This window comes from Neopelma chrysocephalum, unplaced genomic scaffold, assembly GCF_003984885.1.
Source record: "Neopelma chrysocephalum unplaced genomic scaffold, ASM398488v2 Primary Assembly neopelma1_86, whole genome shotgun sequence".
NCBI lineage: Eukaryota > Metazoa > Chordata > Aves > Passeriformes > Pipridae > Neopelma > Neopelma chrysocephalum.
Genome location: NW_020897748.1, coordinates 6,054,122 through 6,125,315, shown reverse-complemented (window position 1 = coordinate 6,125,315; position 71,194 = coordinate 6,054,122). Strand labels below are relative to the sequence as shown.

Genomic DNA, 71,194 nt, shown 5'->3' with positions numbered 1-71,194 from the left:
GAACACAGTGTTAACTCATTAAACTCATGTTACCTTGAAGTTATGAAGGTCTCATGCTTGTGCTTGCCAAGCTTGAACCCTTTTGTGGTTTTTGTGCGTCCAGGAGATGATGGTTCTGACAAAAATGATCTCTCCAATTCAGCTTGCAAGTCAAAGTCACTGCAGCCCTTCTCTGACAGTTCAATTAAGTCAACTTTTACCTGCAATGATAGAATTGAGTTTTATCACAACAGTCATTACTAGCACCTCTGAAGAAGAAAACATGCTGCACAAGGAGAGAAGACATTCAACTTGGGTCCTTCTGGAGCAAAAAAGCTCCACCCTCTACCTTTTAATGCTGCAGTGTGGCTCAAAACAAAGAGCAGCAGTAATAAAAAAAAAAAGCAGCAGAGCTGCAGCAAAATTGTCCTGATAGTTCTGAATCTCAGCAAAGTGAGGGGCATAGCTCTTAAATGGAAACATGTCTTGGCACTAAATGACCTATAGTGAGGCAACTCTCTTGCTTAAGCTACAGCCCTGTAATTTATTAATGCCACTTTTATATACGAATCAACACTTTGGGTTTTGCTTAAGCAATTAAAACACAAGTATCTTTGCATGTAAATTAAGGAAGAGTAAAACTAAAAACAAGTGAAGGCAATGAAGTCAACAGAAATGGATAATTTCTCACTTAAGGAATTATGACAGTGCCAGTTGCTTAATTCCAGGAAAAAAAAAAGAGGGATGCTATTGTATATTTTTCACAATTAGTTTTACAATTTAAATTATAAAAAAAAAGTTTCAAGTACTGTGAAAAGTTTTTGTGCAAGTAGTGCCATTTTCTCACTTCTGTTACATTAGAGCAAATATTTTAAAAAAATATAAAAAGTGTAGCTATCAGGCTCTGTGAATATTTCTGGAATGACAGAAGATAAGCAAGGAGAAGCAAATAAACCAGATTTTTTTCTACATTTAACACCAATTGCTGAAAAGGCCCATTAGCAATGAAAAAGCAGGTTGGGAGTGACACAACTGTTTCTCTAAAGAAGAAGATTTCTGCACTAGAGCACTGCAAGAGGTCCCAATTTTGTGCCTGCTTCCAGATGAATCTGAAGGCATTTGATAGCCCCTTTAACAAATGCCAATCCCTCTATCTGGGTCAATTTAGAAGGGTGAGCTCAGGAAAACAAACCACTTGGCCATGACTTTCTGAAGCTACTGGCTCAGATTAACCCTCATTTTTAAATCCACTTCAGTTACGGGAATGAAGCCTTTTACCATATCCAGATCAGTGTCTATTTCTTCAGCCTGAAAGGGCGAGAACCACATGGACTTCAGCTGGTCATCCATCACATCTGCCAAGACATAGGTAGTCCTGCAATAAAACAATGCCAAATGTCTGTTTGGATGTGAACTACAACCGACTGCAAGCATACACAGCACTACAGAACCCAGGGTGAATGTTGCTGCCTTATCCTTGATACTTGCATGACATTATATACACTGGGACTAGCAGGCAGTAGTGACAATGGTGATGTTTAGATTCTTTTATACTCATGCATAAATTACTGCATTTTCTTTAGTAAATCACAGGTAGAATGCTCCCACATGTAATAATTTTACCTGTTGTTAAACAAATTCTGAAGAGAGTCTGGTGCAGAAAGAATAGGCTCTACATCTTGGTCACTCAGTGGACAAGAATCACCCGCTGATTCCAACATCTGCCTCACTCCAACAATGTTGTCCAGTAAGGATTCGAGACCATCATCTTCCTTAGAACGATCCTGTGTCAAAACAGGACAAGTCAGAACTTTTTCCGCTCCTCAGAGAAGAATATATGCTTTGGTTAATTATAAAAAAAAGGGGGGAGGGTACTATACAAAACAGACTCTCCAGCCACAAATAGGGAATTTAAGAAACCTGAACACACAAACAAGAGCAGAGAGCTCCTCAGTGTGGTATAAAATAAGCCATGTCACCACATGCATGTTCTAGTTTTCATTCCCAATTGATGCAATATCCTCCCTAACAGTCCCAAGGAAGACATTGCCCCAGGTTTTACTTAAGAAGCTCTCTGCTGGAGCATTCCAAAGTTCTAAGTGCCTGCTATTTCTCATTCAGAACAGTTGCAGCTTTTAATCTCTTACCACAGATGTAGGCAGTCAGGGAAGGGACAGAAAGGGATATAGCACTGGAAAGGCATTTGTGACCAACAGGCTGTGGAGCAGCTGTTTCATGGATTCTTCTAAATTAGTAATCTGCTGCATGGCTGCCATCAGTTACATAGGATTAGATTTGAATATTACGAGTTAAGTTTGCAACTAGAATCGCAGAAGGGTTGGATGCACTGAATTCTGCACATCTCTAGTCCAATCCACACATACTTGAAGCAGGACTGTCATCAAAGCCAGATCTGGTCAGCCATAACTTTATCCAGCCACATCTGAAAAAAGCTCCCAAGGCATGGGATTATCCTGCTCTCACTGCAGACCTTTGCATTTTTCCTAATGAAGCACATAAGCTTTCTGCTGAATAAATCCTAAAAAGTTTACTGAAGTCTCTCTGGATTGAGGCTTTGCTGTTTGTCATATTAGTCACTCCCCCAGTTTACTGTCATCTACAACTTCACTGAAGATGTGTCCATTGTTCAGGTCTCTGATAAAAACATCCACCAGTATGACACCCCCAGTATTAACTCCACTTGTTACCAGTCATCAGTAACATCGAGCCAAGTTAAGCAGTGGTTCATGTTGCTTATTCCATTAACAATCTGCTTCCCCACTACCCAACGCTCTGTTGTATTCCTTTGCTGCCTTCCATGACAGTTATGCTCATGACAAGCCTATGCTCTTAGGGTGTGCAGATACTCTCAGCACAAGGGACCCCAAACCTACCTGAAATGTCTTGCCATTACCACACTACAAACAATAAAGTCAGAATCCATCCTGCGTCAGAACAGGCAGGTTTGGATATCAGTATTAAAACAATAGGAACAGCAAGTACCAATTCTGCAAGGTATGCCAAGAATTGTGCATCCTTTTCACTAAGAAGGTATAGTTTATATTGTTTTCAAAACACCTTCAGATACAAGATCTCAACATCAACTTGGTTATTTAAATTCTCGTACCATAACATGTTTCTCCAGATCAAGCAGCAGGTTCTCTGGGGTTTCTTCTTTGTTCTGCAGTAGATGCTTTAACTCTGCAGTAGTTAGACCCAGCGTTCTGCCTGGATGGGATCCATCTGTTTCCATAAGGCTTCCATCATCTCCACAGCATCCCTGAAATATATGACAATTGGGAAATATGTACACATAACTGTTCATTATACTTCTGGACTGCAAACCCCTTAAATTCAAACCTGCATTAGAGCAAATTTGGCAAAACAAGAGTTCTCTCTTGATTTAAAAACATTATGTAAATTATTTTAACAAAGGACACTTCAACAGGCAAGTTTAGATGCTGCACCAACATGAATGCAATGCTTTCCTACATAAGTTGAGGTTTGTATCACAGAATTAACAAATATTTTTCTAGTCTTTACTGCACAGCAATACAGCAACTCTCTAACAGGATTCTGTGAATCTAAAACCTGGACACTACAGCATGCTATTCACTTAGGAAATCAATATGGACCAATATGCCTTTCTTCCTACTGAAAAAAAACACTTACTAAACATTTATTCTGCCCAGATTTCACAGATTTCATTAAAAACTAAAGATGGCACCAACACTACTGATGGAAAAGGCTTACACAGCAATCTCCATAGTCAACTGCTTTCTGAAATAACTGTTCCTGAACATGTCTCAGACTGCACATTTCAGAGAAATGCAGCTGAATGTAAGTATTCAATACATACTCACCAGAGTATCAGAGTTTAGAATCTGTCGCATAAAATCCAAAAATGAAGATGCCAGTTCACCTGTGTCTTTGCTAAAACTAGTTATTACTCGCTTTAATACAGTGTACAGAGCACTACTGTGTTTTCTTAGAGAGCTGTTTTAAAAACAAAAAGAAAATATTTTATTAGTGCATACATTGTGACTGTACCACTTTAACTTGTTATAAGAAAACCACATATATGCAAAGTAAATCTGGTAAATTTTCAATTATCAAGTTGAGCTTTGATTACAAACCTGGAGCTTCACTATTTTCTCTGTACAAGACTGTTCTTTTCACCAGTGCTGCCTGCAGATATTTCAGACCGCCATACAACTATATGTACTAGCTCCAAAACCTGCAGGAAATTACATTTTCGTCTTTGGCAGAAAAGGGACAGAAGTACAGAAATATTTGCTTGCACAAGGGCCTTAAGTATAAAACAGGATCATGCTTGCTGTTACAATTTCACTGCATCCCATGATGTCTAACTGCAGAAAACAAACTGCAAAGGCAACATCAACACAGAAATAGCAAGGCTGTGCACCAAAGCTGACGGTTGGATATATGGGATCGCAGAAACAGCAGCATCCATAACCGGCTCACTTTTCATTTACGGTTGTACAGCTTCTTGCAGTCTACAGCACTACTTAAAAGAGTGTTTTGAATACCCTTTTATTGACAAGGTTCCTTTTTCTCTTTGTGAACCTCATAAGTTTCTTGCCTCTGCACCTCACCTTCAGCAGACAGAAACAGGTCCAAATACAGAACAAGGAATTAGGTGTCAAAACAACACAATACTGTCCAATGCATGTATATATTCTGTTAGTGGAGTCAACAAAAATAATATGGGGAAAAAAAAATCCTCATTTCAAAAGCCTTAATTGCCTGGAGGTCAGAATACTCAGGGGAAGTGCAAACTGAATCCTCTCAAAAAAGAGGGAATTACAGACAGCTCTCCAATGTCGCAGTCAAGAGCTGTAACTATTGGGTTTCTCAAAAGGGAAGGACACGAGCACTATATCTCATTCTAATCCTTCAGCCTTGGAGTAGGAAATGAGTGCACAAACCTTTTTTCAGTGCTTTGTTTATTTCTTGAAAGAAAGTGCTCCTGTGTGCACACTGCAGAAATGATTCAGAGGTAAAATCTCAAGTGAAGAAGACCAAAATACTGACTAAAACACTGAAGGCCCCAAGGAGAAACAGAAGTTTAGGTGCCTTATCCTCAACATTTTCTATAAATTGGGTAGGAAATGATTTCACACTGCAGAATTTTTTGAACAACTTCAAGCTGCTAGTGATATAAAATACCATACCTCTTTAAGTGATAGAAGCCATAGTCATGCTCTGTAAGGAACATCATTGTTCGGATACACGTCAGCAGACAATTGTAACTGCTTTCAGAATTAGTTAATGTTTCCATCAGAGAGTCACAAATTAAGGGCATCAGCTCTTTGCTTGGTAAGGAGTTGGAAAGCTGCTCTGATTCAGACACAGAGCCTTCTGATGAACTTGGTAAAATCAGTGCAATATCCTAAAAGAATGATTATTGCAAACATAGTAAAAATGCATTCTGTATACCAGAAGTAACTACAAACCGCACATTAAGTCAGAAGCACTAGTTTCTTTCGCTATCCCTTAATCATCTTATTCCTGTATCTCAGTTATTATTGACCAGTAAAATATTAATCTAGAGCATCCTTTTTATTTGGTTCTGCTAAGGATTACAAACCATTACTTATTTTAAAAAACATAAAAGCTTCAAAGTGTGAAATATGATGACATAGCCACAACTAAAAACCAAACAGTCATTGAGTAACATACATATTTTCTTGCCTAAGTAGTCAAAATGTCCCTTAACCTCAAAACACTGATCAAAATCCCATGAGTGGCTGAGGTCCCTTGGCTTGGAGAAGAGAAGGCTGAGGGGTCACCTCACTGCAGACTACAAGTGACTCGGGGGGACGGGGAGGGGTAGGTGCTCTCCTCCTTCTGGTGACCAGTGACAGGACACAAGGAAATAGAATGAAGCTGCATGAGGGGAAGTTCAGGTTGGACACTAAGAAAAGGTTCTTCACTGAGAGTTTGGTTGGTCGGTCACCAGAACAGGCTCCTCAGGGAAGTGATCACGGCATCAATCCTGTCAGAGTTCAGAGAACATCTGGATGACACTCTTAGTCACATGGTTTAGCTAGTCCTGCAAGGAGCAGAGAGTTGGACTTGATGATCCTTATGGGTCCATTCCAACTTGAGATATTCTATGACTTTGTGGTTCTATGAAAATTAGGAGGCTGCAGACACCAGCCAGGAAGTTTAAGGTCTACTGTCACCTCCACATTTTACATTAAATAAAACAAGACTGATTTTCAAATGAATTTGCATAGGCAGAGAGACCTAGTTTATATGCAAATGGCTGATTATCTCTACTGACCAACAATGCCCAAATGTCTTACATGTAAGTGGGTAAGCACCAAATCAAATAAATACATGCACTAGTAGGACAAATAATGACATGCCAATCTACATACACACTAATGAGAAACTAATAGGGCTAGTCTATGAATCAATTTTCAGATAACATCTCTTACCTTGCTCTAGTAATTTGCACTTTTTTTAGTGGAGGACTTTTACAGTAACAGCATAGCTTATATATCTTTATATTTGGAATATATTTTCAAGAGGTTTCAGTTAGACAACTCAGAGATACATATTTATTTAGGTAAGAGGTGAATAGTGACAACTCAAGTTTTGTCAGTGGTCCACAAGGAGAAATGACATCCCTCTCTCAGCTGAGGGGACAGGCAATCTTTGTGCCATTCGGTTTCTGGTCTCTAATGAGCTACCAAAACAGTGCACATAATGCAGAAGACATCTCATAAAAGTATTTACATTCAAGAGCAAGAAGACAAGTCTGCCAAGTAGCCAACCATGCAAGTTTTTAATTTCTGTGTTTTAACAACATTGATTTTTTTTTCCTTTTGGAAAAAAAGCAGGCACTTAGGAAATAATCTCATTTAATTTGTCTCCTACAATTAAAAACACACATTATGCATTAAATATAGAAAATACCTGATCACAGAGGGACTGCAGAAGGGAAGTTACATATTCAGCGCACTGCTGATGAGTGACATTGTCTCCAGCCGATCGCATCAAAGCCAAGAGCTCCTGGAAAACCTCTACATACTTTTCATCTCCTTTAGTAGTTCCACTGATAAGATGCAAAATAGCTGATTTACAAGCTTTATGTGAAGCCAGGGCATCCAGTAAAGCAAGCAATCGAGTGGTCTGTCCAGTGTACTGTTTCTCTTCTGAGTTGCTGAAAGGATACCAATGCACCATGAAAAAGCTGTTTTAAAGTGATCTCAAAAACTACGAAAACAACCATCACGGAGGCCATATTTCTGCATTTTAGGAAAAAACTCACCTAGTTTATGTACGTAACTTACAGTTTCATTTACTCTTTGAAAACTGCTCAACTTTCACTAAAGAACTTCTGGTTGCATCATAAATTAACTAATCTACTATGCATTCAACATACTATAGGGCATCTAATCACATACAGATAAATATGCTTTTATAGAAACAGTATCTATGTGGATAATTATGCTTTTAAAGAAGCAGTACTCATTGTTTCAAAACCCTCTGAATCAGTAGTGTTCAACTTCCTCCATCTTACAAACATCTACATATATGTAATCCCAGTATGCAAACTTTACTGAACTACTTTTCTTATTAATGCAAGATAGATCCTTAAAACCACTTCACAGGCAAGATAAGGCTTTGCAGGGACAGCCTGAAAAAAATGTTCCTAAAATACTTACCATGAACATACAACATGAAACTGTCTACATCAAAACTTAAAGGTATGAGCTGATTCCTTGGCAACATTGAGCATTATCAGGACACAGTATATAGCAATGGACTGAGAATTCACTCAGTCCATAATGAATAAATAATATTTCTGAAAGTGTTTTCCTCATGCTAAATCTACTGCATAGAACCAAGGTGAATTTAACAGTTCATTAAAGAAGTCTTTGCAACAGAAAACAACGATACCTTTGCAGGTCTTCTACAATCAGATCCAATACAGTCCTCATGATGAGAAGAGCAGTAGGTGAAGCCAAGTCACACAGCTGGACACAAATACGTCTCAACATGTGCTGAATAGGTTGGCAGGACGAACCGGAGAAGGATCGAACGATCTCTTGTATCAGCTTGGCCTGCACATGGAGGTGCATACTCCACAGCTTCCTAGTGTTCAGTGCCACTGCAATGTCATGTGCTTCAATTACCTGCAGGAACAGAAAGACAGGAGGGTTTTCCTTTCAACTTTTATCATAAAACCTGAATTCTACCACAAGACATTAACAAAGACCAAGTACTGTCCTCATCAAAACCATGGAATGCCGTTTTCATTATTACAACCAAATGATAGGGCACAATTCCGGCAAATTAGGTATTCCTTCAGGAGCATTATGCTCTTATGCTCACTCATAGATCACAAATTCAAGATCCATGACAATAGAAAGGGGAGCCTTAATACACCATGAGTTTGGCATTCAGGGTTAAATTCAAAGGCTTCATAAACAATCATTTAAATAACAGAATGGGAATCTATATAATCTCCCAAGAAATGAAAGAATAACGTATGACTGCTAATTTAAGAAAAATGCTCCAACTAATACCAATTTTGTTTCTGCCGAAAAAGACCAATCTACAAACAATCTATATGAACACAAATGCTTTACAACTTTAATTCATCCTTTCACAGATCTGTTTTTTTCCACAACTATGAAAATGGTCTAAGGTTATACATACAAAAAATTCTTTAAAAACTAAATAAATCTAAGTTATACCTGAGTAGTCTGCATGGGCAGTGGAAGAGGCAGCAATTCTGAAAGCAGTATAAGTCCAGAGAAAAAGCCTTCAGGAATTCTCAAAATTGAAGAGAGAACTTCCTTCAGCATTAAGGACCAAGTATTGTTCGCCAAAGTTTCTTCAGAAATGGTAAGTTTTTCATTAACACCTTGAGTAAAAGTCAGTAAGATATCAACAATGTCATTCTGAATCTTTTGCTCATCGCTATCTAAGCGGCCTGAGAGAGGAATAGAGCAGAGGAGCATGTGTAAAGAAACAAGTGCTGCTGGAACACGCATGTCTTTGAATTCAAAAGATCCACCCCTCAGGAGTTCTGTTAGCATTGTTTTAAGGAGAGTAAGGGTACAGCGGGCCATAGAAATAGTAGTAACTCTGTGGAGTGTGGTGCCCATGTTGACATGGAGTCGCCAAGGCTGAATAAGTATGCTGTTCAGCTTCTGTAATACCCGGATAAAGGTGTCCATTCCCTCGGAAGAAAAGAGCTGAATAACTGCAAGATTCCATTTAAGGTCTTTCTGTTGACCTGTACAGAAAACAAAAAACATTTCTGTATGTCTAATTTCTCCTGGGCAACCATAGTTACACTTTACGCGCATTTAAGTAGAAGACTCAAAAAACTACAGTTTGTACTTTAACCAGTATATCTGTTAACGATTACCTTCTACCAGAGGCGGTGGACATGCAATATGACAAAGAACACGAAGTGCAGTAGGAAGACCAACTCCATCTGGGGTCATCAAACTGTCAATATTCTTTTAGGGGAAAATTGAAAAAAAAAAAAAAAAAAAAAAGAAACTATATTACAAGGAAGGACTTTATGAGTACATCACTAGCTTAGTATTCAAATTCAATATTTAGTTACTGTAAGTATGTCACAGAATTTAAGTGCAATTATCCCACTCTTTGGGAAGCAGTTACAAATAAGGCAGAAGCAAAAAGAGGAGGGTCAACATTTGCATTGTGGTTTTATGGGAAGCAAAAAGATTTAAATAATTGGATCTTTGCATCATATATTTACATTAGATTTTGTTTCAATTAATGTAATAGTGCAAGACCTGGCCTAGATCAGAAGTTTTAATAAAAACATCTGTTTTGGATAACTGTATACATTTTTAAATATCAGACATTAATACATATCTAGGACAAAATATCAAATTACAAAAGGTCCAAGCTTATAGGGCACAACTAAAAGATAGCATTTTTATCTGTATTTTACTAACCTGTTTGATATATTCAATAAGATTTGGAATACAATTTATTTCAAATCTAAGATTTTTCAAAGGTTCAAGCCACTTGCTGAGCTCTGAGGGAAAAAAAAGACTTAAGTCAGTGAATTTATGAACATAAAACATTTTTCAATCAAAATGTACATAATTTACACAATAGGTACTAAGGCCAAGTCTGAAATTTGTGAGGCATATAGTGCAGCTGTAGCCAGCTAAAAAGCATCAAAAAATAAGACTTCAGAACAGGCAATATATGTCATGGCCACAGACAAAATTACTAAAGTCAACCCGAACACTCAATTTTCAGCTCATTAACTGTATTATTTGTAATTAAACATACTTTATAAAAGACACTAAGGGTCACTGTCAGCCAAAAAAACCAAAAGAGGCCATCGAGAGCAAGGACCAAAACACGTTCTTCTTGATGTACAGAATAGGTTATCATAAACTGAGTACAAAACTTCTATTAAATACCCAAATGGAGCCAATCTCTGCACCAGTAACCTTCATGCTGGAAGTCCTTATAGATTAACAGTCTCTCTCTTAGTCCAGAATCACCTGAAAGTCACAGGTTTTTGTGACAAAAGATTTAAAATCCATTGTTCCTAAAAACATTTAAAAGAACACGAAGGTTCAAAGATCGAGTGGATATGAATTGACAACTACTCTACAACTAATTTCATGACTTAGTTTAATAAACTAGCCCCACTTCTCATGAAACTGTCTGATGATCGGGTGAGGAGCAAAGAAATAAAAGCATCGCAGAGAAGAGAATTAAACTAAAACTTTGAAGTATTCTGATTTCTTTCAGTGCATTTAAGCTTCAGAAGAAATTATTGTTATGTCTACAGGTGTCAAGCAGGCAGTGCAGAGCACAACTCCGGTATCAGTTTCAATGTTCATGTGCCAAAATAATCCCCAGCAGGATTTTTCCAAGTGACCTGGGACTGATCAGTGAGTCAACACAAGCCAAGAACACATCAAGACACAGCTTGGAGGTCAAAAGATTTAGTAACAGGGTAACATGGACTATTCTATGCCAGTTGGCCTTGGTGACAGAAAACAGTCCCAGGATTATTCATTAGTTAAGATCCTACAAGACTACATCCCTGTCCTGGTTCTGGCTGGGATAGAGTTCTTTTTTTCTTCTTAGTAGCTGGTGCAGTGCTGTGTTTTGGAATCAGCATGAGAGTATTGTTGATAACACACTAATGTTTTGGATGTTGCTAAGTAGTGCTTACCCTAGGTCAAGGACTTCCAAGTGTCTCACGCTCTGCCAGCGAGGATCTGCACAAGAAGCCGGGAGGGAGCACAGCTGACCCAAACTGGCCAAAGGGGTATTCCATACCACAGGATGTTATGTTCAGTATGAAAACTGGAGGGGGTTGGCTGGATGGGGCCAACCACTGCTTGGGGATAGGCTGGACATTGTTCAGCAGGTGGTGAGCAATTGCATTGTGCATCACTTGTTTTCTTGGGTTTTCTCTCTTTCTCTCTTTTTTATTACAATTATTATTATTATCATCATTAACCTTATTATTATTATTATATTTTACTTTATTTCAATTATTAAACTGTTCCAGTCTCAATCCACAAGTTTTATTGTTTTTCCCCAATTCTCCTCCCCATCCCACCAGGGGAGGGTGAGGGAGTGAGCAAATGGCTGTGTGGTACTTAGTTGGCAGTGGGGGTTAAACCACAACAATCATGATAGTGAACAACAAAAAAAAGAGTCAGCTTACTGACTAGTTAGTCCACTTTTACTCTCCTATTTTCTCTCCTATTTTCAATAATTTCAAACTTCCTGTAATTATCCAAAATTCATGGTAGTTAGCACTGCTTGAGAAATAATTTAACTATAAATAATTTGCTATTTAACTCTCATTAACAGAAAAAAATTACACATTATCTCAGTGACTCAACTAATCAAATCCAGCTGGAAAAGGAATTTCATTATCCAACCCAGACGACTGTGAAGCACCAATTATCCACACATAAAAAGTTTCTTCTATACATTCAAACAATTCAGTTGATAATGACACATACTGTACCTTGCAATTTGGTGTTATTTTCGTCTGCTTTACAAAGCTTCAGCAAAGGCGCTGAGTGTTGTTCCAGCATTTGGACATCACTGGAAGACTGTACCACCAGCAAAACAAGGATGCAGGCATAATTATAAGCAACTGACTTCTTAGACTTTGAGTCTCTGGAACAACAATAAGGATTTTCTTTAGATCTCAGCTAATACAACTGGTTATCAGTTAGATTTGCATTATTTGACTCCTAAAAATCTACCTACAGAACTTTTACCTTCAGCAAGGATTGCCCATATACTCATCAACAAAAAGCTCCCAAACAATTTTCACCTATGCTTTTTGATAAGTGAACACTTTCTTGTACATTGACTTCATACTTATTTCAGCATCAACAAAAAATGAGTCGAGTGGCACACAAATATTTTCCATAACTTTGTCTGTTTTACAAATCTCGTTTTAAATGCACTCCTATCTAAAGTAGCACAACTGCCTGTCCAAACAGTGACTGTATTTAACACTCCAAAGAACCCAAAGAGGCCCAGAGAAGTGTACAGTGTCCAGTTTCCGAGTCAAATCTTTTGCTTGTTTCACAGTCAACATTTTATGCTTGAATGAAAACTACCTACTTACTGACTTTTTTCATATAACCAAAAGTCTGTCCTATATATATTACAACAACTTTGTGGATGATCTACACAGATTTTGGGTATTAAGTACTTGATTACAAAAGACAGACCTGATTTTCTATTACATTTTTGTACTTAGATGTTGTTTTGTTTTTAAAAACATCATGATCAAAAAGAAAAATATTTTAGATTTACTGAATTATTTATAAAAGATAGATACTTTTAAAATGAAAAACCCAAAGGAAATACATAAATGCATGAATTACCCTAAAGCTTCTTTGGAATAGTACTCCATTAAAGTAATAAGACTTTGCAGATTTTTTTCTAGACTGAATACGTGAGCCACAGCAGATCTTCCTACAGGGTTAAAAGTGATCAAGTAAAGGTTGTGAAGTGTTCCCAGCAGATCTGAATGGTCCGTCTCCTCGCTGGCTGTGCACCGCTGGAAGTGGCAGAACAGTTCTGAAATGCACTGTAACGTCTGTGTTGAATGCAGGAGCCACAGGGCAAAAGTATCCTCATTGGCACCATCGGATTGGAGACCTTCCTCTTGATCTGGATCAGAAAACTGACAAAGTGCTCTAACCAGTAAGTTTGTTGCTTCATGCTCAGAAATAAAGAAATGAAGACCCTTCTGTGACTGCGCCAGGAAACGCAATATATCTCGTATAGCTTGAAGCACACCTGGATGTGCACCTGTCACTGGAAGAGATAGTAGCAAAGTAATGCATTCCAAGAAATGGTGACTGTGAAGATACCTGAAAAAGAAACCACAAACAAAACCCAGGAAAATAATCAGCAATATTACAATCATCATTGCACAAAAACATTATATAAAATTACATGCCTCCTAGCTTCAGTACTTATTGCTCTGTGGACTTCAAGATATAATAACTAATTACGAAGTAGTACAAAACATCAACCTTACAAACCATAATTGCTATAATACTTACAAGAAATAAATCCCAAACAAAAAACCCTGAACCTTTTCTACACACAAAGTAGCACGTTATATTTTATTAAATTTGCTGCATCTGAATCGTCATCAATGCCGCATTAAGTGTTTTAAATGTGCTAAGAAATCAATCATTATAGCATATATAAGAGGCAATTTCTGAAGATTCTTTGCCTCTAGCTACATTCAGCCATGACCTACAACTCTACTATCAAAGAAACCTGATAGCATTTAGAGAAACACTTTCTAGACAGAAACTTGCTAACAGGGAAATAACTCATGGGATCTTTTAAGTGGCTGAAGGCAGGCAGGCCTCAACTCCTCTGCCTGTGCTGTGAAACAGGGAGCAACGCTGACACAACTGCATGACTTCTAACTGAGGCTGACTTGTATCTTGCCACCTCGACATGCAGGCAGGGATTCCCAACCTGTTTTATCCATACACATAGACAACAAAGGGAAAACACTCTAGATCTATAACAATTTTCAAATGGGACAGCAGCTAGCATAACTGGGCAGCATCTGTGAAGGCAACTCAAGTACATACACAGCACCAGTAAGAAGGAGAGGTTAACTTCTTGTTGTTATATGCAAGCTATGTTGATTGAAAGCCAACACAATAACAGGTACATTAACTTATCAAACTCTCTCAGACTTTATAAGCACAATCCAGAATCCTCCAATGAAGAACAAAGTGAAACATCTAGAAAAGTGTTAGTCAACCAAGTCACCCCTGAAATATCTCTCTACCAAGCCGAAGGAAATATGCTTTAGAAAATGAATTTGCCACTGCCATACCTAAACAGGACAGGGTAAGGATCATCCCTTTCTGGAGGGCCTGTAATGCGTGCCATGGTTGGGAAAGATTTCACAGGTGGCTGAATCATTGTATGAGGAGCAGTTTCCATCAAATGGAAGATCTCTTCAAGAAGACTAACAAGTTTTTCCATCTCTCCTTCACTTATATTAGAGGACTCCAAAAGATGATCCATGTCCATAGGAGCCTCCACATCATTTTCATATTCTTGGTTGGTTCTTTCAAGTCCTGCCAAGTCCTGGTCCTGCTCTGGTTCTGTGTGATTAGGAAGAGGAGGTGTGTTCTCTGCTAACTGATCAACCACCTTTTTAATGTCTGACAGAATCTCGTAGAAGTGACATTTCTGGAGAATTGCAGAACCAGCTGTAACCACTCGCACAGTCTGATCTAACAATATGAGTTCCAGGAGCTTCTGATAACCACTTTTTTCATGTACATCTACGCCACCTCTCAGAAACATTTCCATTCCCTCGGTCATACTAATGACACTGTCCAAAGCTTTAAAAGCATTAAGTTTAAGGGAGGATGATACATGATCTGCAAATAACAGTTCAAACAACACATTAATAACTCCTGCCTGCAAGAGTGCTGTTATTCCTTGAGTCCCACATTCTCCTAATGATGATACCAGTTTTGTCCCAGCTTTGAGTTGTCGAACATTCAAAGCAATGGGCTGTTTGAGAGCCACCTGAAGGTTTAAAGCTTGCAGGGTCCAGTCTACTAGCTGCGTAATATAGTCTTGCTTTGTGTCTTTCACCAGCAGGTAGCTCAATCCCTTTACTATTAAACTCGGAATTTCTTCTAATGCAGTGACCCACTTTGCACCCCTTTCCTCTTGATATAATTCCAACAGTTCAGTTAATTTAACTGAGGCTTCCACTGCCCCTGAATTTTCTTTTTCCGGGTCTTGGTCCTTTATTTTACCAACTTCATTTTCAAATACAGTCTTGTAAGGGCAGCTGAAGTATAAAAGAGGTCCAAGCTCCTTTTCAAAAGGCTCATATGTCACAGGAGGCACAGATGCCAGATCCTCAGGAGTATATTCAATATCAAAGCTTGGATACTTAAATGTTTCACGTTCCAGATCAGCAATTCCATCTTCATCACTTGAAATCTGCTCATAGCCATCATCTCCTAAAAAGAAAAAGATTCAGTTAAGAATAAACATGTTTATAACTGCAGAGAATATTTTCGAAGTAATAATTTATTTAATACAAATATTACTAGCTAGAGAACAATCACACACTTACATACAAAAAGCCTTCTCTCTCCAGATATAAGTGAAAGCCCCAGCTGACAGGGTTTTTTTATGTAATTATGGAAACGTTTAAAAGAATGTATAAAGCAGAAAGTGTACCTTTACTTAGAGAATATTGTCCAATTTTCTTCTTTTGATTGCACCTATCATAAAACTTCTAACCTGAAATTTTGCACAGGCATGGGCGGGAACTTTAAGTAATACAGGAAGATGACAACTGACTATTACATAACTTAATTTGGTTTTTAATTAGGAAATAATGTCTTTCACCACTTTCCTATATTTTTAAACAAAACATAACACGATTGAATGTTCGCTCTCACCCACACAAGTTGTATCCATTTTCCTCTATTTATAGAAAGGAACAGGAAGTTTTACTATAAAGGGTAAATATTCATTCTCATGGGATGTCTGAATCATAAATAAGGCAGGCAACGGTACAACAACCAAGGAAAACATATCCAGTTCTCTTTGCACTTAGTCAATGTAATGGTAGTGCCATCAAAATTTGACAAACCTCTCTTTTTTCCTTAACTCTTTACAGAGTTAACTTCACTTACCTTCACCTTCTTCCTCCTCTTCACCCTCTTCTTCATCTTCATCTTCCTCCTCTTCCTCTTCTTCCTCATCAGCAATACTCTCTACCGTATGACCATCATCATCATCATCATCCTCTTCCTCATCTTCCTCCTCCTCAACATCCACATCATCATCATCATCTTCCCCTTCTTCTGGTTGATCTTCCTCTACTTCTCCATCATCAGAATACTGGCTTTCTTGATGAATGGATGTTCGATCAGGAGAAATGGGCTCAAAGTAATCCTCCCTATGGTCCACATCATCTTCTTTTTCCCCAACCACTAGAAATACATACAATTTCAGAAATAAGACTACTTCTCTGAAATCTAATGATAAAGAAAACCTTCGAGATCATCAAGTCCAACCAATTAATTCAGCACTGCCAAGTCCACAACTAAACCTTGTCCCTTAGTGCCTTCAGGGATCACGACAGAACCACCTCCCTGGGCAGCTTGTTCCAATGCTTGACCACCCTTTCAGTGAAGAAATTTTTTCCAATATTCAAGCTAAACCTGCCCTGGCACAACTTGAGGCCATTTCCTCTGCTCCTGTTATTTGGGAGGAGAGTAAACCTCACCTGGCTACAACCTCCTTTCACGTAGTTTACTGAACAATAAGGTCTCCCCTGAGCCTCCTCCTCTCCAGGCTAAACAACCCCAGCTCTCTCAGCCACTCCTCAATAACAACTGTGCTCCAGAGCCTTCACAAGGCCCCATGGGTGGATCCCATCTGGCCCCACACACCTGGTTGACCATTCCCTCCTAGATTATGGGAGGTTCATTCTGTTCCCTGTGTCTGTCTTCCAGCTCAGGGAGTTGGGTAACCAGAGAGCAACTGGTGTTCCTATTAAAGACTGAGGCAAAGACATCATTAGGTACCTCAGACTTTTCCACATCCTTTGTCACTATGTATCACTCTGCATCCAATAAAGGATGGAGATTCTCCTTAGCCCCCTTTTTTTTGCTAATATATTTATAGAATCATTTTTATTGTCTTTTATGGCAGTAAGTATGTTTTAGAATTCTGCATTACATATAGTGGAGATACAAAAAAAGGCATCTTAAACCTTCAGGTGATTTGACTGAATAAAACCAATCACTTAGTTCAGTAAGACTATGAAGAAATATGTATGGGCTTTTTGGCACTTTTAACCTATAGAGTGACCAGAGAACTTGGTAGATGCTGCAGAAGGATGGACAAGGACAAATGGATAGCAGAGTTAACAGAACACTTATATAAAATATGAGCAGCATGTTTAAAGAGTGTATTGATCTACAGTCAATAGTCTCCATCTACTTTTTAAATAATACAATTTAACATAGCCAACAGATTTTTTTTTTCTAATCCCTTTTCTACAACTGAATCTGTCCAGCAGGAGTATCAGCAGACAGGAAACTTGACACCAGGCAGGAACACAAAATCCTGCCTCCTCTAAAGCAGTGATGTGCAGCAAGTAAAACACAGTCTGTTTTCATTCTACCTGACACTGGCATAGGTTCATCCTCATCATCATCAGGAGGAGGAGGGCCTGGAGGTGTCCTTGGTCCCCTTGGTTGTGGTCTTGGAGGACTGCCATTGAACTGGTCTTCTTTCTCTCCATCAACTATATTTATTGTGAAAATAAAAACTTTCATTTAATGGAATCACAGGAATAGAAGCAGAAAGTTTTTTTTTCAGTGCTACTTTTGACAAGGGAACACCTTCATTGCCCAGCTCTTATTTAACCTTTATTCTGCATCTGCAGTAGGTGAGGCAGTTTTCTGAAGTCACTTATTCAACACTACTGATTTCTTTTAATATACTACTGGTTTAAAACTTTCATGGGTAACTGCCAGTTTGGGCTTTGACACTGGCCATATTGTAACTCAACCAATAATATCTGAGTTGCTTTTAAAAAAAGAGTTTACATTTTACTCAACTGGTTTTTACAGTTTCCAACTGGTTTTACTACACAGAGTATTCAAATTTTGCAGTCTAATACTCATACTTTGAACAAGATAGTTCTAATTTTAAATCTAACACCAAAACTGAAGCCAAAACTTGATCATGGATTCTATTCATGGCCATTCTAAAACCAATGCCAAGCAAACACTCTTCTGTAATGTACTTTACAAAGTCACAAAAGGAAAGTTAATCATGACTGTGAAATTTTCTCCGTATGATTTTAATACTATTCTAATCATTTTTTTGATATTTCAGTCATCTACATTTTAATGAGATCACAGAAATTAAAGTGCATTTAGACCACTGAAAGTAATTAGTAACAGATCAAGTAACCCACTCTCAAAATGCACTGGATGGTAATATACTTAAACCCATTCAATATAAATCTAAAAGAAAATACAAAACCAAGGGACAAAGGCAAAAATGAAAGCCAGTGAAATGCAAAATGTGAAAGGATTAGCGGTTTGTTTCTCAGATGGGATACTACAACACTAATTTTAAAAAAAAATAGAAGTCTATGTGTTCTCACAAGGCTCACCATGTTTTGGATTTCTTTTCAAACCAGGCTGTTGCTGGGGAGGTGGTGGCGGAGGTGGGGGTGGAGGGGGTGACTCTCTCTCATGACTTATTACCCTGTCGACTGAGCCGTATATTGCCAAGGTCAGACAGTTGTACCATCCCCTAAGAACCAACCCATCTGTGTTGACCTGTTGGGTTTTTTAAAAAAAAGAAAAAAAAGAAAAAAGCACTTAAAAGACAACTTCAAAAAAGTTAATTTAATATCACTGTATCAATATCTGCATAAAAGCCAGGAGGAAAACCAAACATTAAAATACCTCTTCATCCCACATTTTGAAAACTGAGAAAACTTTAAATACATCAATCTTTGCAACAAATAATCTTTCCCTATAAGCATTAAATTCCTTGCAATATACCTATTGCCTAGATAGATCCCTAATCTTCTACAGCCTATTAATGAAAAAAAAGCAAACAAAAACAACAACAAAAAACCACCAGGAAGACTCTAAAGTAAGGAGTATCTAACTACAGGCAGATTTTAGAATATGGTTTTAAACAACAAATGCCTCACACAGTGCTGATACATCACATGTGACCATATTTATATCTAAATGACAGATATGTAAGAAAAGAAGAGGAAGTTCAAATCACATTGCATTACCTTTGCATTGGGTCTGAAAATAATTGAAGTGTTTTCATCATATTCAAGGCTATTAAATAAAATATACAAAGTCATTTTCTTCATTAATATAAAGCATGCTTACAGAAATAAAACACAGCAGTACTAAACACATAAGCCAATAATAAAACACTGAACAAATACATACTCATAAAAACAAGAGTGCAAAACCACTTATTTCTACAAAATTATTTTCATTAATACATATAAGTTTAAAAATAACAAAAACTTTTCTTATTTTAAGCATAAAACCCTGTCTTCCCACACAGATTGGGGGAAAAGGGTAAGTACACAAACTAGTAAAATCCAAACCAAACATGAAAATCATGGGAGATACAGAATTTTTTACTGCGCATTTTCTGCACTATAAAAATTCTGAGGAAGAAAATGAAGATAATGAAGTCACGCACTAATCTTGAAAGAGCTTACCTCCCCAGCCGATCAAAAACAGGGGCACTTGGCTTGCTGACATTGTTGAAAAACAAGTCCAGTTGAAATGAATGTGGGGATGTCTCTCTAAGAAACAGAACAAAGGTAAAAATTAGATTAGTCGAGCTCCTTATCAGAGTAAGCAAGACTAACAAGGGAAAAAAAATGCAAAATTATACTGTTTAAGTAATTCCCAAAAATACTTACAAGTTCAGCAAACACATAAATGCATTTTACATTTTTATATAGAAGGGTCTATTGAGATATAGAAGTTTAAAAAAAAAAAAAATTACAGGAAGGTGTTCCTTACTCAGATGCCTAGTGTCTTTCACTCACCCATAAGCCCTGTTGTCAGGCAAACTTGTGTGAGCTCTCACTCCTGGAGGAATGACACGGACTTCATTTATGTAAACCACACACGGAAAACGAACTACGTCTATATTGGTACTTTGCTACAAAACAAAGAATAAACAAAGTCTAAGAAAGGTAAAATGCAAACAACATAATGTAGCCATAGTCATTATTAAAAGAACCAGGGCTGCAATCTTAATAATAATAAAATTCAATTCTGTAAAATGTAAACACTATTAGACAGAAAAATGGGGGTTTTCACTTAATCTTCTGTCACTTTTCATGTATTTAACAGTATTTTTTATAGAAAATGTTACTGGTTTATTTACATAATTCACTACCTTTATTTGCAAGAATCTTTTAAACAGTAACAGGTTGGTTTTTTCAGACAGAAGGTACATGTGGTTTAACTTTAAACACTATCAAATTTAATATTTCAAATGTAACACTAGAAATTGTAATGACACTATAAATCTGTTTCACTAGACCTGTACAAAAATCCCATATGTTTATTTCTCCAATTTTGAAACAACATCTGAAAACCTTTTGCAAATAACATTTCTACTTCCCACACAGAAATAGCAATCACAAAGAATTCTTATGCAATCCAAAAAATGTTTGAGCAAACTAAGAAGTAATCATAAAGTCACAGTAACCTCCCATGTAGCAGCTACCAAATAATTAATGCTGGAAGTCTTCTCTCACTAAATTAACTGTATTAGGTCTTATTCTATTGATCCATCATCTCTACCATATATGAGCTCACAAAACAGTACACACACATCAATTATTTGTCCAAGTGTTTACCAACAAAAAAAAGAACATTTAAAAAGCCAAAATGGCAGTCAAAATTTACATAACTTTCACCACAATCGAAAAGCAAATGAAGCCAGCAGAAAGCAAGAAAGTACTAAGATTTTTAGAAAGCTAATAAGCAATGAAATAGAAACAAGAAAAGTTTTAAAAAGCTTTTAAGATGTGCTTTTGGGAACACATTGCTGCTATCTAACGAGAAAAATCTATGCATACGTTTTTTAGCCCACAAATACAACACTTTGGCCTAAGGGCTGACATTAAAGCTGGATGCTGGAACTGAAGGAATCCTGCTAGGACGGGGAGAACAGATCCATTAATAGGAACCAGGCAAGTGCAGCCTGCAAGGAGTGAGGGTGGTGGGTGCCCATGGCTTTGCCTCTAAAACATATCTGTGTGTCACGTGGGAGTCTCAGATTTCTGGAGAAAGGGCAGCTGCTGCTGGGAAGGCTTTTGTACCCAGGAGCACTGCTCAAAATAAAGACAAATTCCTCCTTAAATGATAAGTGATTATGCCCTGACAGCCACTCATCAACATCATCGAGATGGCAAGTGAATCCAACACACTTTCTCTACAAAACATTAAAAAAAGAAAACCCTACATCAGAACTGCTCAACACTAGTAAACTGACTAGCTAAGCCAAATAATTAATTTTATTCAAAAACACAGCAGTAGTTTTCAAGAACTACAAGTTCCAAGGCAAGACTCATGATCTGGTTAGCTGAAGAATTAGCATAACATAAAGAAGGCCTTTAAGGAACATGTAAAATACATTTTGTAGTTTTCTTTAATAAAAATTCAGTATGATTCAGGTTTAGAAAATGTCACTGGCAAGAATGAAAGTGCCAGAAAACCTAGTACACAATTTAAAACGTTCAACAAGCGAACATACTGTCCTGGAGAGGAACGGGAGTGGCTACTGTTTCCTACCCAGGGCAACAGCAGTGACCAGTATTTTCTGCCTAACATTGTCTGAAATAATAGAATTAAAAATACACTTGGACCTAGCTGATCCTGACAGCTAGAAATAACTTTTTAATTGCTTCTGATTGCAGCATCAGCTCAAAATACTCAATTTTCTTCCCCTAACGCCTGTCCATGAACATAGTCAAGATATTCTATGACTCTGTAGCATCTTTGTCATGTTACGCTACACAATCATTTTCCCCCTAATGGTCCCTTTCTTCCTCCCTGAACAGCAAAACAGAGTGAGCCCTGGGCAAACCTGCTGCAAGACCAAAAGTTTCAACGATGCTCAGGTTCCCAATGGCCTCGAAGCGGAATATTTGCACCACTTACCACTGCCAAAAAAACCCTATAAATACTCATCTGTGTGCGATGCACGCAGACTGCATAAATCCAAGAGAATATCTCACAAACAGACAAACACCTGTTCTCATCATCAACTATACAAGAGCATCAGGAACCTCACAAGTGGCCGGGTATAGCCCTCTACCCGGCTCCCTCTTTTATCGCCTTCTGCAAGCACGTTTATCCTCTTTGTTCCCCACTGGCCTCTGTTTTCCGTCACTTTTAAAATCTTCGCTCCCTTCCCACCACCCTCCGCCCCGGCCGGCGGTACCTCAGGCTGCCCGGACAGCGGCTCGAACAAGGCTTCGGGCCGGGCCAGGCGAGGCGGCGGCGGCCCCTCAGCGGCCCCTGCCCTGGGGCTGCTCCTGCCCTGCCGCCGCCAGGGCCCGCCCCCAGCAGGGGTTCCGCGGCGGCCCCGGCGCGGGCAGCAGCCGGGAAGAAGGGAGAGGGGGAGAAAGGGAGCGAGGACCCCGCGCCCCGTTTTACCTCCGCGCTCTGGTGCTTGAACGTGTCCAGGAACAGCAGCTCAGTAGCGGCCTCCGCCGCCATCTTGGCCGGCCAAGGGGGACGCGCATCCGGCGCGCGCGCCAGCGCTTCCGGGGCTGAGGGCGGGGCGGGGCCGAGTGCGGGTCCCGACGCCCTGAGCGACGTGAGAGGACGCAGAGCCCGGGGGGCAGAGCCGGGGCTTCTGAGGAACTCAGCGAGTCACAGAATGAATTAGGTTGGAAAAGACCTCTGAGATCGTCGAGTCCAACCTGTGACTTGCTAAAACTCGGGCTGCAGTCGGGGTTGTGAGCGGGGCGGTGCCCCCGCTCTCCACAGAGCCCCGTCCCCGCTGGGCGTCACCGCAGCCCGCGCCGAGCCTTTGCTTCTGCTCGGTTTCTCAAGTTCGGGGCCGGCTAATTTCAATCCTGCCTAAGAAATTTCCTTTGCCGTGCTTAAAACAAACCCTTTCCAGGTGAAAGGAGTTGTCGCTCCTCTCAGCCTTTCCGCAGCTCCTGACGTACCTGCTGAGCAGCCACTGCCCTTCTGCAACAGCAACGAAGTTGTACAGCACTGGGGACACCACGAAGCCAAAGCCAGCCCGTGGCCAGAAGAACGATGTGGAATTAATCTTACGCAAGTGCTGTGTGGTTGCACAAGTAGGAGCTCTCATGATAGCAGAGCTGCACCATGTGCTTTTGGAGGAAGCTACAATAGGACATGTTACATCTCTGGACCAAAACTTCAGCCACATACCTGTACTTCCCTTAACAGTGATAATTTTGTTTCTGAAACAGCTGCTTAATCAAATGTGCTATTTTGTGTGTGCATCAGGAATTCGCAAGTCCCTTTTTGCATTTCAGGAGGTGAGCTTGGTGCTTTCTCAGCACTCCAAACTTCAACTTACACCAGAAGCAGCAGTCCTCGGGGTCGGACTCCACATGAAAATGTTGCATCAATTTAAACAAGGCTGTGGTTCAATATATCCATCTGCAGTGGTGAAACTAGTTCAGGAAGTTCCCGTCCCCACAGCACGTGTTGTGGAGCTTGGCCACAACATGCAATTCCACAACCAGTTCTACTGGCACACCTGAAGAAATGTTTTGTGGCACTGCAGGGAGACTCATCAACTAAAACTTCTTCTCAATACACTGAAAAAACATGGTACTACCTCATACCATTCCAGTAGATGTAGTTGAAATACTGCAAATCCCTTGACAGAAACATTTCAGAATTTGAGAATCAAGGGGCCTCCTTGGCCATGCTGGCAGATTTGCCCCAAGCTGGGACCCTCTCTTACACTAACAACCAGATCTAAACTCCTGAAGTAAAATATATATATATTTTTTTTAATGTAGAAAACAAAAAAAATCCTCTCTATTTTAGTAGCACAATGCCTTGTGACACCAGGCACAGCTTGTTTTGGTTACGTTTATGGACTCTCTGGAGACTTCTGTGGGAGAGTACCTTTGTAGATCTACTCCAAACATGAACATCATCATGTGTGCCATTGTGCCAGAGGAGCACAGTCCCAATTAGATGACTTCTCTCCTGGGACAGCCTGGAACAGTATTGCAACCAGGTCAGCTAGCAGGAGCTGTTTCAGTAACTGGCAGGGGAATTCCAGCCCTGTGTTTTTATCTGCAGTGACTCCCTCGCTGCTGGTAACAGCTGCAGCTCTGGATGTGAGAAGAATTGGCTTTGCAGGATTAAATTCAGATGGCTGTGACTGCAGTGTCATTGATTCCAGCAAATGGCTGGGCTTACAGGTCAGTGGTATTTCCTTGCTGCAAGGAAGAGCAGCAGTGTTTGAATGTCACACCCAGTTGCACAATATCAGGAAATAATTTGGGTGTTTTGGGGATATTTTCTCCACTAGTGAAAGTAGAGAAAAGAGAATTTTTTTAGGAGCAGCAGTTTCTCAGGATATTAAAAAAAAACAGTTGGTGGTAAACATTAGCACATGATACAGATGATTCTCCAATTTCAGTTGTAAAAAGTTTATATTCTGGAAGAAAACTAGAGCACTGATGGGGAAGAGTGATACAGGTGGGACACTTGGCACAGACCAAAGGTCTGTGCAGGAAAGGATAACAGAGCTGCAGGTGGCATTGGGCTGAAGACCCTCCTATAGAGGAGGGTGGGAGATGCAGAACCAGCAGAAAAAACCTGGACACAGTGGAAAGTCACAGGTTTGTTCAAATAAACTGGGAGGAAGGGGACCACTGGGTGGGAGAGGGAAGCTTCAGGAAAAGGTGGGAAATAAGTAAGCAGGCCTGTCAGTCTCTTGCAGTGCTCAGGAGGGGATGTTAGGACCAGCTCCTTGGCAAGAAGGAAGGTGTGAGTAGTTTCAGAAATGTCCTGAAACAGAAAGTGAAACAAAAGAATGTGTGGTGAGAAACCACCAGAACTAATACAAAAAGGACAGAGAAACAGTTACATTGGGATTAGCAAAGGGGCTGGTCAGATGAACAGTAGACGGGAAACAGAAGGTATGCCAGAGGAGAGAAGTACAGCAACAGGGTGCTGGGAGGAGCCTTGAGAGGTCATCGTGCCCCAAAGCACCTTAGTACCTTCCTGTAGGTAACAACACTGATGTCATCTGGAAGGTGACACTTCATGCAAAGACTATGTTTAACCAGTCCTGGGACAAGGAACAGCCTAGGAGAAGCAACTGGAATGGGAGTACACAAATGCCAGGAGCCTGGGCAACACAACACAGGAACTTAACCAACTGGTACATGTTGTCAGACCAGGTGCTGCAAGCATGCAAGAAAGAGGGTGGAATGGGAACTGTAACTGTAAAACAGGTGTTTTAGGAAATGTGTTATCCAAGAATGAGAAAAATAAAAGCACTACAGTAACAATTAGTGGTGAGTAGCTTCCTAAATAAATAAATGAATAAATAAATAAAACAAGGGTTAGTCGAGAACTCAAAGGACATAATGGGAATTAAAAACACTTTCAGGGTACAGTTTTACCTTTGAAAGGGGTTCCTATACATAATGCAGCCTGCTCTAGTGATAAGCTGGGAAGTCTCATACTCCTAGATGGAAAGAGACAAGATAGGATAAGACAATAAAAGGGAAGAAAAAAAGATATATGTAAGCAGAACACAACAAATCACAAGTAAAGAAACAGGTGCCCATCCAAAAATCGTTCTCACAAAGACAAGAGCTGCATCTCAAAAGCCAAGCAGGCATCAGGAAGGAAACTTCCGAGAATGGATGATTAAGTTTCACTGAAAGAAGAGGAGCCGGGGCTGTCTGTCTGGCGTGCTCCAATGTGGAATCATTTCAGAAATGTACTTCTGGTCTTTTGTACTGAACTATAGAGATTTTTTTAAGAAGTTGCACTAAACTAAGACCTGAAATGGAAACTGCACAAAGAAATCCTATACTATTGAATCCCTCTTCTCCAGGCTAGGCAGAGGTCACAAAGCAAACTCCTCAGATGCTGAGTACAGATCAGCTGCAGCCACTAGTGAGGACACACACCCCAGTCCTCTCCTTCCCTTATGTTTCACTCAATGCATCAGAACATCAGAAGTGAAATACCCAAAGAAACCCAGCTGCTCTAACCCTCCAACAAATGGGGCACAATTAGCTCAGGTGTTTCCCGATGCAAGATTCATATGGCCAATTTCAGCTATGCTTTAAAAAACTGTAGTGATTAAATTGATATTTTAACCCTCAAATTGCAGTCTCTGCTAACAGTGCATGCCATTTTTGAAATCTTGTATCAGAGAGAGTGAAAATTACCCCATTGTGTCATGCTGTCTATTGAAGCACATGAACTATCAAGCAGGAATTTGGTGGCAGTCCCCACAAGGAGAACCAGCTGCACCAAACCACAGCAGGGCAGGACAAGGGTTCTGGGCACTATGTGGAGGAGTCAGTGGCTGACAAGATCCCCAGTAGTGGGGAAACATCTGCTCCCTTCCTACCAAGCAAATGCGTATGCATTAATAAAAGGTGGTGCAAGCTGTGAACCTGCACCAACACAAGGAATGGTGATGAAGAAACACACAATGCACACCATCATCAAAACGTCCATCACACAGCTGGATAACCATATTGCACCATGGGTGAGCAACTGGCTCACAGGTCGGGCACAAAGAGTTATAGTGAATGGGGCTTGTGTCCAGTCACCAGTGGGGTTCCACAGGGCTCCATCCTCAGCCCAGTTCTCTTCAATGTCTTCATAAATTACTTGGATGAAGGACTCAAAGGAATACTAAGTAAATTTGCCAACACACCAAATTGGGAGGACCTGCCAACTCCCTCAAGGGCAGGGAAGCTCTGCAAAGTAACCTCAACAAATTAGAAAGATGGGCAATCACTAACCGTATGAAATTTAACAAGTACAAGTGCTGGATTCTGCATGTGGGATGGGGCAACTCTGGTTATGTGTATAGACTGGGGAACAGGAGGCTGGAGAGCAGTGCCACGGAAAGGGACCTGGGGGTCCTGGTCAATGGCAAGTTGAGTCATTCTTTTGTTTCCTGGTCAATGGCAATATGAGTCAGCAGTGCTCTGGCAGCCAGGGGGGCATCAGGCAAAGCATCACCAACTGGGCAAGGGAGGGGATTGTCCCACTCTGCTCTGCACTGGTGTGGCCTCACCTTGAATATTGTGTGCAGTTTGGGGCACCACAATATAAAAAAGACATCCAAAGCAGGGCCACGAGAATGGTGAAGGGCCTTGAGGGGAAGCCATATGACGAATGACTGAGGTCACTTGGTTTGTTCAGCCTGGAGAAGAGACTGAGGGGAGACCTCATTGTGGTCTTCAACATCCTCACAAGAGGAAGTGGAGGGGCAGGTACTGATCTCTTCACTCTCATGACCAGTAACAGGACTCGAGGAAATAGCATGAAGCTGAGTCAAAGGAGGTTTAGGCTGGATATCAGGAAGAGGTTTTTCACCCAGAGGATGGCTGAGCACTGGAACAGACTTCCCAGGGAAGTGGTCCCAGCACCAAACCTGCCTGAGTTCAAGAAGGGTTTGGATGATGCTCTCAGGCACATGGTGTGATTCTTGGGGTTTCCTGAGCAGGGCCAGGAGTTGGACTCGATGATCTTGATGGGTCCCTTCCAACTCAGTATATTCTAAGATTCTATGATCTCAGTAAAAATTTCAAAAAGCAGCATCACAATGACGTTGGAAATAAACAACTGAGATCCTAAAGAACCAGGTGTACAACAGAATTTCCCTGAGGAAAGTTAGCGTTACTTGTTTACCCTGCCTTCAGTGATTTGTCATGAAAAAAATCTGGTTTTGAGCATTATGCATTTAAAATACAGATTTCACCGCGGAACAGCGATCAGCAGAAGTGAGGTAGTCACAAGAGCCAAAATCAGCAGTTCACGGAGGGAAGGCTGCAACAGCCTCACTGGCCAGCTCTTAACACATCACTCAATCCGCCGTGCTCGAGCCGCACAGAAGTTGCGATGCCGCTGCCTTCAGGACGACAGAGGAAGAGGCTCCACCGCCCTGATCCCTTCGGCTCCCTCGGAGCTGCTCCAGGGGACAGCCGGCCCGCAAGCCACGACCGTGCTCCCTGGCACCGCACCCGGCCCCTGCGGCCCCCGACCGAGGGAGGAGACCTGCCGGGGGGCTGCGGGCGGCGTGGCCATCTCCCCTCCTCTTGCGTCCGGGGGACGGGGCTGCTCGCGGACGCAGGACCGACCTGCCCTCCGCGACACGTCCCGGCAAGAGCGGGGCCCCGCCCCGCCGGTGAGGAGCCGGACCTCCCCGGGCAGCGCGCCCCGACGGCGGGAGGCGGAGCCCGGCAGGGTCCGGGCCGCCGTCGGTGCCCGATGGGGCTCCTCGGATGTCGGGGGCGACTAGTCCGCCGCCGCGCCCCCGCAACTCGTCCGCAATCCCGGCACCACGCTTGGCATCCCGCCCGCAATCCCGGCCCCCCGTTCCTGCTGCCGCCCCCGCCGCGCTGCCACGTCCCCGCCCGGCGGGGCCAATGGGCGGCGGCGCCAGGTGTATGTTACCTGCACCACGTGGGCCGGGGGTGGGCAGGTGGTGCCGCGGCCCCGCGCTGAAAAACCCGCAGCCATTGCGCGCTTCCTAAGGGTGCAGCCGGAGTGGGAGCGGCCGCCGCCTCCCGCCTCGGGAAAAAGGGGGTGGGAAAGGGGGGGGGAAGCCGTGCGCCTCCCCCGCGCCAGGTCCTTGGGGAGCGAGGCTGCAGGTGGGGGCTCTGCCGCTTGGGTTTCGCCTGGAAGCGCCTCGGGCAGGGAAAGTTTCCGCTCTCTTCTCGTCCCCTTCTCCTCCTTCCTTTCCTTCTTTTTCTTTCTCTCTCTTCTTTCTTTCTCTCCTTTTTATCCTTTCCGCTGACCCTGTGGCACCATGACGGCGTCTCCCGACTACTTGGTGATCCTCTTTGTGACCACGGCGGGCACCAACGGGGCAAGGCTGGGCTCAGACGAGCGAGAGCTGCTCCAGCTCCTGTGGAAAGTGGTCGACCTGAGGAGTAAGGAGGTATTTTCACCCGAGATGGGAGCACCCCGACCTGCTGCTCCCCTTGGCCCTTGCCATGCTGGGTGCGGGTAGGGTGGTCTCAGCGCTGGGCTGGCAATGGGTGCTCCAAGCTGGAGCAGGCTCTGGTGGAGGGCAGGGGCTGGTGCTGCAGGTGAGGACCCCCAACCCGGGGAGCTGACTCACCTCTCCTCTGCTTTCTCTGGAGCTGGGGCACCTGCATGACGTGCTGGTCCGGCCTGACCACCCAGAGCTGACGGCTGAGTGCCAGGAGATCACCCAGGTGGATGTGGAGAGCCTGGCACTGGCTCCACCGCTGGAGCAGGCACTGAGACAGGTGACACCCCATAACTGGCTGCTGGGTGCTGGTCTCCCTTGGGAGCTCCCCCGTGGGGTAGAGGCAGTGTTATCATCCACTTATGCTTTCCACCCCACCGTCAGGACAGTGGAACCTGGCACAGGGATACCACTGATCTGTGTGGGCCAAGCAGCTTATATGTGGAGGGCTTTGTGGGCATTTCTTCCTTGCTTTTTGCTCATTCATCTTGTGAGGAACTGACCCCCAAGTGAGGAAGGTCAGAGTCAGATATTCCCCTACCCTGCTCTCCTGCCATGCTGGACCCTGAGTGAGTCTCACCTGAGGGTGAGCCCCAATCAGTGTTGGAAGAAGCCAAGTTTAGGTGTCCCCTGAAAAGGCTGGGTGGTGGCAGGCCCTGTCAGAGCTTGTGCTCATCAGTCCTGAGAAGATGACAGTACTAAAGCCCCTAGATTAATAAGGAGGTGTGTGTGATTTCCATTGAGGGTAGGGCTGAAAACCTGTCTCCTTTCTAACGTGTTTGACTACCCTGTTTGAAAAGCTCTTCTGCCCCAGGACTGCCTCAGCTCTCTGCAACCAGCTTTATGTCTCATTGCAGTGCTTTTGCAAATGTTTCTCAAAAAGGTGGGTTTTTTTTCTGGGTTGTGGACTGTCTGTGTAGCCATATTTCCTTAAAAAGGGGAAAAGGGGTGGTTTCCAGTGATGATAATTATGAAAGTTAGTATGTGCCAAGCTAGTAAGAAACAAATCTACAGAAGTGAAGTAGTGGGCTTATGCAAAAAGGAACTCTAGCTCCATGTTCCTGCTGACCAGGAATAACATGTTACCAACTGAGGACACTGCATAGTGCAGCTATTGTGATCTCTTTAACATGTATGTTTTTTCTTGTTCCTGCCTACAGTTTAATCAGTCTGTGAGCAACGAGCTGAATATTGGTGTAGGTACTTCCTTCTGTTTCTGTACTGATGGACAGTTGCACATTAGGCAGGTTCTGCACCCTGAAGCTTCCAAAAAGGTATGTAGTTGTAGCTTAAATTTGAATCCTAATGTGCTTTCTGTGATTTCTTGCAAAACTGATAACTTCTCTTTAGTATGAGGGTACCTCCACACAACCATAGCACAAACATCACTCGTATGTTAAAGTGCTTACCAGGCTAAAGAGCCTGTCAATGTAGAAGGCATAGACAGTGCCCTGTGCCTATGTAGCCTTGAGATGCTTAAGTTAAATCAAAAGGAAGATATTCTTAACTGTTTGAGGGAGGAGCACTGACAGTACTCGTAGCTCCTGCAGCTGTAGGAGCTACAATGGATTAACAGGTGGGATTTGGAAATGTTGCTAAATAGTTAACCACCTTAATCATAAACTGTCTTTTGAAATTTTACATTCACGTTTAGCTTCGGCAACTTTCAATCTTTGTGTATTCAGCTGACACTCTGAGGGCGGTGTTCGTATTTGTAAGGAGCTGAACAGTAGTTTGAGGCAGGCTATGAGTGATGATTAGTCTCATAGTCTAGAGTTTTCTATAACTTCAGAGTTGCCAAATCGCTAACAGTGTTACAAGATCCTACCTACTTTTCATTCGTGATGGGGTTCCAGCAATATGCTGTCTCTCTCTAGTTCTGAAATAACTGCTTCAATATTAATAACACCTAATTTTGTGGTATGAACATGATTTGCTCTGTAACTGATCTGTTCTGCTCCTCTCTTTGCAGCAGACTTTTGTGCCCATCAGTTTGCTGCTTCATCTTTGAAAGGGCACTGCTGCAAGTCTGTGTTATTACAAAACTGATACTGAATGAGTGTGGTTGCAATACTTGTTGGGGCTTTAAGTGTTTATAGCTTTGAATGCTTAGAAGAGAAATACCATGATTCATGGTAAAGGGACAGTCCTGTAACTTGTCTTCTATGATGTATAATGTGAGAAAATGTGGAAACGGGTTTTTAGCGGACTTTCTTCTTGGTTAATGAGCCTCTTCATCCGTTTAAGTTATGTGGATAAAAAAAGGGACAACTCCTACAATTATTTAAGTTGATTGATGTTGGGGATAGGCATCCTTTTTCTATATCATCACAGGGTCACAGACAGGAATCAAATCTTCATCAAAATATTGTGTTGCTGTTTTTTAAGAATTATTCATCTAAAATTTGTTCTGTGCTGCCTGCAGATAACGTAAACCAGATGCATATGAGACTCTTAAATAGTTCTTTTGCGAATACCCTAATTCAGAGATTTGACTGTGTGATCACTAAAATCCAGATAGGCAGAAATCACTAGGCTCTTGATTAAGATGCCCATTCTGAACCCAGCTAGCAACTCATGGTATTCAGAGAATGAATTGGCATCAACTATTCCAAGTGAAAGTTTCATTTTACATCATGGAAGAAAGAGTCATCAAAACTAAAGCAGAAAATCTTGGCAAGCATACTTGCATTTTCATGAGTTTGTCTTTAAGAGTGTTGTTTGCGTAATGCAATGTCCATATGCTAAGATAAGCTCTAACATTCTCAAAGCAGAACTTGTTTCTAGAGCCTAAACTTCTTTCTTTGGGCTTCCTAAGTATGCTTTCACATAGCCTGTTATTCTGTTATAATGTCAAGATGCTAACTAGTAGTTATATCCCAGAAAGCCCGTACTTTTAGTCTAGAAAGCCTTGCAAGCAAAAAACAGCCAAAAGGAGTATGAAGTATTCTGTCTGTGGGGAACCTCTGGGGTGAAGAGCTAACTGAAGAAGTACGGTTTTGTGTTGGTTTCAACAGCTTCCCCCAAGACTTCTCCATGTCTTTTCTTTGACACTCCCCAAAAAATTTAAAGTGTGTGGTAAATGTATTGGGGGGCAAAAGGGGTTTTATAGGCTTCTAGTGGGCTACCTAACTTGCTTCTGGCTTCATACACTGTAATTAAAGCAGTTACTATGCATAGATTGCCAACCTCTGCACCATCTCAAACCCTCATCTTTTTTGCTGGGAATAAATATTCGAAGTGTGATTACTCTCTGAAAACTCAGCCTTGTCTATGAACTGAAATATCATCTGCTAGTCTCGCAAATTGTGCTTGGTTCTGTAAGCTGAACTGAGTGCCCTCTGGCTTTTTACAGTTAAAATTGGAATCAAGAACTGATAATAAGTTACAATAGCAGGCATTTGCTCTTGTACATATATATATTGGATTTGAGGCTCTAGTAATAATCGCAAATATTTCTCTGGCAGCGCAAAAGCACATTTCTCTTTTTAAACTATAGGGAGAGAAAGCTGCTTAAGCAAAGAATTTTATAAAAACGTACTTACCTGGCTAAGAAGAGTTACGTGAGTTTCTCTGTAGCAAAGGATGCTTGTGTTTCTTACCTATTATATAGAAATTGTTAGAAAATTTGGTATCTAAAGACAAAGTACATTAAACTCGCCCTGACAGCAGTTACTTTGTTCCTGTTACAGAATATCTTACTGCCTGAATGCTTCTACTCCTTTTTTGACTTGCGAAAAGAGTTCAAGAAGTGTTGCCCTGGCTCACCTGAAGTTAGCAAACTCGATGTTGTGGCCATGACAGAATGTATCCTTTTAACAGTGATGGTGTCGGCTGCTGTTACAGTCTTAGCTGAATTCTAGGACAGAGGTGTGTGAGTAATGCTTGCAACATATGCTTAGGGGTGATATAACTTTAATGAGTGACTCGGAGCTGTACTGAGCTTTCTCACAAAGATAAAAACATATGAAGATGTGTGCTTCCATGGAGAAAAACCTGTATTTCTTCTTGACTTCTATGTTTTGTTTATCATCTTTATAGTTTTCTCTCTTTAAACTTCACAGTTTACTGTAACTGGCACATCTGTTCAAATTGCTGTTATGAATCATAATATTAAAGTTTGAGGTGGTTCATTGCATCAGTTAGATTTTTATCTAATTTTTAGACAAGACTGAATGTTGGGGGACTATCTTAATTTTCAGGAGAGGGAATGGTTATTCTTGATGTGAACTTGTAGTGAGTCTCCAATGCAGGAGTGAACCTAAGGCAGGGATGCTGTTGGCATGTGTGATATTCAGTCTCCTGGGAGGTGCATATGTTGCACCTCGACTGGCACTAAGATGCTGTCAGTAATATGCTTCCATTTTCAGTGACAGGGATGTCTAAAATTACTTTCTGAATAGTCTGAAGTGGTCTGTAACCTAGTTCTGTCTGGCTCTTTACTAGTCTCGGCATGCTTTTGTTTGTATGCCATGTACAATTGGGAGGGCTGAGGCTGTGAATGATTCCTTGCTTCCCTGGCAGTCTCTCCTCTTGCTACAAGCTTCAGTCCTCATCTCAAACATACTCTTGGACACAGAAACACTTGACTTCCTACTGAGCTGTTGAAGTATTGATCACAAAAAGCTACCTAGGAAGGAGCAGTAAAGGAATTTAAAGTTCTTCCCTATTATTGGTGGTTGTTGTGGCTATTGTTTTTAATAACTTTGACTAGCTTACTGTGTCTGTAAAGTGCTTGCCATTAAGAGCTGATGTCTGTGGCTGCTGAATTATTTTGTTCTTTCACTGCAGGACTAGTATTACCTGGGCCTTGTACCTGTGTCAGGGGGCATAAAATACATATGTATTTATGGATTTTTTTGTGTTTAACCATAAGGTTGAATACTGGAGGCTGCCTGCTCTGCTTTGTCATCTGCAAATTAAGATTAATCTCTGCTAGTGAAGAGGCAGAAACTACTTCTCCCCCTACTCTGAAGCAAAGCAGTACACTTAGAGTAGGAGTCTGACTATGTAGAAAAGTGAAATAAAGGCTGTGTTGCATAGAAACTGGATGTCGGAGGCTTCTTGAAGTTATGGTCAAAAATTTAATACACTGTTTAGGGAATACTTTGACATGAGCTAGAGAAGTTAAAGACAATGAGCTATTCCAATTGTTCTGGAGAGCTGCCTTTGCTTTCTCTTCATGTGAATGTCTGGAGTATGTTTTGCCACTCTGGAAGGAGTGGTATGACTGTAGCTGTCTGGAGTATCACTGGTCAGCTAAAGCATAGTGAAGGACTGTGTATTCCCTTGCTGCTGGGAGAGGAAAGTAGACCACCCTGTGTTACCTGATTGTCAGGAAGCCCCTAAAGACTCAGTACCATCTGAGGGTGGTTTTGTCAGGTGCCAACAGTATTTTCTCCAAGTTCCTAGGGGCTTGGTCAGTCTATCCAAAGGCACTCAGCATGAGTCTGAATTCTGGATGTGATATGCTTCTTAAGGTATATAAACCTAACTTCATTCTGGTCTTATATTAATCTTTGTGGTTTGTCTTGTTTTGTAACTGCTAATGTTCTTATTTGTAAAGTTGCTACGGTTATGCAACATGGCTAAAATAGACTGTCTCTGCCCTATGTTGTTGAAGAGTGTTGGGGGCAGAGGATGAAGAGACTAAAAAGGGTAAAACAATTTTTGTTTTCCTTTTATTGACAAATATAACGATTTTTTATTTTTTTTCTCCTCACCTTGCTGAAATGTACCAAATGAAGCTGTATAAATTAATTGCACTTGGAGAGTCTGGACATGTATGTAATGTTTGAGATTAAAAGGTTGTTGAAGCAGGTGCTAAGTCTCAAGACTAGTTCAAACAGTTGTATGCAGAGTTGTTTGGGTTTCTTTTCCTTGATGTGTGGATATGCTGTGGGGGACACAGAAACAAATGCATTAGGTTGAAAGGAAGCTGCAGATTAGTGCACAGAATCTGACCAAGCTCTTGTTATTCTTGTAGAAAGTGCAGAAATTCAGCCCCATTGCTGAAGAGGCTGCATGAGGGGAATCTTCCATGATTTCTGCCACATAAACTATACTGTGTTGCTTTTCTTAGGATGCATTGAGGATAGAAGGTTTTAGTACAGGGATGGGGTACTGACTAGGGATTCAAGAAATGCGTATTTGCAAACTGGTAAGAACAGGAATAGAATAATTTTTTGGCACATCCCTTCATGTACTTACATCTCCATTTATCTGTGTGTAAAATAGTTGTGGTCAGTAAGAGGAAACTTGTGTGATATAAAATAGTTAAGGGAAAGCTGGGTACTAATCTACAGTTACTTAAATTATTGGAAGTCTTCAAAAGCTTTTATTTTTATGTGTAACATTTGATTAAACAACAAACTGCAGGCAAATGGAGGATGTACTCTATTGCTCCCAATAATCAGGGGAGATAACTTCCTACTGCACAGTCATTCTAGATATATATTCCGGTATATAACACACTGGATAGTAGGGAATTAGCTGTGTATTTCTTGCAGACAAGGCAAGCATAATCTTGAAAAAGAACATAGAGATAATAAACTGAATAATTGACTGGGTTATTCTTCCTTTAGAAAATACTTTGGGGACCTATTCTTTCAGCAAATTTCACTTGAAATTTGTGTACAGCAATGACCTATTCCAAAAGCTCAGGGGAAAGCTTTACATATCTTCCCTCTTCCTTCCTCCAAGAAATTATACATTTCATGTACAAAAAGCCACTGATTTCTTTTAATTCAAGGTAAAGCAATTTTTAGAATGCCATGAAATTTGAGGGACCAAGGAAGAACTGAAACTAGTTGTAACTGCTCAATCTCTGAGTGCTACTGCTGCTTAAATCATGGTCTCAAAACAGTTCTTAATGTAGGAGACAGTCTTCTGGCAGAATTTATTTGGAATTGTGTAGGTGTAATGACAACAGGACAATTATGAGAAATTTCAAGTAACAAAACTTGAGAGAAGTGATCATGTCCCAGCAGAGAAAGGAACTTGGATCTGTTGAAATCTTTTTTTTTTAATGTGTAAGCATACAAAAGGAGCAGGGTAGTTCTTGCACCCTCTGTACCTCCCATACTTGCTGCACTTCTTGATTTGCAAAGCTTGCTGAGCCAGTTTTCACCCTGTGAGTGCCTTTAGGGTGGAGTGAACAAAGCTTGCATGACTATTCATATTAGGTCTGCAGAAGACTCATCCTTTGCCTCAAGATTGGGTGTGCATGAGCCATTAAATGGCAAATAGCTCTTGCTTCCTCCAGTGCTTGATTTGCTCCACTTGTGAACTGGATTTATGAGAATAACTCCTTACTAGGAGTATCTGACCATGTTCTGAGTAGGAACACAGGTGCACTTCAGAACAACCTGCTTAATGTGCTGGATACTGTAGTACTGAAACTTGGTTTGTTGAGGGTTTATTGTTTTGTTTTTTTGACCTGGGTGGCTTGCAAACAATTATGTGGAGCACAGTTAAAACCAATAGTGCCTAACTCTGGCAATGAAAAGCCCTTAACTGGGCATTGCCTGAGAATCTTGGATGTTGCTATTTGTATTTCCTGTGATAGTACTCAGGAACTGGGTAATATCAGATTACCTTTATGCAAAGTATTATTTAAAAAGGTATAATCATCTGTCTAAAGAGACTTAAATAAGAAACAGAACAAAGGGGAAAAGGATCAATGCACAGCACAATTGCAATGCTGTTTCATGTCATCTCAGGTTAAGTTAGTTGTTCAGTAAGAAAGGAGTTAAGAGACTGAGAAATAGAAGAGAGTGGGAAGGAAGAAGTCTTGGAGGGCACTGACAGTAAGTGAAGCTGTGGTGATGAATCTGAAGAAGTTATCTAGAAACTTCTTCCATGTTATAGAGGCCACCATGATGTAGAATATGCCTTTCCTCCTGGTCCCTTTAACTTCCTGAGTGTTGCAGGAGGTGGTGCCGTAGCTGCACAGCAAGATTAAGTAGTTCCTTGTTTCCCATCCATCCTGCCTTATTTGGGAGTATCATTTGCTTGTTGCTTTGTTAGGAATATACATTTGTGTGCTACTGCATATAGTAGCTTTAGACAGCCAGGTCTGGTTTGTAGCACTTCTTTAAATGTGAACTTGGACTATCCACAGCAATTGCCTCTTTTCAATTGCCCAAGAGAGGCATCCTTTAAATAAAAATGTACACAAACATGTATGATCTCCTATCTCTTCACAGAACCAGGGGTGGGTTTTGTAGAGACTACTCAGTTAACAGAAGTGTCGAGAATTTCTAGTGTTTCTGTCCACAGGAGTCCACCTCTATGTAATCGGTCTTGTTCATTAGAATATGGGTTTTCACTTAAAAGCAGTTAATAATAGTGACTTATGTGCAGAAAACTATCAATTCTCTTCTCCAGTCTTAGCTAAAAGCCTTGCTTTTAACTAATCAGAGGTGAAGGTGTGAGCAATGTCTTACTCCTGCTAATGTTTATGACTTTCTTCCTCTCCTCCCACTGTGTTTATATTAGTCTAGAGTTGGGCACAACTGACTCTGTCTGACATCTGGTACCAACTTGCATTGGCACTAGGGAGTTTTTAGGAACTACAGCTCCTGTGGATCAGTGTCTTCAGAAAACGTTTTCATTGAAGGAAATGAACATAGGGCAGTGGAGTTGTTTGTTTTCCTTGTTTGATAGCCTCTCTTCAAATTCCCAGCCCCTTCACACTGCTGCATTCCCTCTCTGGCAGCTGATTGCTTGTAGGGATCTTTGGCTCTGCACAAAGGAAATATTGAAATGTCTTTTCAGTTCTGACAACACAGTCTAACAGCCAAGCGTATGTGTGTGCACATGTGTATGCATGTCCCCTGCTGGAATAGCTATTGAAACTGCTGCCCAATTTCTCTTGATTTTTGACAGAGGAAAGACATTTCCAAAATCTTCATAAAAATGTGTCAGGCAAGACCAGTGTTCCAATACCTGCATCTTCAGCAGCTTGTGTTTCCCTGGACGGACAATAGAGACTCTGCACAAACCCAGTGTGGAGCTGTTTGCTGCAGGGGGAAGGATGTTGGGAAAAGGAGGAGATGCACTCCTCTGCTCTAATACACAAGGTGCCCAGAAACATCTGTGTGGTACTGTTTAGGTACCCTCTCTGCAAGGGAGTCTGTTTGTGGGTTACTTTTCTTTTCAACCCCCTCTTTCCCAGGGACGGGGGGAGGAGGCAATGTCAAGTTTAAAGCTTAGGAAGAGATACTACAATGAAGAAATTTTTTTATTGTCATAAATAGTGTAATCTCTTAAACTGTGTTTTTGAGATTATTCAGGTTTTTTAGCTTGGTTTTTAAGACAACTATTTAATTTTCTCAGTACTTTACCCCAAAGAAGGTACCAGGAGGGAGGATAAAGGCAATGACTAGCAAACTATTTATAGGCAAGCAGTTGGAGGGGAGGAATCACTGGTTTAAGTTTGTTGTTTTTTTTTTTTTAAACTATGATAATTCACTTCAAATGTTCGAAGACTAAACATCATCCTCTCACCTTCTGTACTCCAGTGCACACTTAAAACCAACAAAGCCTCAAAAACAAGTTAGCCTCAAGTGTATTGTGTTGGCACAGCAGCTTTCCTTTTGTTGCTGTGGGAGAGGAATGCATTAATTAAGTTGAAATTATTTTTCATCTCACAACAAGACAATTTAAAAAAAAATCTGTTTTGTAGAACCGACTTGCAGTCATCCTGTGAATAGTAGGTAAGACTCTATTTCACAAAGAAATTTACACTGCCTCACCAGTTGATTAGATGATACGACAAAGCTTCTGTGAGGTGTTTGTTTTTAACAGGAACTGTTCTGTTCCCTGCACTTCATGTAGGCATCTGCTAACTCAAACTTTGCTCAGCTCTAGGTGAAGAAAGCTTTTTTTTTTTTCTTTTAAGAGGAAACCTGCTGTCTTGGACTATGAAGCAACTTTTGAGCACCAAAGTGCAGGCTCTTGAGCATTTGAAATGTGCCTAATGTAGTTTAGGGGGGATGTGGGCAAGTTTTCAATGTCTTGCATTACTGTACTGCTGTGCCAGCATGGGTCTGGTTTGAGAAACTCTTTCACTTTTGCTCTGAAGTCTGGATGCGAAGTGATAAGGCAAGTAAAAAATTGCAAGTCCTACTCCCAGATTTCTTCATATTTCTTACTCTGTTCTTGATTACTTTTTTACCCTACACCCTTCAAAGAAGGGAATGTGAGTGAAAAAGACCTTTTTAAAAATTTACTTCATGAAGTAGAGTTGCAAGTAATCTTAGTCCTGTAACCTGGTGTTGGAGAGGGGCAAATACACTGTAGTAAACTGTTTAAAGTTGTGTGAAAAAGAGTGGTATATGCAACTTAAATCAGACTCCCTTTGTGAACGTGTGGTTTTTATTTGGTCTTTCTATGGCCTGTCTTTCCAGGACAGGGCACTTCCTGCTCTCTATTGCAGTCATTTCCAAAATCCTTCAAATTGAAGAAGATATGGGTTGTGGGACTGGTTTGCATCTTGGGAAAACACGAGTGGTGAATTCTTACCAGATTATCAAAATGCTTCTGTATAAGAGCACAAAACTTGGGTTGTAACTTCTAATAGGCAAGGTTTAGACGAAGTGCCATTTGTGGGTTTTGTTCAAGTGGTAAGATACTTATTCTGCTTGGGGATTTTCTTGTTCAGAAAGTGTGTGGTATATCCTCCTATTTCTGGAGCTTTTAGTTTATTATTTGCTTCTTCTTCTCCAAATCTTTCCCTAGAGATTAAAGATGATGTTAATTAAAGAGGACAGGACTCCAGTCTCTTCCACATGCAGAATTGTATCTGTCAAACATACATAATTCATGGATTTATTAAATATATGTCCTTATTATGGGGTCTTATGTCTGCAGACACTTCCTGAAATGACCTCACATTCCCGCAGGTGGCAGTAGTTAGAGGACAAGGCAGAGCAGCTAACGTCTCAGCAGGGAAATGGATTAAATTTTCCCCTGAGAAGTGACTTTCCATCAGCATGGAAATGTGTTTGTCTATCAGGAAGCCAATTAGAAATCTGTTTGGTGATGATTGACTTAACTCCAGCGCAAAGATTTAAATCTTGATAAGAACAGTCCAGCATTTCCGTATGGAGCCTCTCAAGTTGAAGATATGGGGAACATTATTTTAAGACTAATATCTGAACCATACAGTAAGTGATTGTGATGAACGAGTTTTCTCTGTTCCTTCTTTGGTTTTCCTGCCTGTCCTGTGTGCTGATGAAATAGGAAGTAACTTGTGCTGTATTTCACAGATCACCGATTTTCAGATCCAGAAAGAGTGAACTACAAATTTGAAAGTGGGCCTTGGTAAGTACTTTCTCCCTCTTATTGCTGCACATATTTCAACCCCCACCACTTCCTGTTTAAAGTTACTGTTTAGGTAAGCTGTGCTTCTCTGTATTTCTAATTTTCAAATAGCTTTTACCTTTATTTCTATTTGTCTTGCCACTGCTATGGGAATCGATTAGATCCTTTAAGTGGCAAAGGGAACACATATTCTATGATCGGATGCAAGCCAGTTCTCTCGTTAGGCTTCAATGTTGCCAGTGTTAGCTGCTGATAGTTCTGGGTTCTGCTAGTAAGTGCTTATAATGGGTGTTAAGTGTACTGTGCTATTAACAAAGAATGTAAGCAGTGTTGCAGAGGTAACCCTATTGGTTACTAAATCTTGCACTCTTCCTGCAATTTACTCCATAGTTACTGCATACACATCGTGATTTTTTTTTTTTATAGGGAAGAAACACTGTTGTAAAGATACTGGGCCAGAGGTACTGTGCTACCAGTCAATTGCTTAAGCTGCGATGATTATCTTATTCCCAAATATGTTTTAAACATAAAACTTTATCTGCTTTTGACTGCTTTGTTGTTTGGTTTTTTTAAATGTAACTGTGCTCTTTCCATGCATAAATACAGATTTTTCTCAGTGGTTTGCTGGATGCTCCCTCTGCAATATCATAAGAGACTGGTGTTAAACTGACTTTATTTATATTCCCATCTTCCACAAATACTTACTTCCCCCTTCCGGATTAAGGATCTGTCGTAATGGTAGATGATACTGACACTTCTGAGTTAAAAGAAGCAAGAAAAAATGCAATAATATTGGCAGAAAGTATCCAGAGAGATTAGCTCAGGGATTATGTTCAGCATTTTTCTAAGCTTTTTCCTTTTCACTAACAAAATTCTGGGGTGAGGTGGAAGATTCCCATCTTATTTGAGATAGTGAGAAGTACAGAATTAGGAGGCAAGGGGAAACAGTTTGGGACAGACAGCTACAGACAGAAAGGCCACCCAAGAAATTAAAATATGAGTGAGAAACATGACCCTTCTATAAAAAGGCATACCACAGCCCGTTTGTATGAGGGAGTCCTCTGCTATTGAACAGCACTTCATCTGCCTAATCAATCGCGTTGTCTCTTCTGTGCAAAAACCTGTTCTTGCAGTAGTCAGAAAGGCAGCCTTGGGTAGCTGTGAGCGTTTTGTTGTAATCGACACTTTTAACAAGTAAGAGAACAAAAGAGACTGCGGTAATGACCAATTAAGCCTGGCTTTCTGTGGCTGAGCTATTCCTATGCTAAGCAGCCAATGTAGCCTTTAGCTATATTAGTCCCTAGTAACATGGTGATGGCCTGAACAAGCAATGTTACAGCTCAACTCTTGGGGCGGGAGTCCTGTGTGTGCTGAGTACAGCCAAGAACAGATTTGGTCTTGGCTGGTGACTGGCTCTTAACACACTGTCACAGTACAAGTAGTAAGCACTAATCTCAGTTACATCTAATTGCTCTGCTTCAATTTCTACCTATCTACATTAGAATAGCAAGTGCTTGATTTTTATACCAGCAACCTTGTTCAGATAATGGAGAAGCACAAATGATGTCAGGAGAGGGAAGTAAATTGGGAACATGATCAAAGAGATGACAGCTCAAAGAGAAAATGTGATGAAGTAGGAAAAGGGAATTGGGAAAGGGCCAGCTTAACAAAGCAAACTTTCCCTAGGATAGACTTTACCTAGGAGTGGCTTTCAGTTGTGGTGTGGCTTTGGATGGTGGTGGCACTTGAACCTCTGCCATCCAGCAGACATGGAGCAGGGACAGAAGCCTGTCCCTGGAACACAAATGGCAAGAAGAGAGGGTGGTGTGTGGCAGATACTACAGGCAAATGTCTCTCCCTGTTTCTGTGCCTGCAGCAGCAAGATGGAACTTGTAGATGACAATGCTGTTATCCGAGCAAGAGGATTGCCATGGCAGTCGTCTGACCAGGACATAGCGAGATTCTTCAAAGGCCTAAATATTGCCAAGTTAGTAGCTAAGAATTTACCTGTACATTTGTAGTGCTTCAGCTGTGGAAGTGATGGAGTTTCATCTCTTTTGATTTAAATCTTGCAGGGGAGGTGCTGCACTCTGTCTCAATGCCCAAGGTAGAAGGAATGGGGAGGCTCTTGTGAGGTTCGTAAGTGAAGAGCATAGAGATCTAGCGCTACAAAGGCACAAGCATCACATGGGGAATCGATACATTGAGGTGCGTTACACTGGCTTTGAAATCCTCTTCTCAAAAGGAATGCGAATTGCATGCCAATCATGTTCTCTTTTCTTCCTTTAGGTATACAAGGCAACAGGTGAAGACTTCCTTAAAATTGCAGGAGGTAATTTTTAGGGGACGAAAAGGGATTGCTAACTTTTGGCTTTAAACTGCTCCCATTGAATGTGACTTTTCATTTTCTGTCTTTGAACAAGTTGGCTGGTGTATTGATTACTATGTATTCTGCTAGCAGAAGTCAAAGATGTTCCATAATTTCTGTCCACCTTTCTCTTCCACGTTCTTGCCATTTTCAAGCAGCCTGTCAAAGCAGGATTTGATTGGGCAAAGTGATCTTCTATACGAACTTAATTTTTTTAGGTCATCGTAACTGTGGGGATCTAAATGTTATTGACTGCCGAAAAAATGAAACCAGAGTAGTTTTTCAAAGCAATATGACTGCTGTTGCTGTGGAGATTTTGCACATAAAACCAGACAGATATCACACTGTAAATACAAGAGATTTGTGGAACCAACTTTCTTCAAATCAAATCTTTGCCTCAAACATAATGGGGAGGATTTAGGGGAAATGCTTATTGAAGAAGAATATTAAAATATTTGCTGATAACTGAAAAGCAGCAAAATTTGCTCTACAAACTACCCCTTGGTCTCTTTTCATCTCCTTTATGTCTGAAAGTGTATGGAATTTGAATTAAGATCCAATAAGCTGTTATATCTACAATACTACCTTAAGGTCCTTGTTGGTCCCTGACAGAGATTTGGTCTGGGGATTGTAAGTGACTAACCGGATGTCTGAGTTTGAGGTGTTAGTGTTGGAAAGGCTGTTAAGCTGTCAACTAAATAGCTCACTGATAGGCTTGGTAACAATTATACTAGCCAAAGTAAAGGCATTGCACGCTGATGTTGATGAAGAACGGTGCATGTCTGGTGCAACCAAACTTCACAGCACAAGAGCTGTAAGTGAAAGGACTGAATTAAGATATGAAGTTGGTTAGCAGCTACCTTTGGATAGGGTAGTGTTTTGAGTATCACTGGGCTTCTTGTAAAAGTACTAAAAGTAGAATTGGCACACTTTGACAGTTCTATCAAGATAGGATGAAATTCCTGAGCTGTTTTCAACATGCCCTTCCAATTTTCCTTCCCAGCACGATTATCTGGGTACTTAGTTGCTTTAGTGCATGCTGAAGGTATTCCAACTTTAGAAAGGTGAAGCGCACAGTAGCACAGGTACTGGTTACACTAGAGATTCAGAGACTGTGCTTTCCTTGGACTTTGAACACTGCAAGTACTTATTTTCCTTTTGAATAAGGAGAAATATCCTCTAAGTGATGGAATAACATTATTATACTTTAATGGGAGGTGTCTTCTACAATATATCTAGTTTGTCAGAGGGACATCTTTCCTGGCTTTCGAGGCAAATACTGTTCTACCTGCTCAAAAACTGTCTGTGGGGAGGACTTAGCTATGCCTGACTTGCTCATGATTTTATGTGGCTGCTTAGACTTAAATTCTTCTGTACTTTTTCTTGTTAAAGGCACTTCCAACGAAGTTGCACAGTTCTTGTCGAAAGAAAATCAAGTGATTGTCAGGATGCGAGGTCTTCCTTTCAATGTAACAACAGAAGAAGTGCTGACTTTCTTTGGCCAGCACTGCCCTGTAACAGGAGGGAAGGAGGGAGTCCTGTTTGTCACATACCCTGACAGTAGGCCGACAGGGGATGCCTTTGTCTTATTTGCCTGTGAGGAATATGCCCAAAATGCACTGAAAAAGCATAAGGACTTGCTGGGGAAAAGGTACATTGAACTCTTCAGGAGCACTGCAGCAGAAGTTCAGCAGGTGGGTGCAAACTTTGCAAACACTGGCTTCTTGTTATCCAAACTTCCACACTGGCAGCAGTGAAAGCAAATACTAGTTGGCCATGACTTGACAGTTTCTTTTATCTTCTCTCACTCTTGACTCTTACTGGAATGAGTACTGTCTAAATTTCTATGAGGCTCTGCTCCCTCAAAATGTAAGACTATGGTATATGGATGTTCTCAATCATATATACAAACCTTTGGGGTTTTGGCTTCCAGTAGCCTTGCAGAAAGTTGATGTGAGTCTAGTGCTTTACACTACAGATACTGAATTTTACAAAGTCCAATGATGGTCTATTCAGAAGGAGTGTTAGCAACAAATCTTGATCTAAAAGACTTATCTTTAGTCACTGACACAGAAAAGCAGAGTTTTTTGATGTAGTTGTCCTCTTCAGAGCAATGTATCTGAAGAGTCTTACAGATTGCCTCTAAGGGCAGATCTCTGCCATCTTCTGCCAGCACAGGCTACCTAGCAGAGGGTGGCGCGACTTTGTGAAACTGGGCTTGAAGAGTCTGGTGTTAACAGAGTTTGCTGCACTATTAATCGCAGTTATGCTGTTAGGGAAAGGAAGTAGGGCTGAGAGGACTGTTTAAGTCTCCAAAGACTTGTAGAGCTTCAGTTGAGGCCATTAACTTCTAGATGTGATTCTAAAAGGTGTCATCTCTGCAAATTATAGCCATGTCATTGTAACCAAGAAATGATGCAGCTCTGTTCTCCCAAATATGTAGAGATTTCAGTGTCATGTTTAAAAGGTGCTGCTAATGATAAGACAGAGCTGCAACACTCACTCTTGTATTTTTCTCAAGTGCTCTCATATTTCTTTTAGTAAAGCCTTCTGGTAGCTGTATAAATGCAAATAAATCTTTATCTTGCTTAGAGTCCAAGAGTAATAATTGAATATTCAGAGAACTCTTCACCAGACAGGGTTTTTACTGTTAAAATTATTAATAAGAAATCTCAAAGCGTGATTGTCACAGATACTGTGATTCACCAACGCCACCTGTTACTTGAATGGACTATTGCATCCCAAATCGGGTGTTTGGTAGTGAAATATGCTTCTAGTTCCCTGATTTTCCTAAAGTTTTGCAGAGAAGATGTTTTTGGATAAAAGTGTCACCATGACTCTGTAGATGGTAGAATGTCTTAGGATACTTTCACAATAAAAATACTGTAGAAATACTTTAGAAATGCAGGTTTCATGTTCTAAGATCTTTTCTGAGAGTTACATTAACAGTTCAAGTAAATTCTCGAAAACAAAATTGTTTTTCAGGAAAAAACATTTTAAAACATCTGAATTTTAAGCACTGCTGTTGTGGTTTAAGCTCAGAATCTAGCTCACTTGTTTCTTAAAATACTGCAATGAAAACAGTAAGTGAAAACAAATGGCACTAGGCTTATGTTCTGTCCCTCTGAAGAATGAGTAAGGAGGCTTCCTGTAACCTCTCTGTTTTTGTTTGCACAGGTGCTGAACAGGTACTCTTCCACACCTCTCATTCCTCTTCCAACACCTCCTATTCTTCCAGTATTACCTCAACAATTTGTGCCTCCCACAAACATCAGAGACTGCATACGTTTGCGTGGTCTTCCCTATGCTGCTACTATAGAGGACATCCTGGAGTTCTTGGGAGAGTTTTCTACAGATATTCGGACCCATGGAGTTCACATGGTACTGAACCACCAGGTTGGTAGGCAACGTATTTCCAGACATCTGCCAAATGCTTGTATATGTGAACACAGTCCTGAGGATATCAGTAGGGAAGCGCCTTTGGGATTGGGGCTAGTGGTATTAATGGGCCTCCAGCTCTCCTATAAAGGTGTACTGGCAATACATGATTTGAACCCTGCTGTGTAAGCTGCTGCGTTTGCTGTAGAGTAGTTTCTGTTATTGAGGCCCATGTGCTGAAAGCTAAGCCACAGTCTTGGAGGGGTTGGTGCTCTCGGAGCAGCAGCTGTGATCCTGCACTGTAGGAGGCTTGAACTGAAGAGTCTTGCTCAACAGCATGCATGATTCCTCTTGTGCCAGGCCAAGAGTGCCTTCTAAACAGAAGTGTGGGCAATGTTAGTTCTCAAAGGAGTGGTTTGCCCCTGCCTTGCTGAACAATGTGCATCAGGTATGTTTGAGGACAAATGGGACTGCATACTTCTAGGGACAGTATTTCCTATGGCATAAGTCAGAAGCTGAAGCTTTGGGTTTCCTGCGCTGTGTTTCTCTATTTAAACAGTCACAGCTAAGAACCAAGATTTAACAGCTCATTGAAGTGTGAAATGCCACTGTTTTCTGGAAGAAGTTTCTACCAGAACTTTTTCGACAAAGGCTTGTGCATTCTTGTGATCTTTATCTTTGTATTCTTGTGACTAGGAGGAGGAGTTGGCAGCTCCTTTCACTCTGTGGAGATGCTCTGAATGGTTCAACCGATAACTGATTAAGCTGATTATTGTAGTATAAAAATGGTGGTTATAAAATTCTTTCAGCTTGGTCTTAGTGTCATCCAAAACTACAAAATACTTCCTTGTTCCAGAGTAGGGCTTATGTATTTTGGGAATATGGGGGGGGAGAAGGGACTATAGTTATTTCTGTACCTCTCTATCTAAGGAGATTCTTGTGTCTATGAGGACTTGACCTAGCCAAGGCTGAAAAACAATAACGAGTGCTCACTGCTGGGATAGGCTAAGAAAAGATGCAGATGTTAAAATACAAGTAATGATTTACGGTAGTATCAGTCCTTGCCAGCAGTAATGAAAGAACGTGGATGAAGAAATTGGTGTGTGCATATAGTCTCGAGGGCTGTTTGCAACCCTTGCCCTTCCCAAAGCTGTCAGAAATTTTTTTTCCCCAGATACTGCTTTTGCCTGACTAGATTTGTATCCTTCTCCATGCACCTGCCATTTCTGGTTTAACCCTCTAATCATGAATGACTGTACAAAAGATGGTGGTAAAGTTGTTCTTCCCTCCAAAACAAGAAGAACTGGCCCAGAACTGAAGTTACAGATGGCTTCAGATTTCTACCTCTACTTTTGGCTACTTCAAGTCAGCAGCTGCATGTGGCTAAAATGACTCTTCCCAGTGGTGTATCCCACTCATTTACAGCTACATATGTGAAGTGCTGTTTTGTTTTGTTCTCCTCTGCAAAAAGCTCATACCAAGCCTTAGGCTAGTTAGTACCCTTATAAAACATCCCAGCCCATACTGGTCTTCACAATATTAAATTTTTTTAAAAAAATCATTTAACATTTGGTACTTGACTGTATTTATCTTTGGATTTTCGAAGTCATAGGTAATAAGTGGGGATTAGATCTTCCAATTCTGTATTCTTACTAAATTGTTAAAAGCGGGTCTCAAAGGGCCAAAGTACCATAGGAATCATTTTTTTTTTTTTTTAAACATAGAAGCAACATGGCTCAAGTTACAGTGTAGCTTAATCAAAACAGATTAATAAATACAATCAAGTTACCACAAGTGGAAAAAACCTTGGAGAGAACTTAAACATGCTGATGGGTCTCGGGTTGACTGACTGTACCTGACTTTGGAAATAAATATATTACTGACTGAAGAGATGGCTTTTAACAGCACAAATTATTGCTATGCTGCTCCTTCATGGGAGCTCCAGAAACATTTTTTTGTCTGCCTTGTTTATAGGGACGTCCATCAGGAGATGCTTTTATTCAGATGAAATCTGCAGATCGAGCTTTCCTGGCTGCACAGAAGTGTCATAAGAAGACTATGAAGGACAGATATGTTGAAGTCTTTCAATGTTCTGCTGAGGAGATGAACTTTGTATTAATGGGGGGCACTTTAAATCGAAATGGCTTGTCCCCACCACCATGTAAGTTACCATGTAAGTTTTGCTTGGGTCTTGTCAATACTCTACACTGTGTGCGGGTAGGTGTTGGAGCACCTCTGTTGACTCTGATTCTGGTTCCTGGAAAGGATTGTCAGATGGGGGTATTAAAATGTCTTAAATCTTCAGCAGCTTGCGATCATTATTTTTCCCTTTGGTTGTGAATTATTATGACTGGAGAACTACTTTTGCTCTTCCATTGGCAATTTTTCCCTCCCCTCTGTGAAACTTAATGTTATTGGGGTGAGTGATGATTCTGAAAAGTAATTTGTAAGCCCTACTGAGACCTTAAAGAATTGTTTCCCATTTAAACTGGTTTGCATTTATGTTTTTCATCATGGTGAACATGCCAAGTAAAAGCCCTTCCCCTTTTACTTGCAAAATTTAACTTATGAATAGGTAATACTCCCCTTTGGGACTTAATCACAAGTGTTCTGCCTTTTGAACCACTACCTACTAAACTTTTCCTTTCATAGAATCAGCCAGGTTGGAAGGGACCCCTGAGATCAAGTCCAACCCTTGATCCACTACTGCCGTGGTTACTAGACCATGGCACTAAGTGCCACATCCAATCTCCTTTTTGTTGTTTGTACAGAATTGAGGTTCCCTGTGTTGGGAGTAAAAAACACTGGCTTTGCCCTCAGAAAATTGCAGAAACCGTATTTCCTTTTAAATTTTGCTTCTCAAAACTACAAGGATGAACATGGACTTTGAGACATGTTTGGGAGAAATGCTTTAAGAGCTTAAGGGCTAACTTACTAAACATATGTGCCACATACATCTGAGCCTAAGGGAAAAATAATACTTTGCTTCCAAAATCATAAATGGCAAGGTAGTCAAGTAGGAGCTTTCTCTTTCTCTCTATGCAAATGTATTATTGTTGTTGGACTTTTTAAGAAATGTCCTCTAAACCCTAGTCAGAGCTGCCAATATGGCAGCAAACTTCTTGGGAGTGGCTTCTTATGAGTACGAGTAGACCTTCAGCTAATCCTTTAGAGATTTTTTTTTCCCCAATGAAAGTATCCTGAGTAGGGATCCAGCAGTATGTAGTCCTATGTGTGGCAGCTGTTCCAGACAGGGGTTGGAGTGTTCTGAGCTCCTAGGACAGGTTCTTGGGCAGAGTCCCAAACTTCAGAAACACTTAGGTGGCAGTGTTCCCATTTCCAACTACAAATGCCTGTGATGTAGTCCTCAGACAAGGGTTTTTGGCTCTGTCACTCCCCCATTTCACAATATTTGCTGACTGTCTTTTAAACTCTGAATAGCAAAAATAAAGGCTTACTTTATTTAAAGCTTTTATATGTTCACCTTTATGATGCTAGGGAGGAGAAGAGGGAAGCAAAAGAAGAGAATGGCAAAGGAGGAGGGTGAGCTCTCATCAGTGAGAATTCATTTAGGGCCTTACATCTTGTTGCAACACCACAAAGTGCACTCTGGGGTTTTTTTAAACTTGGTATTAACACTTGAAGCTGCAAAGCTGTGACTCTGCTTGATCTGCTGTTGATTAATTGAAGACAGATGTTTGAGGGACAGAGAATATCTGGATGAAAGTGTCCTCCCTCCTGGAGGATGTTAGATCTTTATCATGGAAGTTTCTTTCTTACAGTGGAGAAGTCTCATACTTCTTGATTACAGACTTCATTAAAATCTAAGCCCGAACAAAAAAAATTGGCCTCCTCCTCAGAAAGATACCCTATTTTCAGAGCAAGAGGTGGCTTTTAGTGTATTCCTGACTTTGCTTTTTGACTGGGGGGTGGACACAACATTTATAGTCAAGCTCATGTTGTTGGCTCAGATTTATTTTCTGTGATGAGTAAGGGAATGAGAAACTTGTGAAGGCTCTTGACATACTGCAGGGTTGTTGTGTATGTATGGTCTCTGTTATCTCTGGAATTCAAGAGTTCCTAATCTATTTTCCATTTTTTTCCTTTAGGCCTTTCACCCCCTTCCTACTCCTTTCCCGCTCCTGCTGCAGTTGTGCCAACAGAAGCTGCTCTGTATCAGCCATCCATGCTCCTGAACCCACGAACACTCCAGCCCTCCACAGCCTACTACCCTGCTGGGGCTCAGCTTTTCATGAACTACACAGCATATTACCCCAGGTAAAGCAGAGGAGAAACCAAGAAGGAACAAAGAAGTCTTTCTTTGCAGCAAATGCACAAAGCTCACAAAAGAACATTGTCTGCTCTGCTAAAGGCTTGTGTTACCAAGAACAACTTGTTCGGTATCTTGTTCAGGGAAAAAATTTAAGGATATCTAAGGATTTTCCAAGTTTTAGAGTATTTCAGGTAGCCATAGTTTTTTTTGGAGTTGGTTTGTTTGTTGTCTGCTTTTGGTTGCTTGGTTTTGTTTTTGTTTTAAACTTAGGTCACACATTTAAGTGGGATATTTTTGATTTTTCTTTTTCCTTCTACCTAACATGCCTCTTAAGCTTGTTAGCTTGCATTGTTATGCCCTCAGTGGGAACTGATGTGTGCAGTATTCCTTCCCATGTCTATAAAGAAGCCCTTGGCCCCTCTTTAGAATGGGTAGAAGGGCGTCTGCCCTAACAACTTCTGAAATTCTGCCTGTTTTTGTTTTTTTTTAACAAAGTAAATTTTGACCTTTTTGGTGAAAACTGTTTACTTGTATAAATAAGTATTGCATTGAAGCATATCTGTATTGAATGCATATGTAAAGCATATAGAGGCATATATTCTTCCTGACCTCAAACACCTCTCACAAAGAGCTTTTGGCTCTTCTGGATATATTAACTGTTTTCAACAGAACAAAAACTCTGGATAGCATTTGCCCTCTGCAGTCATGAGGCCTTGGAAAGAGCCATGTTACCTATAAGCCATAAACCAGTCATCTGTCAGGGAATCTGTTAAAGAACTCGAGTTTTTTTGTCTCTGGAGAAGAGTTTGAATAGCTACTTAGGTAGCTGTTAAGCAATATGGACTCTCCTGTACCTGTAAGATGACAACAGTTTTCTTATTACTTTAAACCAATATGTCTGTGAGCTGCCTGTTGTGGTTTTGGTATTAAAATGTTTTCTTCACTTGTGAGTTAATTTCTATAATGCCTTCAATAACTGTCTTATAGTTATGATAATGTGTTGCCAAACTCAGCCTCATTAATGTAAGATTAAGAAAAATAAAATTCCAAACTTGCACTGGCAATGTAACCAAGTTTCTCAATAACAGTTCTATATGTCATGAAAACGTAGTAATAATAGTTTTGTTATAACTTTGACATGTTTTACTTCTTAAAATAATAAGACTGGCCACTGCAAGCTTAGTGTCAGGCCCCACACAGATCTCTCACTGAATGGGGTCCCATGTGAGTCCTGTCGCTGTCTGCTTGGGCTGTGGGCATATATGTTGGTTACAGAGTGATCAGCCCCAAGTCCCTAAATATCTTTTCTATATTCTTGTCTAACTGATAGCTGTTCACTGTTCTTAAGAAACCATTCTTACATAGCTTCTGTGCCAATTACAAGTACCTCCATTTTAAAGAAAACAAGGAAAAATTTCTGGAGTTGACTTCTTTTTGTGTTGTGAGATTCAGTGTTTGACTATTGCTTTTCTATCCAGAGTAAATGTTTGATCTACAGACAAAGTGTATATACTCCAGTAGATGTAGTGATCCTTTGTTGCTGACATTTTGGGCTATTTTTTTTCTAAAAAATGAAGTTTTGTTACTTTTTAGACAAGTTTCTTTGCTTTGTAAAGGATACAATAAGTAATTGGGTTCCTTTGAAGTAGCAATCAGAACTCTCTTAAATGTAGTCTTCTGAAATCTAGTTCCAAAAATGTTAAGTATGTGCTACAGGAAAGAATGGGGTATCCTCTGTAATAAGTGATCCATTTAAATGCATGTACATGGAAAAGCAATACAGAGCTGGTGGCTAATGATCAGACAATGGTTCATAAATCTAACTAGTGAATACTTATGGAAATAAGGAAAGTTTCTTTGACCTGCTGCCAAAAGGTTCCACCACTTGTGTTTTGCAAGGTCAAGTTGCTTTATAATAATCCAATTCTGGTTTCCACACAACAATCAATGTAGAGGCAGGTGTTATTTTGGTCTTCAGTATCTATCAGAAATCCTGGAAGTCTCAGACTCATCTTAATGATGAGTCTTATTCTCTTCTTAATGCTCTTATAGCTTTTGGTGATGAAACCCAATTGTGTAAAGAAATGGATGCCTTCTAAGCTATTAAAATAGCTTTAGTGAATTCCTAATGAAAAGGAGGGAGAGCAAGTTATTCGGGATCTGTCAGTCTTTGATATCTCTCTTCAGCTTGTAATTATATCTGGCAACATGCTCTGACAGCAAATCAGTGGTCTCATTCTCTGTCTAGTCCCAGGCTTTTAAGAAAGAACAATAGGATTCATGGGAGGGAGGAGTTTTTCTTTATCTAATCCTGAATAAATGAGTATACTAGGTGCTATACGTACATTGAAAATAATTAATAACTGCTCTACTTGGCAATTGCTACCGTGTTCTACAGAAACTTTTTACCATATACAAACTTGAAAGCTACTGCTACAGGGTATGCAGTTTTAAAACAAAGATGAGTCTTACTGTATTTATTGAATTCTAATGCCATTTTTATCACTTTTATGCATTACCTTTAAAAGCTCAAAAGTATCTGTCAATCTATACATCTAGTAGTAAATTTATAATTTGTACTTTGTTAACAGTATTTTAAATAGTGCAGTGGAAAGAGGAGCTTCTTACTCAGTGGGTAGTGTGCTTGTAGGACTCATAGCCAAAACATGATGTGGAAGCTGAAGACTGATGTGGGTTCAAACAAACTGGATAAATTTCATGGCAGGAAATTCATTGTGAGTTAGTGAATACACAGAAATCACACCTGGCTCAGGAAGTCCTTGAACTGAAAGTAACTAGAAAAGTGTTCTTCTGTTCTGTGTCCTATGGTAAATTCTTGTGCTGTTGAGCTGAGGTACGTAGGAGAACTTGTTCATTCACACCTTTGTAGTACTTGTCTTGAGAAACAGGCACTGCTTGAGAGCGTGGGCCTGTTCCAATGTGTTTCTAGCTGTATTCAGTTGTGCTGGTCTAATAGTGGCTGGGTTTGGGTTATCTCCCTGTTGTGCCAGTGTGTATACGGTTCTCTCTGTTGGAGTGGTTTAAATTAAAAGGCCTTTTTATGCAATAAAGGTATGATTATGACATTTCCTGCACAAGGAAATACAGGGTAATCTTAGTGTTCTCATCTGTCTGCTTCCATCTCTTCCTGCTATGGATTAGGTGTGGTTTTTCTTGTTATACACTAATCAACTTGTATATACATGTGCAACATACATATAGTATTAATATTTATGTATGCATACCTACAGAAGTATGAGTATATAAAAGTAATACAACTAAGGTTAGAAAAAACTCTCACTTGTTCTCTGTGATGGATCAGATCCTCGGTAATGACCATCATGGAAAACAAGTGAGGCTTTTTCCTACCTTGGTCATTGCTCAGATCTATATTGAAGCACAAATAACTTAGATGGAGTTTAAAACTGGCAAAGCTAGAAACAAGTAGGCTGGATCAGAGTGATAGTAGTCAGAGCTGCTGCCAGCAGCTTTGTTTGTGTATCTCTGTCTGGCTAACCAGCATCACTTGACAGAACTGGGTTAGGAAACAACCATATGTGTATTTAGCCTGGGAGCTTTGTCACAGATGGATAACAGCAGCAGCCAGAAACAAAACCTTAGTTTTGTTGTACTCAGCTTAGTTGTACTCACAGCATCGTAGCAACACTCGGAACCACAGCTCTTAAACTCTTTGCACTCTTTTTTATTATTATTGTTGTACTAAGTATGTCAGCTTGGATTGCATGAGATCACATCTGCAGTGAATGGGCTCACTAGGCATAAAAGCCTACTGGTGGCTTTCAGTTGCTGTCCAGCAAATGGAGTTCACATGTTTACATCAAGTGGCAGAATCTGGAACTCTTCATTACCTATTGTTGCTCATATTGAGCTGGTTTCCATCATGAATTTGTCAAAATAACCTTAACTCTTTAGTTAATGGCACAAACTTGTCACCGGAATGATTTCTTGGGTGGGACACTTAATGATTCACTTTTGTAAATGAATGTAGCTTGCCAAGGATTAGAACAGCAGGGGTTCTTTGAACTGCTACTGTATTTCATTGGAGGAACAGTGCATTAACAGGGAAGATTAATTGTTGCATGCCTCCATAGACTGTCATTATCACTTTGTTTGTAGGTTTTAATTAGTAAAATTACCATGGTGTCTGAAAAGCAGCAGAAAGGTGGGTATCTGTAAGATCAATAGGTATCTGTATATCAGGATAGTAAAATTATTTAAATGAAAAAACAAAATGAACTCCACCTTCCTTCCAAGTTGGGTAAGCCTGTAAAAATGTTTCTGCTGGTAGCAAGTGTCCAAGACTTACTCAACCCACCATACAAAATGGCACCATGGATTCTTCCTTTTGTTTGTGTAACATACTGAATCACTTGACTTTCAGCTAGCAGCTCTCACTGTTGTTTTCTGACTTTTCCTCTGCTAACTGGTAAAACATTTGGATTAGTCTGAGGGATTACAACATTGCTCAAGTTTGCTACAGAGATCAGTTTGAGTATAGTTTTTCCTTTTGCTTATTTACAACACAGTTCAGTGGTGGGAGAGATCTGTCTGTTGTGCCTCAGGGCACGTGTGTCATCCATGTAAGTGGCTCTCTTAAACATTGCAGTGATCTCAGATTATTCAGGGCACAAAGATATATTGTTGGATACTTCTCTTTACTCAGAAGCAGCCTTCTATGGGGTGTGTTAAAAGTCCCAACACTACCCAGGGCAGAAAGTGTTTCTGACTCCATTCCCACTGCTTCTTGTTGTTGTGCTACCATCAACTTATACATTTGGGAAGCTGATTGCTGTAGTCAGATGGAGTGGACAGCAGGTTATCTGGTTAAATGTGGGGAAGGCATCTGTACCGAAGGAGCTTTTGGTGTTTCCAGGGGTAGAGTTGGGTTGATCTTGGAATAAGGCTCCTTAGACCTGAAAGCTTTTTGTTTAGTCTTCCTTGTTGAGAACAGTCTGTGATATTTGTCCATGATTAAACAGCAGCCATGGGGATCTAAATGTTTCTATTTGATTAACAGATGACCTGATGGTTTAGTGCTCCTACTCATTCTATTTGTCAAGTTACATGGCCTTTCTTTAAATGGATTTAAAGAACATTTCAGTTTTGGAAAAGGAAAATTATTCTGGTTATGTAAATACTTTTGGTAATAGCATGTCTTGTTAGGTTTTGTCAACAAAGTACCATGCTAAAACTTTCAACTTTGGTAATTATACTACAAAATTCACTAGTTTCGCTTCTCTCAAACTTTTGTATGAACCACTTCTAAAAAAGCTTTATAGAAAAGCTGCATTTCCTCCTGATTTGGGGCTGCTTTCCAGCAATGAACATTATAGGCATTGTGCTGCAAGCTTATGTATATGTGCACATTATACCCATGTCCTGTGCCAGCCAAAGGAGTAGTTAAAAATCCCTTACAGTCTCTGAAAAAATCTGCTGTTCACTGGATTTTGGACTGATCTGTCAAAACGGATGATGTGGGCCCTGATGATTGCTTTTTCTGGTCCTTCTACTGGCTTCAGTCAGAGGATCTGACTTTGGGGTGCTGCAGAGCTGCTTAGAGCCTACTGAGCTTCCTAGACCTCACAAAGGGGGGGGAAAATTTAATCTTGAAATGCTAATGGATGAGTTTGACAAGTTTTCTTTCCCTACTAGTGTTCCTCTGTATATTACAGTAAGGTATATGCAGTAAGACTAACCTGCAACACAGGACCTGTCTTAGAGTCCTGAAATTAATAGAAGCTGTCAAGTCAGTAGCTTGAGAAAAGGTTATCTTCAGTATCTGTTTTCACAAAGCAGAAAATAGTTAATACTTAACAAACAAAAAACTTTTTCAGGACTACAGAGAACTAAGTCATAGGAAAAACGGGGATCGAAAATCTGCAGGGAGAGAAATGAAACCTAGATGGTGTCTATGCACATATCTGCTCCTATGTGCAAATATGCTGGATGTGTCTGTGGTTCTGTTGATTGACCTGCAAGATACTTGGCAGGGATCTGAAAACCTGCTTGGCTATGTGTGCTGACTGCTCCCAACTCACACCCACTTGTAATATAAACCACAGCTTCCTTCTGGATATTTGTATCTGTTAAGCAAATGTATAATGGAAAAATGTTAGGAAATCAGGAGAGACAGTGATCCTCAATGTTTTCACATACTTTAGTGATCAACGTTTGGGATCCCTTTAAGGGTATAAATGCCAACATCAACCTTTAGAAGATGTGAAAACTTGTTCTTGCATCCAAAACTGATTTCTGAAACTTAATTATGTTTTATTTTGAGGGTCTTTGGAGAATACAACAATCCCAGAAATATTGATTGGAAAAAAATCCAATCTGCCTGATTAGATCTAAGAAGGATCAATTCATAAGGAAAAGAGGTTTGCATTGGGAAACGCTTCATATCATGTTTGATTTCAAGAACTGGATGGGTATTAAGAGTTAAATCCTTGCACTGCATTATTATATAGTGATATGCAACTACTAAGAACAACTGTAGAAAATCTGTCTGATGTGATGTAAAACATGCAAGTATTTCTTCCTGAGATTTGTTTAATTAGGGAAGATAGACTGGAATGTTTATCTTGTATCCCTCTCTGGACACTTTTCACTACCCATCTCCTCTATCACCTGCTTTTCCATCTGGAAACATGACCACTCTAAGTCACTTGCTGCTGTTCCTCTAGGAGGTTGTCACCCCTCAGACTGGGGTAACATAGACCTGGCTGGGAGCAGTCCATGTATTCCCTAAGGGAATTGGAGCAGATAGCACCCTTAGCCTAACCCGTGTCTGAAGCTGTTACCTTTATCTCCAAGGTGGAGTTACAAATTAGCAAGTGCTAATTAGCATTGCAGTGCAAAGCCAGCAGGCTGAATAGCTAGGTTTAAACAGGTTTCCATGTTCCTTGAAACAGAGAAAGACCCTGTAGAAAGAATGATTAAAAAAAGGGGGGGGAGGGGGAAGAAAACTGAAAGGGAAGCACTCTTGCCCCAGCAAATGCTGTGCATCCAAAGCTGAGGGGAAAGCATATGGAAGCACAGCAGCAGGGCCAAGTGGCTGAGACTGTGGGAAAGCTGTTCTCTGGGACACCAGGTAAAGCTGTCATGGCCACTACTGCAAGTTCTTGTGGCCTCTCTCTCAGCAAAGGCCAGGCAGGCAGAGGAACTTCAGTTTAACAGTGATAGTCCCAAAGACAAGGGCTGTACCTGTATTTCAAAAGGAAAGCAAGATTGCCCAATGAGTCTGTCTCATTGTTTTCTGGTGCTTTGGTTGGGTTTTTTTGTTGGGGGGGTTTGTTTATGTGGTTTGGTGGTGGTTTTTTTAGTGGTGATACAAGCTACCTCTGTATTGCCCTACTAAATTAATTTACTTAAGAAGGCTGCATCATGGTCTACTTTGGGGACTGGGCTTTTTATCTCCACTAATAAGAACTCTGCAAAGAAAGCTGGCAAAAGGTCTCTTTCCTTACTCTTCATGTTAATTTTGGAAGTAATGAGGTTGTTCTCATAAGAATTCTAGAAAAAATTAAACTATTCTATATCTTAAGTTCTCTTGTGGTTTTCTGTTACCTCAGATGCACAAATTATCCTTTCTGGTAGCCTCAGCTGCCTGGCCAAAAGGACTCAATGTTAATGACACTCTCTTTATAAAGCTGTGCAGGTGCAAATAGGCTGGAGGCGTGCATCTTGCTCACTAAATCCACGAGAAAAATAATTCTTTTTTTTATTAAATGTTATACATATATACAAGCACCTAGCAGTAGCTGGATACTCATGTGGATTACATGACATTTTAGCAAAAAGAGGATATTTTCTAGAACTGCCAATTCAAAACAAAACAGTTAAGTAGCTACAGTTTTGTGGCAATTGGAACAAGGCTATGAAAGACCTGACAAAGAATATCAAAGCTTCTATCATCTACGAAAGGAGTATTTTGGGCATAAGAAAAGAATTTTTATTACTGCTGAATAAATTATATTGTGGCATTAATATTGCTTTAAAGCAAGACAAGCACATTCCTTCGTGGCACTAACCTTTAATATCTCACAGCTGCCATTGACCACAGAAGATGCTGTGTTTAAAAAGTCCATGAAACAGAAGTAAATGGAAGCAAATACTGCCTTGCTGGCAGCTCTGGAGAGTGCCTTCCTCAGGTATATTTGGCAGATATGTAATAGAGACCGTTGACCTGGATCTGACATCCAAACTGTGGATGGACATATCTGCCGTGGGTTCATATCCTTACTCTGTAGCTACTTTAAAAAAAAATGAGGTTGGAGACAGCACGTGATGGCAATAAGTTCCAAAGCTGACTGCTGTACTGGGAGGGGGAAGACTTATTTTCAGCCTCATTAGTGTCATTACGTGACCCCTGGATCTTGTGTTTAAGAAACTGAGTAGTACATAGGTATATTGACTGTGGTAGTATTTTTTAGGGATTAGTATGGCTATCAATATCATGGAAAAGGCATGCAGGAAACCATTAGTGAGATGTGTTTGATAAGTTTGTATGAAAATGCTACTCTACAGCATAAAACCATCCTACAGCTGTTTTTCTGACAATAGGCTCAAAATTGATAGAAATGATTACAAGTCTTGTCCTTGGCATCAGACTGTCTCTGCTGTTTAGTGAAGCTACCCAGGAACACAAACCTGTGGAAATAAAAAAGCATTATAAGCAGTTCCTATGGAAAATGGAAAAAGCAACTCTCCTAGACATGGATAGTTGTTCACTGTAGAAGCAGCAGTGTTTCATTTGCTTTGTTAAACCCTTTGAAAAGGTTTGTTTGAAGAGAAGCCACAAACATGTTTATGCTGTGTCCAGGAATGGCTTTTCTGCTGGATTTGTTTGTCATTTGCTGTGACTAAACTATCCCCTTCCATACTGTGCTCCATAAAGATGACCCAGGGCTTTGCAAATAGTGGGAATTTAAGGCAAGACTGGTGAGAACACATGCTTGGAGGCAAATGCAGCTTCTGGACTTAGAAGCTGCAGAGGCACTCAAGAAGATGAACTTTAACTTAGAGAGATGGAATATAGGCTAACACTGTAGGTCTCATGGGGAGTGAGGGAGGAGTCTTCCACAAGGCATCTTGGAGTAGTAGCCTTTGGACTAAAGTCAGTCTTCATAAATATCATTTTAGCTAAGGATTTAAACACAAATATAAGCAAGCAAAGGGAAGACTGATGGTGCCCAGCAGAAACTTTCTCATGATATTTTCATAGCCTTGAGTTTGGAGAACAGAAGTGGAGGCAGTCTGGGATCTACCTTTCTAGTGTAGTTGGAAGAGGTTATTCTAGGTTTAAGGAATAGCATGAAAATGGTGATGAAAATGAGTAGGTGCTTGAAGCCATGCTCAGGAAATAGAACAAAATTATCAAGGTGGCTTTGAGCAAGAGGTATGGGCTCTTTGGGGAATGAGTTTGTTTCATTGTTTTTAACTTCCATCTTAAAACTGTATGGTAAGTAGGAGTAGCCAGTGGCATCCTTCACTATTAGGACAATTTCAGGGATAAGTAGTCTATGCAAATCTTCCAAGTAGTGAACTTGTTAACTTCTCCCTTAGAGACTTTGAGAATGTGTGTGACTGTGCAGGAGGTGTGTTTATCTCTGATCTCCAGGGACACTCTCATGAGACCAGTCAGTTGTGACTGCCAGAGTCTGGAGGCAGTGGTCTTCAACAAAATACTGTGTGTACCCCTGTGTTGTGCTGTTAGAGGAGGCTGATTACCCCAGCGTGGTTTCTGTTGTTGAATTGCTCTTGGTGCCATGGTGATGGAAGCATTATGAATGTCTAATTGTGGCCTGAACTTTGATGTCTGCCCAGGGCTTTAAGAAAGGTTAAGGTTGCATAGCCAGCTGCTGGCTCTCTTCTCCACTAGTTTGGCTTCTGATTGCTTCTATCTTAACTTGTGTTTGTAGTATGCAGCAGAGGATGGACTTGTACACACAAATGATCCTGCCAGGACAGTGTCCAAAGAATGGATTTGCATTTAAAGGCCCCAGCAGTTAGACTTCCTTAGAGAAGGTAAGGATATGAACCCCAGGACATGGGTTTTGGGGGCATCACAGCGTTTGCTTCAGATAACCACCATATTCAACATAACTTTTCATTTGCTGCCCTGGGAACACGGCTAGTCTTTCCTATTTCTGGAATGTCATGCTGCAATGTATAAAGCCTTGGCTGTTAAAGCCATCATTTAAAAGATTTTGACTACTCCAGTCATCGTAAGGGCTGCCGCTTTACATGCTTCCCAGGGCTTCAAATGCATGCTACTTCAAGCTTTAATACCAGTACTGAAAGATCCTCAGAGACAGTTTCCTCTGTGGAACAAAGTGCAGAGAGGATGTTACTTCTAGCAATGCACTAGGATGTAGTGTTGGTTAGGCAGAATGAGCTACTTTCTTAGATAACTACAGAATCTGATTTCTAAGCCTTGTGCTGATGTAAAATTGCAGCAATGAAGTAAACTGTGTTTGTATAACAGCAGCTACTCTCTTGTCTTTGTGAGCTTTCTGATCAGGCCACTTGAGCCTTTCAAGCTTGGTTTACTTGATCTTCTGTATAGGAACAGTCAAAGGGTGAAATCACCCAGAAAGCATTTGTGCAGAAAAATGCAAGTTGAACTGCAAAGCAAGGTATTGGTGACTGCACCAGGTGCTTTATCGTGTGCTGTAGTCTCAGAGGAAGGTATAGAAATATATTTATGAGAAATGCTCCTGTAATCTCTAGTCCTTTAAAAATATATAGTCAAAGAAGTGACAAGATTTCTTTTATGTCCTTTTCTTTCCTCTGTTCGTTCTTCAGCTTCCCCTCAGTCCTCTCTTTTGTTCTCCTGCTTTTGACGCAAAGGTAACTTAGCCCAGGGTATAATCTACTTCTGGGCAGAGTCTTTACCTGCAGCATCACCTCACTGTCACCTGCTCAAAGTGTGCTGCTTTTGTATGTGCTTTGCAGAAGTGACCAGCTCAAGTAGTTGGCTAACAAGCTGGCTTTTGTCTGGGCTGATAAAGTTAAACTCCATCCCTATAGCTGACAGTCTGAGGCCATAATTAGGTGCTCATTAGCATCCTGGCCTAAACTGTACTGCATAGCTTCCCACCCTGCAGCTGTTTGTCTGTGGTGAGTGTTGCCATGCAGTGACTAGGCTGGGAAGCTGATCTAACTGGAAGAACCCATGGGGGTTGCCTCTTAATCCGTTTTCAGCAAGTTTACAGCTTAGCTGTGTGAGTACCTGTGTTGGCCCAGAGATGGGAAGGTAGAAGTGAACAAGCAGACACTGAGGGACAGTAATGGCATTACCATGTTGGAGTTGACTGTAAAACTTCACCTTGAGAGGTAAAAGGTCATGTGATAATCGCATTAATTCTGGCATACTCCTAGTGAAGCACTGTTATCTTAATAGGCAGTGTCACTGAAATCCTGTGTGTGTAAGGTGAAAACTAAAGCTTTTGGTTCTTCAACAAATATTTGATATTTTGGAAATCAAAAAATAAATATTTGCTTTTATCATGGTGTTCAGTGACCTGCACAACTCTTTCATGCAGATTCCTCCACCCTTTCTGATGTTTTGAACAAACACAGCGAGCATAGATGGAGACTATCATTATATTCCCAGTTTTACCGCTTCTCAAGCCAGTTGTGCTCAAGAGAAAAAAGTCACCAGAACTCTGGAAATCAGCAGATGGACCTCTAACTGTGTTCAAGTTGATGCACAATTTTCAAATGTGCACACACAGACCACTAAGCCCTTCATTGAGAGCACAGGTGTTGAAATCATGCAAGTCCTTGTGGGTTTGTCCTTGCTAAAGTATTCAGCTGCTCTTAACACAGACATAGTTTAGCCTGAACCTAAAATTCTGATCTCTTATGTTCTTTGAAATAGCAAAAAATTCTCTTTTTGTCTAATTTTGCACACAGTTCTTTTTTAATTAAAAAGGTATTTTACCACCTCTAATTGTGCACTTGATATTTTAATTAAAAAACCCTTTTTGTTTTGACTTGTATATATGTCCAATCTGTGCAGAAGAGGCCTTTGTAAACTTTATATGCAGGCATATTTTACACAGTGCAGAAATAATTAGGAATGCAAAATGGATTATCTGAGGGGAAAAATGCTGTAACTTTCTAAAAGTATATGTGTGGGATGTTAAATGCTTTGTCTTTGATTCTTATCTTGTATGCTTTTTCATATGCACTCAGGTATTTAAATTTTAAAAGGCTTACAGGAGTATGCATTTTCAAACTTTGTTCACTTTGCTTAGTCAGAAAACGAGAAATATAGTTAATGTCTCTCCTGTGCTACTACTTTTTATTTTTCCACTTCCTGCTCTACCCACCCTGCTTGGTGTTTGACAGTCTTTCATGCAAGAGAAAGAATTGTGATTTCTAGGAAGACCCCGCACCTTGTCTGCTTTAAAGGAGGGTCACTCAGGGATGGTAGTTTGAGCTTAGTCTCTCTCTGAACTAGAGCAAGTAACCCAGCACCACAACTGTCACTCTTACTGGAGAAATCAGGTGATAAATGTGCTTTTACTTAAAAAACTGATGTCTTTTAGCAGCCTCTGGTCTCCCTGCCTGCCCTGAGACTGGGCTTCAGGCTGAGGGTTAGATCACTACGTCTTCCCATGGCAATTACACTCATCATTTCTACTAAAGAAAGGGGGAAGGAAACCCTGAAATAAAGAGATTTGTGGGGCTAAAAGTTGCAAAGTGGATAGGCTCTCTGGCATGTTCAAAATAAATATTGCAGAACTGAGGGCTGCAAGCACTTCGGGTTTGTGGTGCTTAGAGTCCTCCTGTATTTAGTTCCCATGAGCCCAAATCCACAACAGTGCCTTGCTATCTCTGAAAGGAAGTAAAGGGGAATTAAAAAAAAAAAACCAAAACAAGGATGATGGGGTGGCAAAGTAGGAAAACTGTTCTAGACAAGTGATAGTCTCCCCCTTTCATTCTTCTCTTATTATTTTTCACTTCTCTTTCCGATGTGCCACCCTCCCCCAGTCACTACAGCCATAATAATCTAGATTTACATTTTCTCCTGGCAAACTATTACACTCTGAAGTATTTGACAGCCTTTTTTTTAAAATCACTGTTCTGTAAGCACGAGTACATCAAACATGATTTATTGGCGCAAAATATTTTTAAATGGTATTTCTAACTTTTCTTTCTGAGAAGATGGTTTTGCCTTTCATTTTGTAGCATGATTATAAATTAATAGTTATGCATTAGCCTATATAAGCCACTGGGGAAGTGACGGTGGAATAGTGTCTTCACATATTAACTGTGCAAATACAGACAGGGAGTGAGTGGATGGGAAGAAGTAGGCCAGAAAAAGCTTGGAAAAATAAATCACAAACTGAATGCAACGATAATTAAATGCTTTTGAAAAACAAAGGCATACTTTATGTTGGGTTACACACATGGGCCTTTAGTTTGGGATGTTTTCCAAGTGTTCTATACAGTACTGGTAAAACTTTAGCAAAAAGTTATAGCCAAAAATTGCCACAAAAATTGCAAAATGTGGATCAACTGCAGAGCGAACAGAGGGATTGTGAAAACTGCTCCCAGAGGCCTGCTGAAGGCATTGGGCTTGCTTCATTTGGTGAAAAGGAGACTGAGGTATGAGAACAGTATATTAAAAGTATGGCTATGTAGAGAGAAGGAATAAATTTTTCCCTTTGTGAATGGGACCAGGAGAGAAGGGATGGAGTTACAAATGCGGATTAAGGGATCAGAACAAACCTTCTTATAACAGCAGTAGTTAAATACTGATCTGAACTGCCTGGGGAGGCTGCTCAGTTTCCACCCAGGTAATCTTCTGGGACTGGTTGGCCAAGCACTCATTAGAGATGGCACTGGTAGAGCTGGTCCCACTGTCAGACGCAGACATGGACAAGATCTCCTCTTCAGGTCCCCTCCAGCCTTGTTTGTGGTGATACTGCTTTCTTCTTAGGACCCTGGCCTCAGATGTTAGCAAGTGAACTGTACATCCTATATATACAATATGAGCTGGGGATTGTGTTATTTTTCATGAGCTCTCTCGTATTTGGGAGTCTTTAGACCCTATTTTCTGAACTGAATTCTTTAGACTGTTCTTCAATGTTGTAATCAATTAAAACAGTTATTGAAATTCATTTACCCTAAGGCTGAGGAAAATACTATTCCTTCATTATAATGGGTACAGGTTTTAGAAAACAGGCAAACTAGAAGTTAGGTGATTTCTACAAAGGGGGGAAATGTGTGTATATTCTGGGTTTTTTTTGCAAAACTAGCAAAGCTTTGAGATTTCCCAACTATCTCTGAATATCTCCATCACTGCAGTTAGGTGGGTTCTCAGCTGGAGGCAATTTATTTAAGAAGGAAAGCCTGAAACTCCATCAGTAAAGATGAAAGTCCAATTCCACATGGTAACTTTCTCTGAGATTAAGAGTATTGATTGAACTTGAGATGTGAATCTATTGCTTGTTGGTTTGGATGTGTAAAGAATATGTAATATGAAGGTAATAACTGGAATTAATCTGAAAAATATGTGAAAATATATATTGTGCTTTCATAAAGACTGTATTTAAAATTATTGTGTTACATGGAGAAAGTTTTTCTTTCCTTTCTTTTTCCATGCTTCCACCTATCTCTGTCCTGTTCTGCTTTTCCTGGGGTCACCTCTTTGACCTTTCTGGAGTTGGGAGGGCATAGAGCTGGGCTGTGCCCCTCACAGGGGGAGTAGGCCAGGCTGGAGAGAAGGGGACAAAAGGTGCGTGAGAATACCCAAAGCATGCCCATCCTGTGTGAATGCCACAGCACTGCCCCAGAAGAGAGGACAAGGGGCTGGCACAGTCCTATCCCCAGCATTTCCTATTCAGCCCCTACCCCACTCCACTCACATGGTCAGGTAAGGAGCCTGGGTGTTTGCTGGCTTGCTACTGCCTTACAGCAACGGGTTAGGTCAGTGTATGTTCAGACAGGCATATTCAGCTCATGGATCTGCACTAACTCCTTCTTTTGTTGGTGTTGTTTTATTGTCAATCACTTGAACAGAGATGCAAACAACTGCTCTTCCCTGCATCCTTGCCTAGAAAGGGAGACAAGTGATCCTTCTACACACCATAGGTCAAAGATGGGCTACTTGGCAAACAAGCCTGGGCAGTCAGAGGAAGCATAAACAAAATTAAGTTTGCTTTCACCTGCCTTCACCACCTCTGCCCTGCTTGCTTTGTGAAGCTGATGCAAGGTCATGCTGTACTGAAGGAAACAAAGGGAAAAGAAATTGTTAGCATGGTGATAAAAACTGTTCTCCTGTGATTCTTGCATGTTGTGTGGCAGATACTTGGTGTAGTAGCTGCATCTCCCCGGGGGATGTGTAATCTTATTCTGCTGTGGGAGCTCCTGCAATGAGAGACTTCAGTAGCAGAGTCGCAGCAAACGCTGCTGAAAAGACATGTGGCCAAAGCACTGGCTACAGAACCGAGCTGGAAAACAGCTGAAAAAGCACTGTGGCTGCACTGAGAAAAGTTATTAAATACCACCCCCCCTTCTTCATTTAGTGATGTGAGAAATGTGGCTGTGCCCATCAGCCTGGCTGGGCTTGAGGGAGAGGAGTGATTGAATGGCTATAACTGAGCAGGGAGCCCACATGAACTCCAATAAATCATACCCTGACTGGCTGTGACTGCCTATGAGATATCTGAAACACAGAAATATCATACCCAAACTTTGGGCTTTTTTTCAACTTTATCACTTCAGTTAATAAAACATATCACCTCTGCCTACAAAGTATGCCCTCATTCATACCCTGGGGTCATGATGTCATAGCATGACAGCAACCCCCTTTGAAAATCCCTTCCTCCTCACCAGCTATGCTTGCACTGAGCCCTGTGCAACCACACACCACTCTGAGACCTGGGCATGGCTCTGAGGGTCAAAGTGCACCCATGGGCATAGAGAAACAATGGAGATCTTTACTGCAATAGTTTGCTATTACTGAACACAGTTTGGAGTTGGATCAACAGCAGTAGCTACACACAAGGAAGCCCCAGTGCAGAGCCAGGGATGAGCAGGGAGTTGGAGTAGCACTGCCAGCAATACTGGACTGTCACTAAAACATCACAGGATCCCAGGCAAAATTTAGAGAAGGCCAGCTGGAGGCACGGTGCTCTGCTCTCTCCCTGATGATAGCACTAACACATCAAATTGCCCCACACTCAACCAAGACTTCCCATGACAGGTGAATAGGGGGCAGAAGCTTGTCCCAGCCAGTCTCATTGCATCACAGAGGAGAAATCAAATGCAGGAGTGGTTTGGACCTCAAAGCCTTGTCTTCCCCAGCAATCAATGACTAATCTTGTGCTGATTTGTGAGCCTGACTGGTGATAAAAGAACAGTCCTGGGCTCACCATGCTCATGGAGCCTGGGGCAGCAGTGCTGAGGTCTTGCTGTGAATCACTGCTGGAATCTGGGGGTTTGGGCAGAGGCTGAGGCTGTGCCAGCTTTGCTGCAGCCACATCCCTGATGGGGAGGGAGGGAGGGGGGTCCTCTCTCACATGGCTGCAGTCACATTTAAGTGCACTTAGCAGTGAGAGCCCACCATAATAGCACAGGAATGAAATGACAATGTACAGAAATGAGTGCAGAGAAAATTAAAGATGGCCTACATTAATCAGCAAGCCTGGTTTGCTTTTTAGAGAGCTGTTATACATTGGTGCCTGCAGAGAGAATCTATCCATCACCATATAAAGAAGCATCAGCAGCAGAAAAGGATTTTGTGAATGATTGCTCTGAGATCTCTAACACCAAACCCCATGTCTTGTGTCCATCCATGCAAGTGGTCAGCTGCATGGGCTGCTGCAATCCAGAGGCTGCTGGCTCTGTCCATGCTGTCTGTGTGTCCCTCTGCCTGCTCCTCTGACTGCCAGGAAACAAAGGATCACCCATTGCTCTGCTTAGGTTCCATCATCATTCTTACATCAGGGCTGGCATGAGGTTACAGAGGAAGGTGTCTGTGCTGTAGCTCCCCAGCAGTCCCAGCTTTCAGCAGCAGCAGCATCTGGCATGTGCTCGCCACATGAAAAGGCACAACGCTTCACCTGCCATTTCTTAGGAGACTGGTGTGTGACTTGGGGGGCGAGATACAGGCCAAACGAAGAACAAAGCAGCCCATTTATTAAAAAGTTTCAGCCCACGCAGTCTGCTTGCAGGTGGAGTGGGAAAGGATTTTACATGGAATAAATGTCATTATCTATCACAAAGCAGGCACAAAGTGATGGGGTGACAACATTTCTAGAGCACCCCGCTGCTCATAAGCCATCTCTGGTGAAAAGACTCTTGCCACTACTCTAATACAAATCGTAGATGAACTATTTTTACTAACCAGTATCTCAGATGAAAAATATAGTTACAACCAGATGGGAAAAAATAGTAAGAAAGAGCTGATAGATGGGCTTCAACACTTGATTCTTTTTCAGGCAGCAACTGCAAAAATAGTATGATGGAATGACATTACTTCTCTCTGACTTCAGGTTAAAAAGCAGTCCATGTTCAAGGAGACTGCACTCAAAGTTTCAAACCCAACCTGACCTCCAAGCTTCAGGCAAGGTGGGTCTCCTTTCCATGCATGTTCATGAATTGCAGCTGCTCTGCAGGTTCAATAACACCCTCGCTGGATCCTGATGCAGGCTTCTGACTGCGCAGGTACCTTGGGGGGTGGCTCTGCAGGGACCCTGGGTAACAGCTCTGCAGGGACCCTGGGTTACAACGACTCTGGGACCTCATGGGCCGTGTGGGCCCTTAGTCAGCAACGCTGCTGGGGCATCACACAGCATTGCTGTGGATGTTGTTCCCCGTCCTCCCTCCCAGGTAGGATCAAAAAAGTATAAGAAGGTAAAAATAAATAAATAATGATAATGCAAAATTGGGTGCTGTGGTTAGCTGTACACCACAGGGCAGTAACAGCGTATTTGAGGTCATTACTCAGATCTTCACTCTTTGTGGGGAAAATAGTGTTTGGGAGGAGCTGGGGGGTTCTGGCACAGCCACCCCATCTCCATGGGCAGCAGTCTGTGGGGCAGAGCCAAGCTGCCCACCCAGCACAGTGTGGCAACTGGGGAAAACTGCTTGGAACCAAGCTCTTGGCCACAATGGGCTTGAAAATAAACCCTGCTTCTAGTGCACTGTGCAGGTGATTTTCTCTCCCTCCCAACTCATTATAAAACCTGTGAGCTGTGACCAACTTTTTGGATGCTACAGGCAAGTAATTCTGCTATTGAAATGTGTGTCTGTGACATGGCGAGACCTGGCATTGCCTCTGCCAGCTGAGGCCACAGCCACAGAGCTTTCCATACTGAGAAGATAGAGGCTGATCGGTAAAAATACAAAAAGGCAGTTTCTTCCAAATTTGTCTCTATATGTGCTCTGGGATAAATGTATAGCAGCTGAACCAACTGGAGGGAAGGAACTTTCTGATTTAACTAAATGAGCAGACTTAGCAACCAGATGCTTGAATAAAGAACAAAGAAGAGCTGCCACTTGTCCAGGAGAGAACTTCAGTGCTGGGGGCTGGTTTATGGATGGGCCGCTTTCTCCTGCTCCTGCCCATGGGAAAACCACTGTATTGCCTCTTGGCATGTAGGTGACTCGAACTGACATAAATGGTGATCATACAATTGCATGGGAGGGTAAACTGACGGCAGAAGCTGCCTTTCCCTGCAGTGCACACCAGGATCACCTGACAAATCCCATATGGGTGATGCACAACATGCTTTGGGTACTGACAGATTTACAGAAAGCTGCTTAAGGTGGAAGGCAGCTGCACAACAGCGGCACAAGGTGCCTGCACATCCTTATTTTGTTGTGTTCAACTTAACTGAACTAATAAGATGAAAGGCAATTTAAAAGCACCTTGTGGATTACCTTGTTCAAGAGCTTCTTAAAAGCTCATACAATGAAAGTGCATTTGATCTAAAAACACAGCATCAGTCATGACAGTGTATAATAGCTATATTGCTTAACCCAGAAGGAATCAGCTCTGTTAAGTGTATCACTTTACAACTGCTGGCACCTGGGAATAGCATCTGAGTTTCTGGGTCAGTCTTTCAGATCCATTTGTCAGACTAAAAGGGGTTGAACCTCTTCTACCTAAAACTTAACAGCTCGCTCTGTGTTGCACACTCCAGTAAATCTAATGGCCAGCAATGGTGCAACAAAAGTCATGCGGGCAGCTGGTGAGGGAGCTGATGTCTGTGATTTAGTCCGTTCTGAAACCAGTCTCAGGCAGCCCATTTCAGTGCAATTTGTGTGTTATTTAAAGTGTTTCTGATGCTGAGTTATTTCTGTTGCTTCAAGCCTGACAGGGCTCACAGTTTTCCTGCCCCACCTCAGAGTTTACCCCAGTCCCATTCCCTGGAGATTCCATGGTAGCAGAGTCTGAGCAACCCCTGGGCTCAGGGGACCTGAGTTTCACCTTATGTTTTGCCAGCCAAGTGGCCTCACTTCTCTTGGGTTTAGCACAAGATGGCTGATGAGCATTATCTGAAAGCAAGGGAAAGTACAAACACCTTTTATCTCCATGAAGCCAGGCAATGTGTCCCCCCACCGGCTTGGGGTCAATGACATCTATCTGTGAGGCTGAAAACTACCAGCCTCTTATCTACAAAACCTCTTGCAACAGAGGGACCTGAGATATCTTTGTTTTCTGGCTCTCAAGACATAGACCAAGGCTTAGGTCAACACCTTAAAGTTTCATTTTACCAATCAGGAGTTTGCAGGGCTCAGTGTGTACCATCACTGGCCAAACAGCCACATTGCAGGACTGCTGTTATCACAAAAGTGAAACCTATTTAAACTGCCATCCTGCTATCAAGTATTCCAGCCCCGGTATGTCCAAGGAGAAGCAGGTAGTCAGTTCAAGGGCTAGAGCTGTTTGCTGATAAATATTGATGGTGTGGAGCAAGAAGTATTGCAACACTGCAAAAGGTCCTTAAAAATGTTCGGAGAATGAAAACTGCCAGCACTGTTGTGATTTTGAAGCTAAAATAATAAATGATTCAACAACTGTACAGTTACCATGGGAATGAATTCTCATTGAGCCTAAAATTACCAAGCTGCTGACAAGGACCTATTTTTAGTATCAGCAGATGTGTATCTTTAAAAACATCAGCACAGACCTACTACTGTGTGTTTGTGTATGCATGCCTGCTTGCCTGTAATTGAGTTTTCTGAAGCTAATAATAAAAGCAAAAATAAGTAAATGTCTGACCGTTGCAACAGACAATGCAGTGATTTAGGCTGGGGGTGATAAGTGGAAGTTGCAATTAATACCTGGTAAATAAAGCATGCAAAGTGGCCAGATTGCCAGTATGTAACTGAACTAGTAAGCAGAACCCTATCATTACCATCAGCTAATGTGCTGCAGTAATGGAGCGTCTATTTTTGGTGTCTGTGAGTATCTAATGGGAAGCACTCGTCTGCACTGTCAGAGCCCCACGACACAGGAAAACGGAGCCTCAAAGCTGACAGGAGCTGCT

At 41.1% G+C, this 71,194-nt stretch overlaps 2 protein-coding genes across 6 annotated transcripts in view; one reads left to right on the top strand and one right to left on the bottom strand.

Moving 5' to 3' along the window:
* Nucleotides 1-22,853, bottom strand: part of VIRMA (vir like m6A methyltransferase associated) — a 27,006-nt gene extending 4,153 nt beyond the window's left edge. The window contains exons 1-21 of the mRNA XM_027692342.1: nt 22,767-22,853; nt 20,141-20,256; nt 19,805-19,891; nt 19,358-19,406; nt 18,716-18,884; nt 17,714-17,836; nt 16,215-16,514; nt 14,378-15,530; nt 12,891-13,382; nt 12,014-12,168; nt 9,957-10,039; nt 9,395-9,488; nt 8,715-9,259; nt 7,915-8,150; nt 6,928-7,174; nt 5,175-5,392; nt 3,843-3,975; nt 3,107-3,259; nt 1,603-1,763; nt 1,258-1,354; nt 34-200 (exon numbers count right to left, since the gene is read on the bottom strand). Coding sequence (XP_027548143.1) covers nt 34-200; nt 1,258-1,354; nt 1,603-1,763; nt 3,107-3,259; nt 3,843-3,975; nt 5,175-5,392; nt 6,928-7,174; nt 7,915-8,150; nt 8,715-9,259; nt 9,395-9,488; nt 9,957-10,039; nt 12,014-12,168; nt 12,891-13,382; nt 14,378-15,530; nt 16,215-16,514; nt 17,714-17,836; nt 18,716-18,884; nt 19,358-19,406; nt 19,805-19,891; nt 20,141-20,256; nt 22,767-22,829 — 4,841 coding nt within the window. The 5' untranslated portion in view covers nt 22,830-22,853. The remainder of the gene's footprint in view (nt 1-33; nt 201-1,257; nt 1,355-1,602; nt 1,764-3,106; nt 3,260-3,842; nt 3,976-5,174; nt 5,393-6,927; nt 7,175-7,914; nt 8,151-8,714; nt 9,260-9,394; nt 9,489-9,956; nt 10,040-12,013; nt 12,169-12,890; nt 13,383-14,377; nt 15,531-16,214; nt 16,515-17,713; nt 17,837-18,715; nt 18,885-19,357; nt 19,407-19,804; nt 19,892-20,140; nt 20,257-22,766) is intronic.
* A 6,009-nt stretch (nt 22,854-28,862) lies between these two features.
* Nucleotides 28,863-63,546, top strand: ESRP1 (epithelial splicing regulatory protein 1). 5 transcript variants are annotated; one of them, XR_003535693.1, is made up of 15 exons: nt 28,863-29,256; nt 29,462-29,590; nt 30,471-30,584; nt 33,003-33,117; nt 40,383-40,481; nt 40,584-40,638; nt 42,515-42,625; nt 42,714-42,846; nt 42,928-42,970; nt 44,399-44,700; nt 46,184-46,402; nt 48,359-48,557; nt 50,494-50,662; nt 58,725-58,828; nt 60,599-60,632. XR_003535693.1 is itself a non-coding variant. In XM_027692375.1 (15 exons), the coding sequence occupies exons 1-14, from the start codon at nt 29,125-29,127 to the stop codon at nt 60,687-60,689; spliced, it is 1,899 nt and encodes a 632-aa protein (XP_027548176.1). In that variant the 5' UTR covers nt 28,863-29,124; the 3' UTR covers nt 60,690-60,704; nt 62,225-63,546. The 5 variants fall into 5 exon arrangements, 4 of the variants coding, with proteins under 4 accessions (XP_027548176.1, XP_027548175.1, XP_027548177.1 ...); XM_027692375.1 differs by lacking the exon at nt 58,725-58,828 and adding an exon at nt 62,225-63,546 and having other exon boundaries at nt 48,359-48,545; nt 60,599-60,704; XM_027692374.1 differs by lacking the exon at nt 58,725-58,828 and adding an exon at nt 62,225-63,546 and having other exon boundaries at nt 60,599-60,704.
* The last annotated feature ends 7,648 nt before the right edge of the window (nt 63,547-71,194 follow it).

Excerpts from the sequence above, each read along its gene's own strand:
- ESRP1 (XM_027692374.1), top strand. The coding sequence starts at position 29,125 with ATGACGGCGTCTCCCGACTACTTGGTGATCCTCTTTGTGACCACGGCG. Across the intron at positions 44,701-46,183 it reads CTGCAGCAGAAGTTCAGCAG|GTGCTGAACAGGTACTCTTC; the intron begins GTGGGTGCAAAC and ends TTGTTTGCACAG. Across the intron at positions 50,663-60,598 it reads TACACAGCATATTACCCCAG|TATGCAGCAGAGGATGGACT; the intron begins GTAAAGCAGAGG and ends TTGTGTTTGTAG.